A 72,089-nucleotide genomic window follows, 5' to 3' on the forward strand; every position below is an offset into this window, starting at 1 on the left:
TGGAGTTCACTGACTCGCATAATTTTCATGAATTTCTCACTCTCCTTCCAACCATTTTCTTAACAACACACCCCTTGACACTATTTATGATGTTGCAGAGGTAAAGCCGATTGAAATGTGGGTCCATGCTTGGGTTGAAGTCGCTGTTAGTACACTCAGAGCAAGTGTGATAAATAGATTCTGTGTTTCTCTAGGTGCCTTTCCATGTAAATTGATGACTGTTGCCCAGGGGAGTGAGCAGGGCCTGAAGACATGAAGAGAGATTAATTTAAGTGTGACAAGGCCATAATCTGTAATGAGGAACATCTATCACTGTCACACAAGAGAACCATGATGCAGGGAAGACCCTCTCTGCTTGAAAAAGGTCTCCCACTCCATGGCTGACAGTTTGGGGCTCCTTAGCTCCATTCCACTTGTTCTCTCCAAAAAAGCTCTTTTATTCAAATTTGACAAACTAATTAGTGCTACCATTTGGCTTTGAATGACTCAATTATGGCTGCAGTCACTTGGTTTAGTAATTACTAAAATTATGGTTTGGGCCCAAGTCCAGTTCTGTCTTTCCTCTCTTCCCCATGGAAGCAGGGAGAGGCACTTTTATAGGAAAATAGATGGTGATTCAGGAGCCAGGTTGTAACAATTCATTTTAAATGACCTCAGTCAATGGGAAAATAAAACTGAACAGCCTGGTTTGAGAATACGGCTAAATTTTTTCTTGCTTTTTAAGAAACCTGGCACCCTGAAACTATAGGCTTGGTTTCCATGGATAATTCTAGTCTATTCATAAATGAAGCAAAGCTGTTTTTTCCCCTTTTACTTTTGTTCTTATGCTAGCCTCATTAGGATTTGTTATTAACTGTTGGTTAATACATGGCATTTTGGTTTAACTAGAGCAAAGATTCTAAGTTCTTAATATCTCCTTCCCAGGTTGGTTTTGAAGAGAGGAAAGCCTTGAGGAGGCATACAGATCTTAATGATTCTGAGGGCATGGTTCTACTTGGTTTGGAGGCTTTATCAGAGTTTTATTGCTGAAATCACTGGGTATACAGAAGATAATGTTTAGTCAAGTAAAGAATATTAGCAAGTTTCAAATTATGGCTCTGTTATTTTTGTTCTGTGTAACTTTGGTTAAGTCAATTTAGGTAGTGTTGTTTGTTGCACTTCTAAATGGGATTAACATGAGATACTTCCCTCATGGCATGTTTGTGAGACTCAAATAAAGTACCAAAAAGAAACAAAAACCAAATGCAACAAAAAGAAAACAGTTAAAAGCATGGTAAACATTAAAGCAACTATATCAATAATCATTTTACATGTGAAAGGTCTAAATACACCAATAAAAGACAGAGACTGTCAGAGTGGATATAAAAACAAGACCGAACTATATGTTGTCTACAAGAAATCCACTTTAAATATAAAGACTTAGATTAAAAACAAAGGGATGGAGAATGATATACCATGCTAACATTATTCAAAAGAAAGCTGAAGTAGCTATATTAATTTCATACAAAGGAGAAAAGGGAATTTTCAGAGATAAAGAGGGACATTATACAATGATAAATGGGTCAGTTCTCTGAGAACACCACATGCACCTAACAACAGAGCATCAAAAGACATGAAGCAAAAACTGATAGAACTGCAAGGAGAAAAAGACAAATGCACAATTATGGTTAGAGACTTCAATACCACCTCTCTTCCAGTAATTGATAGATCAAACAGGCAGAAAATCAGTAAGATATAGTTTACTTGAACCACACTATCAATCAACTTGATCTAATTGACATTTATAGAATACTCCATCCAACAGCAGCAGAATACACATTCTTCTCAAGTTCACATGGAACATTCACCAGGGTAGATCACATTCTGGCTCATAAAACATACCTTAACAAATTTAAAAGAATAGAAAGCATATAAAGTATGCTGTTAGACCACAGTGAAATTAAACTAGAAATCAATAACAGAAAGATAGCTGGAAAATCTCCAAATACACGGAGGATGAAGGACCATAAGGAACACAGACTGGAACAAAGCATGTACTTGGAATTTGTAGTCAATGTTTTCCTTTGTGTGTTTGTGAAGGAGTCACCTTGGCAAGAGAAGCTCCATTCATTTGTTAGGTATAAAGAGTAAGATACAAAGGTTGGGATGAGATCTCGTTACTCTGCCTGATAGTTAAGTTAGTAAAAATTCTCTTGTATCCCCTTGCAGAAGCTGACCTTGTCCACAAATTTGTCAATCATCATTTGTGGATTCTGTATCTGTTATTTTGCCTACTCCCTAAAATTTATTTATACCCCAAAGTCAGTGCTCCTGGTGATTTCATGGTCATTCATGGACATGGGCAGAAAGGCAAAAAATTTGAGTCACCCAACCCACACATTCCCAGCTCAGGTCAAACAAAGTGACACTCTGCCTTCTTGCTTCAGCTCTCAAACTAAAACAAGTTTTCTTTTCATGGTCTATTTAGTGCTATATTTTTGCATTTCTCCCCCTTCTTTTGGTGATTTTGCTGTTTAGAATGACCTCCACGTGTAATGCTGAAATGCTGGCTAGTTTTCCTAAGTGCAAGAAAACTGTGATGTGCCTTATGGAGAAAATACATGTGTTAGATGAGCTTCATTCAGCCAGGAATTATAGTGCTGTTGGCCGAGAGCTCAATGTTAATGAATCAATAATATATATTAAATAAGATGTCTTTAAACAGACACAAGTAAAACAAGGTTATATGTATCATTCCATCAATAAAAACGTGACCAGAGGCTCAGTAGAATCTAACCCTGTATTTCCCCTAGGAGCATTGGTTCAAAGTTAACCAATTCAGTGATTGTGATGACTTTATAGAATATACCTATCCTGAATAATGAGAATTGTCTATAAGCACAATTGTTGACACCTATATATACTAGACACTGGACTTTGTGTTGAGCACAGAAAATTTATTCAGCAAATACATATGACTCCTTCCTATATGCCAAACTTATTCTAAGTTATGAGGGAACAGGAGTATATAAACCAAATATTTCATCCTTTTTTCCTCACGGAGCTTATAGTAATGTCAGAGAGGAAATAGACATATAAATGTATAATATGCAGGTGATGGTAAATGCTGTGAAGAAAACTTCCATGCTCTAATATATAAAGTACATAAACCTCAGAGAAGTTAACTAAGTTGTTTATGAAAGACAAATCCATATGAAAAGAGTCAAAACTCAAACTCAGAATTTCTGGCTTCAAAACCCATGCTTTTTCAACTAATTTACACTTGATTCTTCTCATGAATGTACATACTACAGCTTCTTGGTAGGAGAACTGCTTTTGGATCTAGTGAGGAAACCCCTATCTCAAACGCAATCATTTTAGATGGTACAGCAGTGGTTCTCAACATGAGGGGCAATTTTGCCTCCCTAGAGGACATTTAACAATATCTTGAGACATTTATGATTGTCATACTTGGTGGGGGATATTGACATCTATTGGGTAGACAGGGAATGGTACTTAACATTCTACAAAGTAAAACAAAGAATTATCTGGCCCTAATAGTGCTTAGATAGAAACTCTGCTCAAGAGCCATGGAACTTGGGGAAAAAAAAAAAACCCCAAAAACAGAAAATTAAGGTTTCTAAGTAGCTAGCTCAGAACTCAGGTAAGAAAATACAGGGTCTGATCTCTTGGCTACTAATCATCAGATAAATTGTTCAGCATCATCCTGCCATTGTCAATTTATGATCTTCCTAAGTCTAAAGTTCTCTCACTTTGGATGTCAGTGCATCTCTTTCCCAACAACCTCTTCCTTTCTAAACTTCTTCAGAATTTTGAGTATTTAGGAACCAAGGAGTAAAAATGAGAAGAAAAGGAAAGGAAGAAATTGATGGCAGAAAAAAATGGAGAGATAGATTGAAATACAAAGCATCCAGAAGAGAAACCTGAATGGCCTTCTCTTATGTTCTCCATTCTTCCCTCTCATCCTTCCTCTAGTTCTCCTCCTCACTCTTCAACAGATATTTATCAAGTATTTTTACAGTGTTAGACACAGTGTACAGATGAGAGCATCGCCTGAGAGCACTTTATTACTAATAAGCATTGTATTGTACAAAGTACTTTTTGCATCTGTTATCTCATTTGAGTCTTTCTATAAGCCTTATTTTACAGATAAGTAAACTGAGACTCAGGGAGCATATGTGAATTCGGCCAGGGTAACAGTAGAACGAGAACTCATGTCTGTACTGTTCTTTCCTCCCTATAGGGCTGACATAGGTATGAAGGTTACAGGGAATGTGGTTCTATACTACCTTACGGTTACAAGTATATCAGAAATGGTGTCTATTTTGAATTATAAAATCACACAAAACACTTTTTTTTTTTTAAAAGTAATGCACTGTCTTGGGAATTCATAATGAAACCTACTCAAGATAACACTAAAATGGCTATTCTATTAAACTCTGTTAGGGGCTGAGCACTGACACAAAGTTGCTTATCTAATTCCCCAAAATAGCTCATGAGCTAAACTGGTTTCTCCTGGGTCTGAGAGGGGTCCAATAGCCTGGGTAAGCATGACTAAACTTAAAAGGAGAATAACAGAAAGTAAAGCCAAAAAATAAATAAATAAATAAAAAGGAAAACATTTTATTTTGAATGACTTCCCAATTGTGTTGTCTATATTAACTGGTATTTAGCTATGGGTGAATAAAGGTTCTGAAAAAGCACAACTTTTAATAATTTTGAACCAAAAAGTTGGTACAGAGATAACCAAGATGTTGATTAACTGCTTTGCACATATGCTAACAGGTTTATTCAGATTTTGCATTTAAAGAGACAGTGACAATTTTCTGACTAAATAATTTAAATCCAAATATTAATATCAGAATAGCAACTGTTCTTTAGGGAGTGTGTTCATCAGGAAAACCTATATTCCACCTCATGCTCCTGCTCTCTTCTGAGTCAGACCATGCGTTACAGTGTCGGCTCTGACTGGTCTATTGGAAAATTAAAGAGTTCTGGCAACCTATAAGTCATGGAGGTGAATTCTGTCTTAATCAGGGCTTGCATGTTAAAGTCACCTGAGACACCACTGGGAAACATAAGATACCAAGTTTCACGGGAAACTTGGAGCTGTCTCTGTTTCCCCAATCCACAGCAGAACTTGCCTTGTGTTCTAAATTCTGTCTCTAAGGCAAACAAAACAGAAGAGATCCCCTACAACCAAATTAATCCAGTGGCTAAGGCTCAAATGCGTGTGGACACTTCCAGGTCCTCTGGGAGGTAAATTTGCTAAATAACGTAATCTGTTTCTGTCATCTTTGCTTTTCAAGATGAATGATGACTTAGTGAAAGCATCGCTTCTGGAAAGAGTAGCTTGAAACCATCCATAAAAGAAGGGATTGAAGTTCATGCACATCCCGCATACTCATTTTATTTTCTGATTCTCTTAGGAGACAAATTTGCTCTCTGTTATTTTTGTGGACTCATGCTTATGATGGCTATTTCTTGTTTGTTAGTGACTTTTGATTGTGAACTCATTTAGAGGAAATTTGTCATGAGACCTGGGTTTGTTATGTTCCTCCAGGAAGAATGTGTGTTTGCCTCTACCAGTTGCCTGTGGTCACTACCAACCTCAAAATAAATGATCCTTTTGAGGTTTTTAGGAAAACTGATTGTTTGAATTTAGTCTGCAGACATACTTAATTGTTTCTGGTTACAAAATCTCAGCTAAGATTTCCTGCTGACTCTCGTGTGGGGTGATTTTTTTTTTTCTAATTCACTTTTTCAGTAAGAATGTAAACTTTTGGGTGCACAGATTTATGCAGAGGTTTCCCATTAGACACTCGAACTTGGGCAGAGTCCATTCTTTGTCTCCTATCATCTGCAGCTCTCAATTCTTTCCTAACTGAAGATCAAGGATACCAGATACTGGCAACTAGTGGTATCAGAGCTCACTTCCCTCTCTAGGTTTCTACTTTTATTTATTTATTGATTTGGCTTCTGAGAATTTCACTCATTACCTCTCAATTTAAGTTGAGATATATTTATAATTAGCTACATTTACTTATAGCTAGCATTATTTTGTTATTCCTAGTGGGACAATTTTTCAAGGTGTCTAGTTCATAATACTGCCAGAAATTAATGATTACTCTCTAAGATTTTTATAATAGTTTCTCATTCTTCTATATAAATTTTTTCATTTAACAATATATTCAGCCATCATTACCTATTAGTCTGTATAGATTTGCCTATTTTTTTGGAATGGTTACATAATGTTAAATACTATGGATAAACGATCATTTATTTAACAAGTTCCCTACTAATGGATATTTCAATTGTTTTCAGTTTTTTTTTGTTATTAGAAAATCCATATATATATGTGTTTGCAGATCTGTATATCTAGATTAAAACTCTAGAGTTAGAATTGCTAGATTAAAGGATGTGATACTTAAATTTTGATGTTTATTTCCAATTTGCTTTTCAGAGTTTGCAGTAACAAATTTGAGAAAGAGAAAATTAGTGTGCCTGAATCCTCATTGCCTTGTCTACATTGGGTTTTATTGAGAACATTATTTATTAATTTGAGGGAATAGTTTGCTTCTTAACTTTATTCTAGAATTTATTCCATAGAGACAAAACATATTACAGAAATATGCATGGAATGGTTTTAATAGATATTTTTCATGCCAGATGAGGAACTGATTTGAACCGATTTTTCTCACATACAACTGAGAAATATAATCTGTTCAGGGCAATGCCATTAGATTTCTCATCTGACTGTGAATGTCCTAACTGTTTGGAGAGTATACAGAATGAGGCCGATTGGAATCCCTGTTCCAACAAGAGCAGTAATGAATCTTTACATTCAAGACCAAGAAAGAAATCTATGCCTTCGCTCAGCGTGCCGTACTTTCCATCACAGTGTTGTTCCGCCAGGCCAGAGGATGACACCAAAGAAGATTCATTGTTTCTTCCCTCAGAAGAAGAAAGCTATGTAGTAACTTCTGAAAACAATCATCTTGGTCTAAACCTTGAGGGCATTACAAGGAACATGAGACCATTGAGAGAGCTGACTGTCCAGGAGTTACTGAGAGAGTTTGGGGACAGCAAGATGTTCCAACCAAACTCCATGTCTGTGGGTCACTTTAGAGACCAGGTGGTAATGAAGTTCAGAAGAGCTCTGTATTATTCCGGAATTTGGGTGGCACATGTCCAAGGCTACAGATTCGAAAAGCACTTGTCAGCCAGTTATTTCAAGAGAAACCCTGGTTGCCTACACCGGCTGGTCTGCTGGCTGAAACGGGAACTAACAGCTGTTTATGGAGCTTATGGCTACACAGTGAAGAATATCCTAGCCACCATTCTCCATCACATGACAAAATATGACCTGGACAGTGAATCCTTCATTAACCTCCTAGAACCTTATCTCCAACAACACACCCACCATTTTCTGCATGAATTTATCAGTTTTGTTCATTCACCTTACAACATGGAGACTTATGACCAACGAGCCATCTATCAATTTCCTTCTGCTTCACCTTGGGTAGAAAAGAGGTCTGTTGCATCAGCTCCTGTTTTGCCTTTGCCTAAGGATCAGACTGTACTGGCATCTCAACATGACATAAAACAGTCTAAAAACACCTGGGGCCAATGGAATAATGAGGAGAGGCCTCTGTCAGGCTTGAAAGCATTTCCAAATGGTAACACTTCCTTGAAGAAATCTGAAATCCCATTAGTCCATCATAAAGCAGCAAGCAAAATCCATGCTTGGATCAAAGAAAAATCAGAATCAGGAGATCACAAAGGTATAACTTATACCAATAGCATGTTCCTGAATTGGGCTACACCAAGGGAGAGGGGCCCAGGCTTACTGAATTGCAAAAAAAATGTTAAAGAGAGGAAGACAGAAGGGATAAATTTGTTTCCTGGTCATGCCCAGGATATGGGAAAGAGTGAAACAACTGTACGCACCTTCAGTTCCCCAGCAATTTTTAATCAGGGGCAGCCATGGAAGAACAGCCTAAGAGAAAAAAAGGTTTTGAACCTTGGCCAGCAGATCAATTTCCAGAAAAAAGAAGAAAAATACAAATGTTCAGATTCTTCACCACAGACCTTTCAGAGAAGATTGCCCAGACAAATATCCTTAATAAATTGCAAATCCAGAAAGAGGGACCCTTCCTGGAGTTGCATTTCAGAAACTGCCTTTTCTTCTAAGAGAGATGGTAGGAAGCTGAGCTCTCTCAGAAAAAAGAGGATGAAGTCCAGACAACCCTCCCAATTTGCAGAAGTTGGTTCACACTGCAGTAGGGGAATCCAAAGACAATCAAGGTCCAGTACTCAGAGATCCAAATCCTGGTGTGCTGGACTTACAAAGAGATCTGTAAGCAGAGATTCAAGTAATCTCTCTCTGAGAGGAAGCCACAGAAGAGGACACTTCACCCCAAATATATGCTGTGAGCCCTCAAAAGAAAAGAAGACGCATGGCTATGAATCAGACTGTGGGAGACCATCTTCAGCCACCATCCAATACAAGAAGCTTCCTTCAACGGCTGGGAAGAGACTCAAGTGTCCTTCTAAAAGTGAAGATTCTTCCCAATCTGGAAGCCACTGTAACAGTCCCACATGCCTACAGAGGGAGAAACACATATCCCCAAGTAAACAAGAGATGAAGTACAAAACCACATTTCCTAGAGCTAGAAAAACCAGAGCAGTTAGGTATAGAAGAAACAAGTGTCAGTGTCCAGAAACACAAACCACAAAGGAAGTCAGTGATGAAATAGGGGATCTGAATGATGTGAGGCAAAAGAGTAGTCTTTGAGTGTGCACCTTCCTGCAGGAGGTAAATCCAAAAGAAAAAGGAGAATCTAAGCCTTGAGAAACATCACCAGGCCAAAAATGAACAGAAAGGAGACAAAGTAGCAGAAACACAGAGGTGAAAATTGTTTTGAAAGGCCGATCACTCTACTCAATTAGCTACCAAGAATCTTTTAAAGTATGAATACAATCTGAAAAAGATCACCGAAAAGATTCATCCCATCACTTTATGACTGGAACTAAAAGCCCAATAATTCAATTCAAGGCTCCTTTTGGAGATAAATACATATTATTAAATTGGTCATATATGTAAATATTATTTTTGTCTGCTTTTGTCTTATGAACAGAATTATTAAAATATTTGACTTATATTTTAGTTGTCAGATTTAACTATGAAGACTGGCTGCCAAGAGTTGCAAACACTATAGAAAAATAGGAGTATATGTTACTAAACACAAGTTATGCATATTAAGTATTATAAAATACATATATGTGTATGTATATATATATTCCAAGTTTATTCATATTCCAAGTTTTAGTTCCTGGAAAATGAGGCAGCATGGTCACTGTCTTAAGATATAGTTATTGCGTTCAAGGATTTCAAATCTAGTTGTGAAAATAGATGCAAATAAGTAGGAAACAATGAACATCTGTGGGATATTCGGTACTACCTTCCTGTCTCCCCACCCTGAAAACTGCCTTCATATGCCCTGACAGCTAGATGTCTTCCTTAAAAGGTGCCAGGGTTTTAGATAACTCTGATTCCCTACCCACCGAAACCTGGCCCAGCAATGGCAACTACACTTAAGGCAAGCTAATCATAGTATTTTGTCCCTCTGGTCACACAACTGATGAGTCCATTGGTAGTGAAGTCATGGTACTTCCCTGAGATTTTTCACACTGGTTCTGATAAATAGGGTCATTCTCCCTCTCTAGTAGCAAATGGTGAAATTTAAAATGTGGATACTATTAAGAGCTGTATTTCTCAATTTGTGAAGAAAATCAGTTTGAGGTAAGTGAGGAGAAAGCTAGCAAGGACAAGCAAGATAAGTCATTAGAGTCTTGGAGTCAGGACCTGGATCTTCTAGAAACTGAGCTGCCCTTTGCTTTTCACACAGTTTTATTTTGTAACCCTATTTAGGTTTTTTTGAGTCAGTACATTTCCTCTGTGCCTCTCTTATTAAGTGGGAATTTCCAATTACTTGTAATCAAGCAGTTCACTGGGAAGTAGCACAATGGAAATCTGTGAGAGAATAGACAGGGAGCAACAATTCCCTTGGGGAGGTTTCCGAAGGCTTCTTGGAGAAGTGATATGAATATGGTCTTGAAGACTGAGTAGGAGTTTTCCAGGTGAATGTGTTGGCAAGGGCTATCAAGAAAAAATAAGCAACTTAGAGGAAAAAAAGAAGGAAAATAAAAATTTCCAGCACTCTTCCTCCAGGGTGACTGGAAAATTCAGAGAGATACACTGAGAAAGGGAGGTTGATGCCAAGTTGTGAACAGTAATGAAACCTGGCTTTTCTGGGTCCACAGCCCAGAAGCACAATGATGAAGCACCTAATTGTAGCACAGGACTCGAAATTCAAATTAATTTTCTAAATACTATTTTGTTTTAATAACTCCCATTTAAAATTAATCAAGACATGTTCTTATAAAAATCTTAGAAAACCTGTGTAGACACATATTTATAAAAATATAAATGTGTTTCAGTACATTCAGTTGTAAACATTATATTTCTTTTTTTAAATCCACACTTTCATCAAGTTATTCGAGCAGTCCATCCACTGTCAACCATGAGCTACAAGTTTCATGGTAAAGATTCATGGGAATATATGTAAAGTCCTGAGATTAGGAACAGGAAATCAATTGTAGTGGTTCAAGGTCACCACAATTTAGCAGCACAGGCAGATTTCATTTTATTGTGCTTCACTTTGCACTCCACAGATATTATATTTTTTAAAAATTGAAGGTTTGTGGCAACCTACATCAAGCAAGTCTATTGGCATAATTTTCTAATAGCACTTGCTCACTTCGTGTCTCTGTGTCACATTTTGGTAATTCTCTCAATATTTCAAACTTTTTCACTATTGTTATATTTGCTATGGTGACCTGTCATCAGTGATCTTTGATGTTACTATTGTAATTGTTTCGGGGTGCCATGAACCAGGCTCTGTAAGACCGTGAACTTAATTGATAAATGTTGTGTGTTCTGACTGCTCCACTGACCAGCTGTTCCCTGTCTCTCTCCCTTTACTCAGGCCTCCCTATTTCCTGAGATACAGTATTAAAAGTAAACCAGTTAATAACCCTAAAATGGCCTCTAAGTGTCCAAGTGAAAAAAAGAGTTCCCACCTTTTACTTTAAGCCAAAAGCTAGAAATGATTAAGCTTAGCGCCGAGATAGGCCAAATGCTAGACCTCTTGCATCAAATAGTTAGCTAAGTGGTGAATGCAAATGTAAATTTCTTAAAGGAAATTAAAAGTGCTACTCCAGAGAACACAACAATCATAAGAAAGCAAAACAGCCTTATTGCTAATTTGGAGAAAGTTTTAGTGGTCTGGATAGAAGATCAAACCAGCCACAACATTCCTTTAAGCCAACGCCTAATGCAGAGAAAAGCCCTAACTCTCTTCAATTCTGTGAAGGCTGAGAGAGGTAAGGAAGCTGCAGAAGAAAAGTTTGAAGGTAGCAGAGGTTCATGAGGTTTAAGGAAAGAAGCTGTCTCCATAACATAAACGTGCAAGTGGAAGCAGCAAGTGCTGATGTAGAAGTTGCAGCAAGTTATCCAGAAGATCTAGGTAAAATAATTAATGAAGGTGCTACACTAAACAATAGATTTGCAATGTAGGCAAAACAGCTTTATATTGGAAGAAGATGCCATCTAGGACTTTCATAGCTAGAGAGGAGAAGTCAATGGCTGGCTTCAAAGCTTCAAGACTGACTCTCTTGTTAGGGGCTAATGTAGCTGGTGACTTTTAGTTGAGGCCAATGCTCATTTACCATCCTGAAAATCCTAGGGAAGTTAAGACTTATGCTAAATCTATTCTTCCTGTGCTGTATAAATGGAACAACAAAGCCTGGATGACAGCACATCTGTTTACAACATGGTTTACTGAATATTATAAGCCCACTGTCGAGACCCACTGCTCAGAAAAAAAGATTCCTTTCAAAATATTACTGCCCACTGACAATGCACCTTGTTACCCAAGAGCTTTGATGGAGATGTACAATGAGATTAATGTGCTTTCATGCCTGCTAATATGACATTCATTCTGCAGTCCATGGATCAAGGGGTAATTTTGACTTTTGAGTCTTATCATTTAAAAAATACATTTCATAAGGCTATAGCTGCCATAGAGAATGATTCCTCTAATGGATCTGGGCAAAGTCAATTGAAAACATGGAAAGGATCTACCATTCTAGATGCCGTTAAGAACATTTATTCTTAAAGAAATACAAATAATGTGTTTTCACTTATATGTGGAATCTAAAAAACAAAACAAATGAGCAAATATAACAAAACAGAAAGACTCACAGAGAACAAACTAATGGTTACCAGAGAAGAGAGGGGGAGGAGGAGGGGTGAAATAGGTGAAGGGGATTCAGAGGTAAGAATTGGCAGTTATAAAGTAAATAAGTCACAGGGATGTAATGTACAGCACAGAGAATACAGTCAATATTTTATAATAACTTTGTATCATATGTAATCTATAAAAATATTGAATCACTATGTTGTATACCTCAAACTAGTATAATATAACTATACTTCAATTTAAAAAAAACATTCTTGAGTCATAGGAAGAGGTCAAAATATCAACATTAACAGGAGTTTGGAAGAATCTGATTCCAGCCTTCATGGGTGACTTTGAGGGGTTCAAGACTTCAGTGGAGAAAGTAACTGCAGATGTGGTGGAAATAGCAAGAGAACTAGAATGAGAGGTGGAGCCTGAATATGTGATTGAATTGCTGTAATCTCATGATAAAACCTTAATAAATGAAGAGTTGCTTCTTATGCATGAGCTAAAAAGTGGTTTCTTGAGATGGGATCCACTCCTGGTGAAGACGCTCTGAAGATTGTTGAAATGACAACAAAAGATTTAGAATGTTACTTAGTTGACAAAGCAGCTGCGGGTTTGAGAGGACTGACTTCAGTTTTGAAAGAAGTTCTACTTTTAGTAAAATGCTATCAAACAGCATTGCATGTTACAGAGAAATCACTCATGAAAGGAAGAGTCCACTGATGGGGCAAACTTCACTGTTGTCTTATGTTAAGAAATTGCCCTGGCCGCCCCTGCCTCCAGCATCCACCCTGATCCGTCAGCAGCCGTCAGCACTGACACAAGACCCTCTATTAGCAAAAAAATTACAATTCACTGAAGGCTCAGATGATGGTTAGCATTGTTTAGCAATAAGTTATTTTTAATTAAGGTATGTACATTGTGTTTTTAGACATAATGCTATTGCACATATAATAAACTACAGTATACTATAAACATAACTTTTATATTCACTAGGAGACCAAGAACTTTGTGTGACTTGCTTTATTGTGCTATTTGCTTTATTGTAGTGGTCTGGAACCAAACCTGCAATATCTCTGTGGCATGCCTGTAGTTAACATTAAAAAATAAAGTAAAACTGTTATTGTGGTCAAAAGTGTACTTATGAACCAATAATGTTAGGCTGCATTCAAATATGTAGAGAAATCCTCTGTGTAGGGAAAACCAAAATAGATATCTAAATATCTTCAAATACATGAACGGATGTTCTCTAGGCAAGTATATACCTCTAGGTCATTTAGGAAAGGAATTTGGCTTTATTTAAGGAGAAATTTAGAGGGGGTGGTGAATTTTGCTTGATCAAAGAAAACTGTCCTATGAGAGTTATCACATGGTTCCAATGAGTGGACATATGGTAGATCAAGAGACCAATAAGGGAAGGAGCTCTCGTCTTTGGAAGTGTCCATGCATGGCTGGATCCCTATAATATAAGAAATCTGACTGGATGTTTTATAAATTTCCATTTAACTCAAAGATTCCAAGATTTATTAACAAGTCACAGAAATTTGCTAATGAACCAAAAATGTCATACCTTTATACAGCACAACAACTTTTCTTGGATGGGAAAAATGTCAATGATAATACAGTAATAATAATTAGTATTGAAAGTTAACTATTTGTGACACAAACACACAAACTCTGTGAGATGCTATTTGAATCTACATTTTAAAGATGAAGGGGAGGAGCTTCAAGATGGCAGAAGAGTAAGATGCAGAGATCACCTTCCTCCCCACAAATACATCAGAAATACATCTACACGTGGAACAACTCCTACAGAACACCTACTGAACGCTGGCAGAAGACCTCAGACCTCCCAAAAGGCAAGACTCCCCACGTACCTGGGTAGGGCAAAAGAAAAAAGAAAAAACAGAGACAAAGAATAGGGATGGGACCTGCACCAGTGGGAGGGAGCTGTGAAAGAGGAAAGGTTTCCACACACTAGGAAGCCCCTTCGCGGGCGGAGACTGCGGGTGGCGGAGGGGGGAAGCTTCGGAGCCACGGAGGAGAGCGCAGCAATAGGGGTGCGGAGGGCAAAGCGGAGAGATTCCCACACAGAGGCTCGGCGCCGAGCAGCACTCACCAGCCTGAGAGGCTTGTCTGCTCACCCGCTGGGGCGGGCGGGGGCTGGGAGCTGAGGCTCGGGCTTCAGTCGGATCGCAGGGAGAGGACTGGGGTTGGCTGCGTGAACAAGGCCTGAAGGGGGCTAGTGCGCCACGGCTAGCTGGGAGGGAGTCCAGGAAACGGTCTGGAGCTGCCGAAGAGGCAAGAGACTTTTTCTTGCCTCTTTGTTTCCTGGTGCGCAAGGAGAGGGGATTCAGAGCTCTGCTTAAAGGAGCTCCAGAGACGGACGCGAGCTGCGGCGATCAGCGCGGACCCCAGAGACGGGCATGAGACGCTAAGGCTGCTGCTGCAGCCACCAAGAAGCCTGTGAGCAAGCACAGGTCACTCTCCACACCGCCCCTCCCGGGAGCCTGTGCAGCCTGCCACTGCCAGGGTCCCGTGATGCAGGGACAACTTCCATGGGAGAACACATGGCGCGCCTCAGTCTGGTGCAACGTCACGCCGGCCTCTGCCGCCGCAGGCTCACCCCGCCTCCGTACCCCTCCCTCCCCCCGGCCTGAGTGAGCCAGAGCCCCCGAATCAGCTGCTCCTTTAACCCCGTCCTGTCTGAGCGAAGAACAGACGCCCTCAGGCGACCTACACGTAGAGGCCGGGCCAAATCCAAAGCTGGACCCCGGGAGCTGTGCAAACAAAGAAGAGAAAGGGAAATCTCTGCCAGCAGCCTCAGGAGCAGAGGATTAAATCTCCACAATAAACTTGATGTACCTGCATCTCTGGAATACCTGAATAGACAACGAATCATCCTAAATTGAGAAGGTGGACTTTGGGAGCAACGATATATATATATATATATATATATATTTCTTCCCCCCTGCTTTTTTCTTTTTGTGAGTGTGTATGCGTATGCTTCTGTGTGTGATTTTGTCTGTATAGCTTTGCTTTTACCATTTGTCCTACGGTTTTGTCTGTCCGGTTTTTTCTTTTTTTTTTTTTTTACTATAGTTTTCAGCACTTGTTATCATTGGTGGATTTGTTTTTTGCTTTGGTTGTTCTCTTAGTTCCTTCTTTCTTCTTCTTTAATAACTTAAATACATTTTTTAATTATTTTTTTTTATTTTAATAACTTTTATTTTATTTTATTTTAACTTTTTCTTTCTTTCACTCTTTCTTTCTCCCTTTTATTCTGAGCCGTGTGGAGGACAGGTTCTTGGTTCTCCAGCCAGGCGTCAGGGCTGTGCCTCTGAGGTGGGAGAGCAAAGTTCACGACACTGATCCACCAGACACCTCCCAGCTCCATGTAACATCAAACAGCGAAAATCTCCCAGAGATCTCCATCTCAATGCCAAGACCCAGCTCCACTAAACGACCAGCAAATTACAGTGCTGGACACCCTATGCCAAACAACTAGCAAGACAGGGACACAACCCCATCCATTAGCACAGAGGCTGCCTAAAATCATAATAAGGTCACAGACACCCCAAAACACACCACCAGACGTGGATCTGCCCACCAGAAAGACAAGATCCAGCCTCATCCACCAGAACACAGGCACTAGTCCCCTCCAACAGGAAGCCTACAAAACCCATGGAACGAACCTTAGCCACTGGGGACAGACACCAAAAACAATGGGAACTACGAACATGCAGCCTGCAAAAAGGAGACCCCAAACACAGTAAGATAAGCAAAATGAGAAGACAGAGAAACACACAGCAGATGAAGGAGCAAGGTAAGAACACACCAGACCTAAAAAATGAAGAGGAAATAGGCAGTCTACCTGAAAAAGAATTCAGAGTAATGATAATAAAGATGATCCAAAATCTTGGAAATAGAATGGAGAAAATACAAGAAACGTTTAACAAGGACCTAGAAGAACCAAAGAGCAAACAAACAATCATGAACAACACAATAAATGAAATTAAAAATTCTCTAGAAGGGGTCAATAGCAGAATAACTGAGGCAGAAGAATGGATAAGTGACATGGAAGATAAAATAGTGGAAATAACTGCTACAGAGCAGAATAAAGAAAAAAGAATGAAAAGAATTGAGGACAGTCTCAGAGACGTCTGGGACAATATTAAACACACCAACATTCGAATTATAGGGGTCCCAGAAGAAGAAGAGAAAAGGAAAGGGACTGAAAAAATATTTCAAGTGATTATAGTCAAAAAATTCCCTAATATGGGAAAGAAAATAGTTAATCAAGTCCAGGAAGCACAGAGAGTCCCATACAGGATAAGTCCAAGGAGAAACACACCAAGACACATATTAATCAAACTATCAAAAATTAAATACAAAGAAAAAATATTAAAAGCAGCAAGGGAAAAAACAAATAACATACAAGGGAAACCCCATAAGGTTAAGAGTTGATCTTTCAGCAGAAACTCTGCAAGCCAGAAGGGAGTGGCAGGACATATTTAAAGTGATGAAAGGGAAAAACCTACAACCAAGATTACTCTACCCATCAAGGATCTTATTCAGATTTTATGGGGAAATTAAAACCTTTACAGACAAGCAAAAGCTAAGAGAATTCAGCACCACCAAACCAACGTTACAACAAATGCTCAAGGAACTTCTCTAGGCAGGAAACACAAGGGAAGGAAAAGACATACAATAACAAACCCAAAACAATTAAGAAAATGGTAATAGGAATATGCATATCGATAATTACCTTAAATGTGAATGGATTAAATGCTCCAACCAAAAGACATACACTGCCTGAATGAATACAAAAACAAGACCCATATATATGTTGTCTACAAGAGACCCACTTCAGACCTAGGGACACATACAGACTGAAAGTGAGGGGATGGATAAAGATACTCCATGCAAATGGAAATCAAAAGAAAGCTGGAGTAGCAATTCTCATATCAGACAAAATAGACTTTAAAACAAAGACTATTACAAGAGACAAAGAAGGACACTACATAATGATCAAGGGATCAATCCAAGAAGAAGATATAACAATTGAAAATAATTATGCACCTAACATAGGAGCACCTCAATACATAAGGCAAATACTAACAGCCATAAAAGCGGAAATCGACAGTAACACAATCATAGTAGGGGACTTTAACACCCCACTTTCACCAATGGACAGATCATCCAAAATGAAAATAAATAAGGAAACACAAGCTTTAAATGATACATTAAACAAGATGGACTTAAGTGATATTTATTGGACATTCTATCCAAGAACAACAGAATACACTTTCTTCTGACGTGCTCATGGAACATTCTCCAGGATAGATCATATCTTGGGTCACAAATCAAGCCTTGGTAAATTTAAGAAAATTGAAATTTTATCAAGTATCTTTTTTGACCACAACACTATGAGACTAGATATCAATTACAGGAAAAAATCTGTAAAAAATACAAACACATGGAGGCTAAACAATACACTACTTCATAACCAAGAGATCACTGAAGAAATCAAAGAGGAAACTAAAAAATACCTAGAAACAAATGACAATGAAAACACAATGACCCAAAACCTATAGGATGCAGCAAAAGCAGTTCTAAGAGGTAAGTTTATAGCAATACAAGCCTACCTTAAGAAACAAGAAACATCTCAAATGAACAACCTAACCTTACACCTAAAGCAATTAGAGATGGAAGAACAAAAAACCCCAAAGTTAGTAGAAGGAAAGAAATCATTAAGATCAGATCAGAAATAAATGAAAAAGAAATGAAGGAAACGATAGCAAAGATCAATAAAACTAAAAGCTGGTTCTTTGAGAAGATAAACAAAATTGATAAACCATCAGCCAGACTCATCAAGAAAAAAAGGGAGAAGACTCAAATCAATAGAATTAGAAATGAAAAAGGAGAAGTAAAAACTGACACTGCAAAAATACAAAAGATCATGAGAGATTACTACAAAAAACTATATGCCAATAAAATGGACAACCTGGAAGAAATGGACAAATTCTTAGAAAGGCAAAACCTTCCGAGACTGATCCAGGAAGAAATAGAAAATATGAGCAGACCGATCACAAGCACTGAAATTGAAACTGTGATTAAAAATCTTCCAACAAACAAAAGCCCAGGACCAGATTGCTTCACAGGCGAATTCTATCAAACATTTAGAGAAGAGCTAACACCTATCCTTCTCAAACTCTTCCAAAATATAGCAGAGGGAGGAACACTCACAAACTCATTCTACAAGGCCATCATCACAGTGATACCAAAACCAGACAAAGAGGTCACACAAAAAAAGAAAACTACAGACTAATATCACTGATGAACACAGATGCAAAAATCCTCGACAAAATAATAGCAAACAGAATCCAACAGCACATTAAAAGGATCATACACCATGATCAAGTGGGGTTTATCCCAGGGATGCAAGGATTCTTCAATATACACAAATCAATCAATGTGATACGCCATATTAACAAATTGAAGGAGAAAAACCATATGATCATCTCAATAGATGCAGAAAAAGCTTTTGACACAATTCAACACCCATTTATGATAAAAACCCTCCAGAAAGTAGGCATAGAGGGAATTACCTCACCATAATAAAGGCCATACATGACAAACCCACAGCCAACATCATCTTCAATGGTGAAAAACTGAAACCATTTCCACTAAGATCAGGAACAAGACAAGGTTGCCCACTCTCACCACTATTATTCAACATAGTTTTGGAAGTTTTAGCCACAGCAATCAGAGAAGAAAAAGAAATAAATAAGAATCCAAATCAGAAAAGAAGAAGTAAAACTGTCACTGTTTGCAGATGACATGATACGATACATAGAGAATCCTAAAGATGCTACCAGAAAACTACTAGAGCTAAACAATGAATTTGGTAAAGCAGCAGGATACAAAATTAATGCACAGAAATCTCTTGCATTCCTATACACTAATGATGAACAATCTGAAAGTGAAATTAAGAAAACACTCCCATTTACCATTGCAACAAAAAGAATAAAATACCTAGGAATAAACCTACCTATGGAGACAAAAGACCTGTATGCAGAAAACTATAAGACACTGATGAAAGAAATTAAAGATGATACAAATAGATGGAGAGATATACCATGTTCTTGGATTCGAAGAATCAACATTGTGAAAATGACTCTACTACCCAAAGCAATCTACAGATTTAATGAAATCCCTACCAAACTACCACTGGCATTTTTCACAGAACTAGAACAAAAAATTTCACAATTTGTAATGAAACACAAAAGACCCTGAATAGCCAAAGCGATCTTGAGAAAGAAAAACAGAACAGGAGGAATCAGGCTCCCTGACTTCAGACTATACTATAAAGCTACAGTAATCAAGACAGTATGGTACTGGCACAAAAACAGAAATATAGATCAATGGAATAGGATAGAAAGCCCAGAGATAAACCCAGGCACATATGGTCACCTTATCTTTGATAAAGGAGGCAAGAATATACAATGGAGAAAAGACAGCCTCTTCAATAACTGGTGCTGGGAAAACTGGACAGCTACATGTAAAAGAATGAAATTAGAACACTCCCTAACACCATACACAAAAATAAACTCAAAATGGATTAAAGGCCTAAATGTAAGGCCAGACACTATCAAACTCTTACAGGAAAACATAGGCAGAACACTCTATGACATAAATCACAGCAAGATCCTTTTGACCCACCTCCTAGAGAAATGGAAATAAAAACAAAAATAAACAAATGGGACCTAATGAAACTTAAAAGCTTTTTCACAGCAAAGGAAACCATAAACAAGAGGGAAAGAGAACCCTCAGCAAGGGAGAAAATATTTGCAAATGAAGCAACTGACAAAGGATTAATCTCCAAAATTTACAAGCAGCTCATGCAGCTCAATATCAAAAAAACAGACAACCCAATCCATAAATGGGCAGACTTAAATAGACATTTCTCCAAAGAAGATATACAGATTGCCAACAAACACATGAAAGAATGCTCAACATCATTAATCATTAGAGAAATGCAAATCAAAACTATAGTGAGATATCATTTCACACTGGTAAGAATGGCAATCATCAAAAAATCTACATACAATAAATGCTGGAGAGGGTGTGGAGAAAAGGGAACCCTCATACACTGTTGGTGGGAATGTAAACTGATACAGCCACTATGGAGAACAATACGGAGGCTCCTTAAAACTCTAAAAATAGAACTACCATATGACCCAGCAATCCCACTACTGGGCGTATACACTGAGAAAACCATAATTCAAAGAGAGTCATGTACCAGAATGTTCATTGCAGCTCTATTTACAATAGCCAGGACATGGAAGCAACCTAAGTGTCCATCGATAGATGAATGGATAAAGAAGATTTGGCACATATATACAATGGAATATTACTCAGCCATAAAAAGAAATGAAACTGAGTTATTTGTAGTGAGGTGGATGGACCTAGAGTCTGTCATACAGAGTGAAGTAAGTCAGAAAGAGAAAAACAAATACTGTATGCTAACCCATATACATGGAATCTAAAAAAAAAAAAAAACAAATGGTCATGAAGAACCTAGATGCAAGATGGGAATAAAGACGCAGACCTACTAGAGAATGGACTTGAGGACATGGGGAGAGGGAAGGGTAAGCTGGGACAAAGCGAGAGAGTGGTAGTGTATTTATGGACATATATACACTACCAAATGTTAAATAGATAGCTAGTGGGAAGCAGTCGCATAGCACAGGGAGATCAGCTAGGTGCTTTGTGATCAGCTAGAAGGGTGGGATAGGGAGGGTGGGAGGGAGGGAGACATAAGAGGGAAGAGATATGGGGATATATGTATATGTATAACTGATTCACTTTGTTATAAAGCAGAAACTAACACACCATTGTAAAGCAATTATACTCCAATAAAAATGTTAAAAAAAAAAAAAGATGAAGGAAATTGAGGCTTAATGATGTTACTTGCCAAAGGGCACAAAGATAGTAAGTATTGCAGTCTGAATGCAAACCCAGACAGCCCTAACTCCAGAGTGACTGATCTTAAACCCAACTTGACACTGCTTAACTTTTTTGCTTAATATTTTGTTGTTGCTGTCTTTTTCAATCACCTATCTTTCAAACCCTGCAGTGAACACATTCACCAACACTGTCATTTTACCTTAACAAGAAGTGACTAAATTTAGTTTAATTATGCCTGTGTTTTCAAATGAGGAAAACAAGTTACAAAGAGATTATATCATAACAACGAACAGAGCTGAGAGCCAAACTGTAGGTCTAACTGCCCATGCTTAGGGTTTATATAGCTTGTCATGGTTGCCTGGGCTTTTCAAGTCTAACTCAAATGTACCTACGGCCCTCAGTCACCTAGTCTTCTCTGCTACTGAGAGCCCTTATTCGTTCAAAATGTGAAATACTCATATAACCACGCAGGGTGAGGCACTAAGGGGTCATTTCTACTTATTTATAGGACCAAGAGCCTATCACCCTGAATCATCCTTTTGGTGCTAATGGGGTTCATCTCAGCCAGCTGGGAGGAGGCAGTTGAATGATTTTCAGTACACATGCTTCAGTTCACACAGTATCTTCTATGGCAGGGGCGTCAGTGGAAACTCTGAAGCCCAGGGCCAGTTTTTCTCTCTGTCCTTGACTCTAGTGCTCTTTTGACTGAAACTGAGAGGCAGGTAGGGAGAAATGAGGCTTCTGAAGATATTTGAGAGTCATTGTCAGATATGAATAGTTTTTTAAAAATGGGTTATTAATGCTTATAGCTATCATGAATATTTTAGCTAATGTATATTTATTAATAACCACAACTACTGCTTAGGAAAGGCCTTCTGTCTATGCTCACTGGAACTATTAGTATATCCTCCTAACTGGTTTCCCTGCCTCAGAATTCTCCCTTCAGATTACCATCCACACTGCTACAGTCATTCTAATATACAAATTTATCTGAGTAATTTCCCTGCCTAAAATTCTCCATTCGTTCCCCATTGCATAGAGGATAAAGTCCAAATTCTCTAGTCTTATATATAAGGACCCTCTGGCCCCAATCCATTCCTATACCCTTTTGTCCTGAAAGACAAAACACACAAACACATACATACATACATACACCTTTATATCTGCATACATCATTTCTTACCCATAGAACAGATTGTCTCTTCCCTGCCTTAGACAAATATATTCCCTTCACACACTTATTTCAGTGTCTTCCATACATATAGTAGCTGTTCAATAAATGCATTTCCTCTAATTGGTCTAGTAGTATTGAACTATATAATCTTGGCTAAGTGAGTTAATGTCTCTGTAGTTCAGTTTTTACCTCAGTTAAATGAAATTGATGCAATCGCCTTTGAGTCATTGATCTAATATTCTGTAAAACAATGGCACTGCCTTACATCTGGATCTTCTCATAGTGCTTCACGTCAGTGGTTTTGACTGAACTCATCCTTCACACTCACCTAGTCTTTTAAAAATCATATTATTGGGGTTTACGGTGGATTTTAAATTGTTTCCTAGCCTATAATATAATTGGGATTTGGCAACACTCTGCTAGAGTATTTAGATTTCTTTCAATTTCTAATATTCTATAAATCTTTGATTTTGGGATTTAATTTTTTTAAAAATTTATCTTATTGAAGTACAGTTGATTTACAATGTTCTGTTAATTTCTACTTCACAGCAAAGTGATTCAGTTATACATATATATATATAATACTTTGTATCTGCTAATCCCAAACTCCTAATCCACCCCTCCTCCACCCCAACCTCCACCCTTTTGGCAACCACTTCTGTTCTCTATGTCTGTGAGTCTGTTCCTGTTTTGTAAATAAGTTTATTGGTATCATATTTTAGGTTTATTAGTTAAGTTAAATAGTCACTTCAAAGTGACTAGTGAACTACTAGAAGTAATGTATAGCTACGTAATGATAAGAAATTTTATCACATTGTTAAGTGACCCAAAGAAAATTTTAGGACATTGTTTGGCATTACTGTCATATGCACTTTTGTCTCATTGATACATCATGTATTAATGTACATCATAAAATATCTGACCACAGGTAGCTTCAAAAGTTTCAGTAATGCTCAGTTGTAAAGCTGCTTAGGGAGTTAGCAGGTACCTTTTTTGTTAGACTTCATAGCAAATATGTTATAAATATTATTTTACATACCAAATACTATACAACAACATTTTGAAATATGAAGATTCCGCACATACACTTATTTATCAGGTTACTCAGAAGACTAAGGTGTTGTATACTTCAGCATAAATATAGTGCCTGGATGTTAAAACAAGCAAGGAACAGATGCAGCAGCTAAACTGCTGATACAAGGCAATGATCAATCACTCCCTTGCTTAACCCTTTAACGCTTTTTCAGTCTCTACTGTCAACTGCAGCAAGTTCTTTGCTTTTTTTCTCCCAAATGATCCAAAGACCCATGACGCAATGATACCAGCAGAAGGTTGGTTCCTCAATCAGGCCAGGCCATTGTCCATCTTCATGCTGACTTCTTAGCTTGGAATGTTCTTTGCTCCACTGTTGCTTAGACAACTCTTCTTTCTAGACTCTATTCAAGGGACACCTTCTCTTTGAAACCTTACCTGACATTTTCACAAATGTCGAGCTGTTAGAAGCAAATAATTACTTTCCTTGTGCCCTCATACAAACTTCTATTGTAACACCAAAAATACTTATTTTGACTTTTTATTTTACATGTCTGAGTCTACCCTCCTCTTCTCTGGTCTCAAGAATGAGAGCTTCTTTAAGACAAGGACTAGGCTGGCACATACTAGGTGCTTATTGAATGCTGAATGAATGAATGAACGATGAAGGATACAGGACAAAGTTTTAGATATAAGTTGAATAGAATATCAGTTGTAAGAGCCATCATGAGGAAACAGGGATTCAAGTAGGGTCCCTGCCACGAAATCCAATGTAATCCATTCCAAACACTTTTCTGTATTATAACCTAAAAGTCAGTGGACTGTGCCCAAGCAAGGTAAATCCCAAAAAGATTCTGAAGGATGCCCTTAGATAATCAGCGATATGTTAATCTGAAATTTTCCATGTACTATATCAAAATGACACTTACTGCTTGATAGAAATTCAGAATCTCAGGCTTCAACCTGAATCTGAATCTGCATTTTAATATTAACCCCAGTGATTCATATTCACATTATTTTGAGAAACACTTCTTTAAAATAACAATTGTGGGACTGAACTCCAACTAGAAATTATGATTGTTATCTAAAATACAAGTCTGCTATCATATACTAGTCAACAGCTATAACTATAATAAACAAGACTTTAGGTCAAGCAAAAAAACTGAGGTAGTGGAAACCCAATCTAATTAATGAATTTAAGTAATTATTCATTGTTTATAATCACTTGAATGAGTTCCTCTTTGGAAATACATAGGGAATATGTAACTTTTACATATTATGTGTAAGAAACAGACCATTCTACATATGCAACATACATGAACATAAATTCTCAGGCAGAAATGAATTAGCAGAGTATGTTTATGAAGTCCTTTAGAATCAAGCTCAGGCCAAACATAGAAAGCTTTAGGAAACACAAATTTAACGAGAGAATTTTAAAAGCATTTAAAGGAGCAGTATAGCATAGTGGCTAAAAGCATAACCTCCAGAACCAGGCTATCTGGATGCAAATCCTTGTTCTATGCTTACTAGCTGTATGACCTACGGCAAGTTCTTTAAAACATCTGTTCTTCAATTTCCTCATCTCTGAATGAGGATAATAATAGTAACCACTTCAAAGGGTTGTTATAAGGAGACAATATATGTAAAATGCTTAAAACAGTGCCTGGCACATAGAGCTATATAAATATATGTGTATATATTTGCAAGTAACTATTATTTAATATCACCATTATTACTAAAAAAGACTTGGCATTTAAGAGGACACAGGTTGCTCTGGACACAAGAATTGGCCCACAGTAAGAATTGAAGAAGCCGAGAATAGAGGAAGGCAAATGAGCAGTTGTGATGTGATGAGCATGACTGGGGCTTAGAGTGTGAATAATCATGAAATAGGAGACATATGGGGGGGGGGTCACGTCACCATAAAGGGAACAGAGAGGCAGAGGAAAGGATCAATTATTGAGCACATACAATGTGCCAGGGACAGTGCCAGCAGCCTTCGTATATATTAGCTGGTTTATACCTCACACTTACCTAAAGTAGATCCATTTGTTTAACCAGTAGGAAATGGGGTGATTCTTTCCAACATGATCTAAGCTCTTTTGATGAAGATAATGATGGCAGTGGTGGCGGCTAACACAGGTATAGTGCATGATGCATGCCAAGCACTAGTCTCAACATACTGTTTGTGTTACCTCTTTTAATCTTACCAAGAAGTCTTGGCAGGTATATTATTATGATCCCATTTTACAGATAAAGAAACCGAGGCATAGAGGAATTAAGAAACTTGCCCAGGGTTATTTGCCCAAGGGTTATAGTGGCAAAGCTGGGCTCTTACCCCAAGCAGGGTGGAGCCAGAGCCCATGCTTTTAACCATCACACTGTACCTTCTCCTGTTAAAACAACAGCAACAACAATATCTTGGAGTAGGGGGCAATGAATTCATATTTTCGAGTATCTATTGTATATTAGAGTACACACTCCCATATTTAATGCTCATCACTATGAGGTGAGGTAGGGAGCAGTTTTGATGTGAGACTTTGGAAAATTGGGAACCAAAGTCCGAAATGAATAGTATGAATGGGAGAAAGAGGAGGCTCTAAAACTAACCATGTTTTAGTTAAATTAGAATTCAGAAAAAAAATGAAAGTCTTGATTAAGAGCCAGCAAACTTTTCCTGTACTCGGCCAGATAGTAAATAGTTTAGCCTTTATGAGAACATGGTCTCTGTCACTAGTTACCTCTGCCATTGTAGCATGAAAGCAGCCAAAGATGATACATACATGAAAGGGTGTGACTATGTACCAATAAAACTTTATTTACAAAAATAATTGGTGGGTCAGATTTAGCGCATGGTCCATCATTTTCAGATCCCTGTTCTTCAAGTAATAAGAACTTTTCTTTTATGGTTACCAGGTGGTCCAAATCATGATAAATAAAATACAATGTTACCAATATTCAGGATTCTGTTTCTTAAGAATTAAACTCTCACTGATGAAACAGTTGTTGAACTACAGAATATTAGTGCCACAAAGGGCTGACTGCCAATAGCTTATTTTTGGAAAGGCAAGGAAAAAAAGGTTAAAAAAAATTTAAGGGATGTGGATGCATTGATTTGTTGTACAAATTACAGGTAAATCATGAGCCAATAGAGTCAGCAATAACTGGAGAGGATCTTAAATTTATGAAAAAAATAAAGTAAACGGTTATTTTCTTCTAAAGTAGCTACCAAAATGAAGTGTCAGATTGAGATCACAGATTGTGTCCCCCACTTTTCCCTTCTCTTCATTTCGTCCAATCCCCAGGCATTTATAATAACTCCATGATGAAAAATTACAGTCATTTCATCTTGAAAGATATATTGCATCCACATGTGGGTCAAGTGATTTAATCTTGATTAGTGCTGTCTGAGGCTTGTCAAATGGGTTAGTGATTGGTCATGTATCTCATAGCATCTCTATTAAATCCACTGGGAATTAACATGTTAAATCCATAATCATGCTTTATTGCCTGTATAATCCTGGGTTAATGGCTAAACGAAGTTGACTCATTTTTCACATGTTCACCAATGTGAAGTCATATTTTCCCTTAACTAGTAATTAACCTTTATGGCTTTATTAACTACTTTATTAAATTTAAATGAAATGTTTATTGGAAAGAGTTAATGGGAAGTGTAAACCACAATGACAGTGTGGCCCTGGTGATGTCCTGTTCCCTGGAACTTCTCTATTAAAAAGGTTCATATTACAAATAGTTCATTTTTTTATCACAAGTTACCAGTGCTTGTCACTTAATAGGCAGTGTGATATAATAAAATAAGCAATGGATTTGGAGTCAGATAGACCTGGGACAAAATTCATATCTAATTGCTTACTAGCTGTGTGACCTTGGGCAAGTTACCTAACATCTCTGAATCTCAGTTTCCTTATATGTAACATATAAATAATAATAACTACGCCCAGACTTCTGAGGGTAAAGGAAGTAAATGAAATAGTGGGGAAGATATGAGGGGTAGTCAATTTGCAAGAGGTAATTTTTATCAGAGCTTCTATTTTGGGTTGAAGCAGTAAGATTTTTGTACTGTGTTCATAAGGAGGAAGAAAACACTGAAGGCCAGAGGATGGTGTCTATTCCTAACTTCTTCTCACCTTCCTCTGCCCCACTGATTAGATATAAACCCTATAGAGAGATACTGTTTCTATATATGTATAAGACTGCTTACATATTTCATAAAGAATCCCCAGGACTGCCATAGTCAAAATTGTCACCTTGTACAAATTAGAAAAAGGTCCCCCTTGGGCAGGGACAGCCCTGTGGACATATGGCTTGACAAGCAGAGAAACTTTTGTGAAAAGAAGGTGGACTGGGGCTCATGGCTTGGTGCGCAGAGCATGGGTTGTGTATCAGCTCCCCTCACCTCTCAGCAGGGCGCTCTTGTTCAGACCACAACCCACACACCTGCATGTGGTGCCCTGAACCCCAGAGTTTTAACTGGGCATTTGGCTATCTAATTGGAGACAAATTTCCCAGCCTCTTTTGTAATTAGTTCCAGCTAATGCGATGTATCCAGAAGTGGTGTCTATAACAACTTCCAATCATCTCCTTAAGCAAATCCTTTGTCCTGTATATTCTCTTCCTTTTTCCTCTGTCTGAGAATTGGCAGTGATGGAGTAGCCATCTTGGAAACGGAGAAGCCGTGTTTTGAGGATGGCAGAGCTAGTCCATCAACCACGAGGGAACAGAGCCCTGGGCTGCTCACTTCAAGAATATACATCAACAGAAATAAAATTCTATCACGCTGAAGCCCCCATGTGCTGGCATCTTTTTGTTATTTCTAACCTATACGGGGCTTTTAGAGCAGAGCTGATGGAGTTATTTTTATGAGGAGTCTGATTTCCAGTGACACAAATAATGCTGCTTTGGGTCCCAGGTGGAAAGGTAAGATGAAGTGTGGAGAGGAGCACGTGGCAGTGCTTTGGCACCAGGGGCAGTGCCCAGGAAGGAAGCAGAGCAATGATGGAGACTGACGCATGATAGGAGATGGCAGACACCCAAGAATCTTGGCAACGCAGAGGCTCTACTCAACCGAATTGGCACACGGGAGCTCTTCCTATGGACCCTTCATTATACGCGAGGGAGAGGAATGTTGCAGCTGGCTCAGCTCTGTGTGAGGAGACGATGGGAAGAACAAATCTTGTGTTGCTACTGTTACTCTGACCCCACCTATACTCAAGGGGTTAGCAGCACCTTGAGTCAATCAGGGTCCAATGAGAAAAACTGGGTCCAATTACACCATTTATTTTGAATAGATGTACTTTACGAAAGGGTACTTGTTTCAGAAGTGTTCGAAGAGTTGAGAAAGAAAAAAGGAACATGAGGTAATACAGCGATTAGAAACTGCAGGAAGTTCCTAGGACTGTGAGAAACAGAGAGGAGATGTGTTAACAAACCCAGGAGAGTGCTCCCTAGTGGGGGTGGTGGAGGCCACCACAGCTACGGCAACTGCTTCTCAAGAGAGTTCATAGCTTCCTGCTGCCCCAGGGGAGGGGGGAAGAGAGGGGGGGGGAGAGAGAGAGAAAGAAGAGGGGTGGAGGGAGGGAGGGATAAAGGGGGAGCAGAGAAACTAAAGAGACCATAGAAACTAAAAACTATAGAAACTAAAGGACCATTAAAAACTCAAACTCAAACTAGAACTAAAGCTAAAAAGACCATAGAAACTAAAGAGAGAGAGAGAAGGAAGGAAGGAAGGAAGGAAGGAAGGAAGGAAGGAAGGAAGGAAGGAAGGAAGGAAGGAGGGAGGGAGGGAGGGAGGGAGGGAGGGAGAGATAAAGGGGGACCATAGAAACTAAAGTTGAAGGTTGAAATTACATACTCCTAAAGGCAATTCTCATATAACTTTGGAGGAATTACGGGTGAGAAAGGCTGGAAGCAGGGAAACCAGTAGATTGGAGGTTGTGCCATCCACACAGTCTCTAGAACAATGTTGGGCAGGCAGAGAAACTCCAATTTGTATATGGTGATCTGGAAATTGAATACAAACTTTTCTGTTTCTTATAGCATCTAATATTAATATTCAGTTCTATCTCCCTTTTTAATACACAAGTGTAAGTTCATGGCACATAAACAATTTTTAAAGCAGCTAATGATGTTATTATATACTTGACATATACTCCCTTTGCTTCACATTGGTTAAATTTTTCAGAGCATGAAGAAGTTCATTTCATTGCAAATTATGGAACACTGAATTAAACATAAGCTTGAATGCCAAAGGAAGAATAGAAGCATGTCAAAATTTCGCCTGCTCTTGGTTAAATTTAAATAAAATTTGCTGGCCTTCAGAGACGAACATTTAAGGCTTATCACTGAATAATTCTAACAAATGAGTGACATACATATTCAAAGAAATATTCAAAAATGTACTAATATTTTTGTTGGGACATTGACACCTATTTACTGCATTTTTCAAATCTTTATATTTATTTCTCAAGTAGTCATTCTACCTCAGGTTTTGATGCTGAGGCACACAAATCATACACCTCCACTCTTACTATGGACCCACACTCCCAACCCCTGGCTCATACAGACGATGACGGAGTCCTGCTTATTAGGACTGTAGTGACTGTTTAACTGTGTCAGAGCGGTCCCACAAGATCCACTGACCCTATTACTGTCTCCTCATTCAAATGACGGAGCCTCATTTGTCACATTATTTCAAAGTGATGCTTCTTTACACCTGACTGGTTTTCCTTGGGTCAATATTACTGACAAATGACTATCTCCTTCAATACCAACCGGTGATAACTCTTAATGTGCCTTATACTTGCAAAAGATTAATTTAAACTTCCAGTGCACTTGCAAACCAAGAGAAGTCATGCCAAGGGATATTTTTAAGTTTCTTGAGTGCCCAGTACTATGCTACATAGACAATATACTAACTGTGTGAAGGAATAGCTTCATTTTTGAATGCCTGGCAGCAGGCTGAACATTTTACATACATTATTTCAGCTAGTCCTTTGAATCATGCTGAAAGGTATTTTCATGCCTATTTTAAAAGTGGGGAGACAGAGACGTGCCAGTCGAGCTAAGATTTAAACTTAGTTCATGTCTAATCTCAACGCCTTTGCTGCTGAGAACCTGGTGTAATCTTAGTCAGTATCCTTGCCTTTTAGGGTCAGTCATATCCTTTGGAGGATAAAAGGAAGACCCACGTGACCAGCTGATTGCTAAATATCTTTCTCATCTGCCTCTATATCCCCATAAACAAATTTCACTGGACATACATGTCTAAGCAAATGCACAATCAGCAAAGCACCAACCTCCACCTGCACAGATAAGTCTGCTATTCATGATGTTTTCTCCGTTTCTGTATGTGTGCGTGCCCTCCGGACCCTTGTCCTGCAATAGTCCCTTGACATCAGATCAACCCTCCCCGGGAGAGGGATCAGGCAATTAGCTCCAAGGCCACTTGACCACTTCTCTGTCCCAGATTTGTGTCTCTGGTCCCTCTCTTTTCCTTACTCTACTTACCCCAAGATTCTCAGCTTTCCTTCCTTTTTTTTATTATGCTGCTGTGACCTGCTATACCCTGCAGAGTGAGACTCAGTCTCCCAGGATCCCCTCTTTCAATGCTACCCACAAACATAAACCATCAGGCCTTTTTGTGTGTGTTTTAACCATTATGAAAACACAGACAGAGGAAGATAAAAACAAACAAGGGGAAGATACAAAAGTTTAAAAAGCTTATTATTGTTCCTGATTTCACAATGTTGGGAAGCACACACCTTAAAATCTCTGATTGTGCCCAGCCCTGCCTAAATAGCTGACGACTGTACATTGCCAACCTGAGAAAGTCAGAGGCTTGCACACTATGCTCACCTGCTTGATGCCACCTCCTGTGACTCTCACTTGCTTAGCTCATGCTCCAGCTACAGGGCAGTGAGGCCCGTGCCCCTTTACACTTAACTCCTCTGCACATGCTATTGCCACTTCGTCCCTACCTAGGCCACATGAATGTCACTATCCTTCAAAATCCGCTCCTATTTCATTTCCCCTGTGAAACCTTTCCTGATTCCCTTGGGCTTCATGAATGGCTCCTTCCATCGTGCTCTGCCTGACATACTTCATGTCTGACTCTCTTACAAGCCCTTGTCTCACTGCATTTGAATCTCATTTATATGCCTGTGTCTCCTACTTAAATGAGATGTTCTTAATGGCAGGGACCATGTTTTGTTTACCCCTGGGTCCCTTTGGCACCTCCTGCAAGTACCTGGATCTTAGAAAGTATCCCTCAAATTTGTTGAATACATGAGTGAATAAATGCACAGATAAATGAATCAATATTCTTGAGCTGAGGGCAAGTGATTATCATAACCATGTGTCACACATCCCAAGGCCAGGAGGGTGAATAACAGTTATAAAAACTACTGTGTTTATAATGTCCCTATGCACATCACATTGCTATGGGAGCCTGACATTTTATACCAGTTTTTTCTACCTAAGGATGTAAAATTGCTCTTCCCCATCAAGGAGAGGCAGTGTGTCAGTCTGATGTGTGCTCTGTAGCAGAGCAGTACCCTCCACGAAGTGATTGCCTGTCAGCTTGTGACACATTATGGCAGGTGTCACGGCAAGCCAGCTCTATTTGGCACAGAGGAGAGTTAATGAAGGAGTCGGGAGGTGATCATCTCGGATGATTCAGACAGTATGGCTAGGAGTTGGGAGATGGGAGGAAGAAGCCTCCCTTGCAAGCACATGAAAAGGGGTTCACTTCCAGCCTTAGAGGGGGACAAAGTTATCAGACAAGTGTGCTGCCCCCATATTGCGTAGCCACAGGCTCTTCTTTATGGGTCTTGTCCTCTTTCTCCCCACAATCTGAAGCAAGCAGCCAAGGTATTCCTAAAGATCATTTGGTATCAGGGCCATCAAAGACAGGTGACTCTCCTTACCTGTTTTTGGAGAAGATGGGATGTGAAGAAAAGATGGAGGAGACACAGATCCTTCGAAGTCAATTTTGCCTGAGAGAGAATTCTCTCTCCTTCTACTTCCCTATCTTTGGATAATGTATTCTTTTATCTGGAAAACAAGTTGTCCCATTAGTTGGAGTTAAACATTTATACTTAATATCTGGTATTGTGGCAGATTAAGAAATGGGCTTGCTCTTAAGGAGATTACAGTCAATGGAGAAACACACAAGTTAACCAATGATTATACTGTGGTAAGTGTGATTTATGGAAGAGCTAAGAACAGGGCACTTACGAACATGCTGGCGGACTGCTAAGTTATAGTCTATGGTTGAGGTAAAGCATCCTGGGACAGGTAGGACTTGCACTGAGTAATAAATATCATCAATGGTTAAACAGGTTGAAAAGAGTAAAAGAGGTTTTTGGGCCAAGTGAACAATATATGTGAAGACATGGGCAACTTGACCCTTTGGGAATTATTAATTGCCATGGCTGGCACCCAGGCTGGGAAGTAGAGAGTGGGAAAAGATAATGCAGGAGAGTTCGGTTCAGAAAAGATTGTGATGGGTTTTTTAAGTAATGTCAAGAAGCTTGCATTTTAAGACCTTAAGGAAGTGGTTGAGGATCACAGGCCAAGAGTCCAGGTCAATTAGAGGGGATGTGGCCACAGAGAGAAGTTGATGTAGATGCACGTCCTCAAATTCCTGATTCACAACATGGAATGCAAAGGGCTGGGTTTCCTTGTTGTTCTGACGGGGGAAATCATCAGCCTATGTATCAATGCCCCAACTGACCAGCTACTAATGTTGTGGTGTTAGACAGATTACAACTGATTTCCAACCCTTTCAATCAAATCAGTTGCCTTCCATGAGACTCCTTTTTTTGCGGGGTGGGGGGGACCTGAAAAGTTGGATAACGATATCTTTCCCACAGCCTTTTTTGTGAGTATTAAATAACATACGGGAAAAGTGAAAAGTGCCTAACATAACATCTGACACATACTTGGTGCTCAACAAATTGTTTGTTAAACTGTGACACATTTATTAGAACTCTACGCCAACACTCCCCAACAGAAATCTCTGTGATGGTGGAAACATTTTATGTCCCTGCTGTCTAATGCTATAGCCATTAGCAATATGTGGCTATTGACACTTGAAACATGGCTAGTGCAACTGCACAACTGAATTATTAATTTTATATCATTTTAATTAATTTAAATTTAAGTAGCCACATGTGTGGCAAATGGCTACCATATTGAACAACACATTTATTTTCTACAAAACTCTTCACATAATTAAAATGTTTTGTTCTAAAAATATGAAAAACATAAGGTTGGTGATTTCCAAATTTTGATAATGCCTTAAAATAACATAGATTTTAGTAATTAGTATTCTACTCTACCACTGTGCCTTTTGAAATCTCTTGGAGAGAAATAAAACATTTTTTCATGACAATAATTTTGATTTTGACAACATGTTTGGATACATGTTATAAAATAAGTGAATGATATAATTAATTTCAAAAAAGAAAATTACATAATAGCATATATAATGTGATCTCATTTATTTTGGAAAGGTATACATCAAAATTTTAATTCTTTATCACTGGAATGTGGGAGTATATGTAATTTGTGATATTGCTCCTCTGAATGTTTTATATTGCTTGAATCTTTTAAAATGATCAGGTGTTAATTTTATAATTTGAACTATTTTGCTTATGTTACAAAAAGTAAAAATGCATTAACCAAAAAGATTCTGGAAAATAAGAATAAGCACCAATTCACAGGAACACCACCTCCATTTATGTCTCCATTTAAGGCATTTAATTTTGTCTTTCTGTTATGAGTAGAGAATCACCCCATCTTGACATAAAGTTAGAAAGAAAAGAGTTAAAGCAACTGGTCTGAGATCCATTCACTCCCTTTACCAAGAGTATGCTACTGAGTGAAAGCAAAGATGACAGGTGACCCAGTCTAATCTCCTTGTCAGCATGATAATTAGACCTCCTGGTAAATGATGAAATGATATTTGCTAGGAGGAAGGTCCTTAACTATAGAATGTTCTTAACAGGATGTGTCTGGTTATGCACTGTTCATAGAAATTAAATCCATAATCCATGGATTTATAATCTATGGTTCCTGTAAAATGGCAGGGACATTGAAAGGACACCCTTGACTAATTCATCAAGAAAGTGGCCCTTCCCCATGGACATATATACACTACCAAATGTAAAATAGATAGCTAATGGGAAGCAGCCGCATAGCACAGGGAGATCAGCTTGGTGCTTTGTGACCACCTATAGGGGTGGGATAAGGAGGGTGGGAGGGAGGGAGATGCAAGAGGGAAGAGACATGGGGATATATGTATATGTATAACTGACTCACTTTGATATAAAGCAGAAACTAACACACCATTGTAAAGCGGTTATACTCCAATAAAGATGTTAAAATAAATAAATAAATAAATAAATAAATAAAAAGAAGAAAATTAAAATATTAAAAAAAAAAAAGAAAGTGGCCCTTCCCTAACAACACTCATCAGCAGTTGCTGACTGAGTTTCCAGGCTTTCCTAGGCACTGTCCATGGTGCTGGTATTTCAGACGTTAAGTCATTCACTGTCCTCAAATGGCTCATAATCCAAAAGGACTCAGATAAATAAATAATACAGTGTTGCCAGTGCTAAGATATAAAATAGGTGCTGTGTTAGTACATACAAGAGATAGATACCCAGCCGGAAAGAATTATGGAAGCTTTCCCTGAAGGGGCGATACCTTAGAGGAAGTGTATAAGTTAGCTTGGCAAATGCCCATTTGGTGTTCCAGGAGCTCTGAAAAGATTGATAGTAGAAAGGTACAGATCTATGACAAAGCATGCCATATGGAGAAAGGAAAAGTAGGCCAGGATGCTTATAGCCTTGCTCATAAGAAGAAGGAGATCAGTGATGGACCATGATGCAGGAAAGGTAGAAAAGGGAATCCTGAATCTTTTATGTTACTTTGGGAACTTACCAGCTATACTGAAAACAAGGGGAGTCGTTTAAGCAAGACAGTGACACAATCATATTAGTATTCTAGAATGGTTATTGATGGGAAATTGATTAGAAGGAATTAAGGCAGGAAGTTAGGAGGGTTTGTCAGTGATCAAGGAGAGAAATATCAGGAAGCTGAAATAAGGCAGAGGCAGTGAGGGTGGAGAGATGAGAGTTATTTTGAGAGCCATTTAGGAGGGTCAGTCTATAAGATTAGATAGACTAAATGTGTGAGGAAGAAGAGAGCAGTGAAGAGGATGACTTGTGCATGGGATTTTGATTTGGGCAGCCATGTGGATGGATTTACCAAATGTATGACCCAATGGAAAAAAAAATAATTTAAGGAAAAATGATGAGTTAATTCAGTTTGGTTTTGGAATTTGAGGTGTCTGTGTGTTACAAAAGTAGAGATATTTAATAAGTACTTGTATATGACATGAACAGTATAGAGATCTAAGCTAAAGATATAATCTGGAGATTAAAACTTGCAGGTGAAAGTTGAATTCCCTAAGAGGGTTAAACATTGATCACATAGGGAAAGAGGGCAAAATGAAATGGGAGCTGGGTCCAAGAACCAATATTCAGGAGATGCAAGAATGAAGGAGTAGCAGAAGAAAGGAGCCCACATAGGAGGCTAGGAAGAGGCCACCAAAGAGGCAGAACACAAACGAAGCACTAGGAGGGACAGCAAGAGAGAGGAGAAAGGAATGGTCCTCAGTGTCAAATACTTCTGAGCTGTTAAGTTTTTAAAAATGTCCTGTGTTTTTATAATCAAGGAGATCACTGCCAACTTTGGCAAGAGCAGGTTATTGATAACAGAAAGTGAAATCCAGGAGGAGTTCTACTGGAAGCCATCTCAAGGGGAGAAGAGTAGGTTTCCTATTACAGTCTCCTGATTCCTATCAGAGTAATTAGGATTCTCTCTCCTACCCACAGCGTGTGAGACATTGTCTAGAAAGTGATAGATTCTCACTAATCTTTGTTCTCTTATCTTTGGGTAAAATAAAGCACTAACTCGATTCTCCCTGGTCTCATCTCAGATTTACAGTAAAAAGAGCTTAGTTCCAATTTTGGTCCCACCATTTTTAGCTTTGTGACCTTGATTGTGTCTCTTAATTATTTGTTTCTTAAAGGGAGGTAGGTGGACCAGCTGCAAAACACCACCTGGGAGCTTGTTAGGAGTGCATACTCCCAGGCCCCACCAACAGCCTGCTGAACTAGAATCTGCATTTTAACAAGATTTTTTGATTCTAAGGCACATAAAGTTTGAAAAGCATGGACTTAATAAATTCTACTTTTCCCAACTAAAAAATGGGATGTAACACCAAATAGATTTTTGTTAAAACTAATTTAAAAAGTGAAAGTAATACCAATTTGTAGTATCCCTGGAGTCCATTGCTCAAGCTATAAAGGTAAGAGAAAATAAAAAGAGAAAAACCAAATACTTCTTGTACCATTACCTTCTTTTTTTATTCATTTATTTTTAATTTTTCAATTTAAAAAATTTTTATTTTATTTATTTTAAAATTTTTTTAACATCTTTATTGGAGTATAATTGCTCTACAATGTTGTGTTAGTTTCTGCTGTATAACAAAGTGAATCAGCTATACATATACATATATCCCCATATCCCCTACCTCTTGCGTCTCCCTCCCACCCTCCCTATCCCACCCGTCTAGATGTTCACACAGCATGGAGCTGATCTCCCTGGGCTATGCAGCTGCTTCCCACTAGCTATCTATTTTACATTTGGTAGTGTATATATGTCAATGCTATTCTCTCACTTCGTCCCAGCTTGCCCTTCCACCTCCCCGGGTCCTCAAGTCCATTCGCTACATCTGCATCTTTATTCCTCTCCTGTCCCTAGGTTCACTAGAAGCATGTGTTTTATTTTTAGATTCCATATATATGTGTTAGCATATGGCATTTGTTTTTCTCTTTCTGACTTACTTCACTCTGTATAACAGACTAGAGGTCCATCCACCTCACTACAAATAACTCAATTTCGCTTCTTTCTATGGGCAAATAATATTCCATTGTATATATGTGCCACATCTTCTTCATCCATTCATCTGTCGATGGACACTTAGGTTGCTTCCATGTCCTGGCTATTGTAAATAGAGCTGCAATGAACATTCTGGCACATGACTCTTTTTAAAGTATGGTTTTCTCAGGGTATATGCCCAGTAGTGGGATTGATGGGTCATATGGTATTTCTATTTTTAGTTTTTTAAGGAACCTCCATACTGTGCTCCATAGTGGCTGTATCAACTGACATTCCCACCAACAGTGCAAGAAGGTTCCCTTTTCTCCACACCCTCTCCAGCATTTATTGTTTCTAGATTTTTTGATGATGGCCATTCTGACCGGTGTGAGGTGATACCTCATTGTAGTTTTGATTTGCATTTCTCTAATGATTAATGATGCTGAGCATCCTTTCATGTGTTTGTTGGCAATCTGTATATCTTCTTTGGAGAAATGTCTATTTAGGTCTTCTGCCCATTTTTGGATTGGGTTGCTTGTTTTTTTGATATTGAGCTGTATGACCTGCTTGTAAATTTTGGAGATTAACTCTTTGTCAGTTGCTTCATTTGCAAATATTTTCTCCCATGCTGAGGTTGTCTTTTCCTCTCGTTTATGGTTTCCTTTGCTGTGCAAAAGCTTTTAAGTTTCATTAGATCCCATTTGTTTATTTTTGTTTTTATTTCCATTTCTCTAGGAGGTGGGTCAAAAAGGATCTTGCTGTGATTTATGTCATAGAGTGTTCTGCCTATGTTTTCCTCTAAGAGTTTGATAGTGTCTGGCCTTACATTTAGGCCTTTAATCCATTTTGAGTTTATTTTTGTGTATGGTGTTAGGGAGTGTTCTAATTTCATTCTTTTACATGTAGCTGTCCAGTTTTCCCAGCACCACTTATTGAAGAGACTGTCTTTTCTCCATTGTATATTCTTGTTCCTTTATCAAAGATAAGGTGACAATATGTGCCTGGGTTTATCTCTGGGCTTTCTATCCTGTTCCATTGATCTATATTTCTGTTTTTGTGCCAGTACCATACTGTCTTGATTACTATAGCTTTGTAGTATAGTCTGAAATCAGGGAGCCTGATTCCTCCACCTCTGTTTTTCTTTCTCAAGATTGTTTTGGCTATTCGGGGTCTTTTGTATTTCCATACAAATTGTGAAATTTTTTCTAGTTCAGTGAAAAATGCTATTGGTAGTTTGAAAGGGATTGCATTGAATCTGTAGATTGCTTTGGGTAGTAGAGTCATTTTCACAATGTTGATTCTTCGAATCCAAGAACATGGTATATCTCTCCATCTATTTGTATCATCTTTAATTTCTTTCATCAGTGTCTTATAGTTTTCTGCATACAGGTCTTTTGTCTCCTTAGGTAGGTTTATTCCTAGGTATTTTATTCTTTTTATTGCAATGGTAAATGGGAGTATTTCCTTAATTTCTCTTTCAGATTTCTCATCATTAGTGTATAGGAATGTAAGAGACTTCTGTGCATTAGTTTTGTATTCTGCTACTTTACCAAATTCATTGATTAGCTCTAGTAGTTTTCTGGTAGCATCTTTAGGATTCTCTATGTATCGTATCATGTCATCTGCAAACAGTGACAATTTTACTTCTTCTTTTCCGTTTTGGATTCTTACTTATTTCTTTTTCTTCTCAGATTGCTGTGGCTAAAACTTCCAAAACTATGTTGAATAATAGTGGTGAGAGTGGGCAACCTTGTCTTGTCCCTGAACTTAGTGGAAATGGTTTCAGTTTTTCACTATTGAGAATGATGTTGGCTGTGGGTTTGTCATATATGGCCTTTATTATGGTGAGGTAAGTTCCCTCTATGCCTGCTTTGTGGAGGGTTTTTTAATCATAAATGGGTGGTGAATTTTGTCGAAAGCTTTTTCTGCATCTATTGAGATGATCATATGGTTTTTCTCCTTCAGTTTGTTAATATGGTGTATCACATTGTTTGATTTGTGTATATTGAATAATCCTTGCATTTATCCTTGGGATAAACCCTAGTTGATCATGGTGTATGATCCTTTTAATGTGCTGTTGGATTCTGTTTGCTAGTATTTTGTTGAGGATTTTTGCACCTATGTTCATCAGTCATATTGGTCTGTAGTTTTCTTTTTTTGTGAAATCTTTGTCTGGTTTTGGTATCAGAGTGATTGTGGCCTCATAAAATGAATTTGGGAGTGTTCCTCCCTCTGCTATATTTTGGAAGAGTTTGAGAAGGATAGGTGTTAGCTCTTCTCTAAATGTTTGATAGAATTTGCCTGTGAAGCCATCTGGTCCTGGGCTTTTTTTTTTTTTTTGGAAGATTTTTAATCACACCCTCAAATTCAGTGCTTGTGATTGGTCTGTTTATGTTTTCTATTTCTTCCTGATTCAGTCTCAGAAGGTTGTGCATTTCTAAGAATTTGTCCATTTCTTCCACGTTGTCCATTTTATTGGCATATAGTTGCTTGTAGTAATCTCTCATGATCCTTTGTATATCTGCAATGTCAGTTGTTACTTCTCCTTTTTCATTTCTAAGTCTGTTGATTTGAGTCTTCTCCCTTTTCTTCTTGATGAGTCTGGCTAATGGTTTATCAATTTTGTTTATCTTCTCAAAGAACCAGCTTTTAGTTTTATTGATCTTTGCTATTGTTTCCTTCATTTCTTTTTCATTTATTTCTGATCTGATTTTTATGATTTCTTTCCTTCTGCTAACTTTGGGGTTTTTTTGTTCTTCTTTCTCTAATTGCTTTAGGTGTAAGGTTAGGTTCTTTGAGATGTTTCTTGTTTCTTGAGGTAGGATGGTATTGCTATAAACTTCCCTCTTAGAACTGCTTTTGCTGCATCTGATAGGTTTTGGGTCGTCGTGTTTTCATTGTCATTTGTTTATAGGTATTTTTTGATTTCCTCTTTGATTTCTTCAGTGGTCTCTTGGTTACTTAATAGTGTATTGTTTAGCCTCCATGTGTTTGTATTTTTTACAGTTTTTTTCCTGTAATTGATATCTAGTCTCATAGCACTGTGGTCAGAAAAGATACTTGATATGATTTCAATTTTCTTAAATTTACCGAGGCTTGATTTGTGACACAAGATATGATCTATCCTGGGTAATGTTCCATGAGCACTTCAGAAGAAAGTGTATTCTGTTGTTTTTGGATGAAATGTCCTATAAATATCAATTAAGTCCATCTTGTTTAATGTATCATTTAAAGCTTGCATTTATTTATTTTCATTTTGGATGATCTGTCCATTGGTGAAAGTGGGGTGTTAAAGTCCCCTACTATTATTGTGTTACTGTTGATTTCCCCTTTTATGGCTGTTAGCATTTGCCTTATGTATTGAGGTGCTCCTATGTTGGGTGCATAAATTTACAATTGTTATATATTCTTCCTGGATTGATCCCTTGATCATTATGTAGTGTCCTTCTTTGTCTCTTGTAATAGTCTTTGTTTTAAAGTCTATTTTGTCTGATATGAGAATTGCTATTCCAGCTTTCTTTTGATTTCCATTTGCATGGAATATCTTTTTCCATCCCCTCACTTTCAGTCTGTATGTGTCCCTAGGTCTGAAGTGGGTCTCTTGTAGACAGCATATATACAGGTCTTGTTTTTATATCCATGCAGCCAGTCTATGTCTTTTGGTTGGAGCATTTAATCCATTTACATTTATGGTAATTATTGATATGTATGTTCCTATTACCATTTTCTTAATTGTTTTGGGTTTGTTTTTGTAGGTATTCTCCTTCTCTTGTGTTTCCTGCCTAGAGAAGTTCCTTGAGCATTTGTTGTAAAGCTGGTTTGGTTGTGCTGAATTCTCTTAGCTTTTGCTTGTCTGTAAAGGTTTTAATTTCTCCGTCAAATCTGAATGAGATCCTTGCTGGGTAGAGTAATCTTGGTTGTAGGTTTTTCCCTTTCATCACCTTAACTATGTCCTGCCACTGCCTTCTTGCTTGCAGAGTTTCTGCTGAAAGTTCAGCTCTTAACCTTATGGGGTTTCCCTTGTAAGTTATTTGTTGTTTTTCCCTTGCTGCTTTTAATATTTTTTCTCTGTATTTAATTTTTGATAGTCTGATTAATATGTGTCTTGGCGTGTTTCTCCTTGGATTTATCCTGTATGGGACTCTGTGCTTCCTGTACTTCATTGACTATTTCCTTTCCCATATTAGGGAAGTTTTCAACTATAATCTTTTCAAATATTTTTTCAGTCCCTTTCTTTTTCTCTTCTTCTTCTGGGAGCCCTATAATTCAAATGTTGGTGCGTTTAATGTTGTCCCAGAGGTCTCTGAGGCAGTCCTCAATTCTCTTCATTCTTTTTTTTTTATTCTGCTCTGCGGTAGTTATTTCCACTATTTTATCTTCCAGGTTACTTATCCATTCTTCTGCCTCAGTTATTCTGCTATTGATTCCTTCTAGAGAATTTTTAATTTCATTTATTGTGCTGTTCATCATTGTTTGCTCTTTAGTTCTTCTAGGTCCTTGTTAAACGTTTCTAGTATTTTCTCCATTCTATTTCCAAGATTTTGGATCATTTTACTATCGTTACTCTGAATTCTTTTTCAGGTAGATTGCCTATTTCCTCTTCCTTTGGTCTGTTGGGTTTTTACTTTGTTCATTCATCTGCTGTGTATTTCTGTCTTCTCATTTTGCTTAAGTTACTGTGTTTGGGGTCTGCTTTTTGCAGGCTGCAGGTTCGTTGTTCCCGTTGTTTTTGGTGTCTGTCCCCAGTGGGTAAGGTTGGTTCAGTGGGTTGTATAGGCTTCTTGGTGGAGGGGACTGGGGTCTGTGTTATGGTGGATGAGTCTGGATCTTGCCTTTCTGGTGGGCAGGACCATGTCCAGTGGTGTGTTTTGGGGTGTCTGTGACCTTAGTATGATTTTAGGCAGCCTCTGGGCTAATGGATGGGGTTGTGTTCCTGTCTTGCTAGTTGTTTGGCATCGGGTGTCCAGCACTGGAGTTTGCTGGTCGTTGAGTGGAGTTGGGTCTTAGCGTTGAGATGGAGATCTCTAGGAGAGCTCTCACAGATTGATATTACATGGGGCTGGGAGGTCTCTGGTGGTCCAGTGTCCTGAACTCGGCTCTCCCACCTCAGAGGCTCAGGCCTGACAGCCGTCTGGAGCACCAAGACCCTCTTGGGAAGTCTGAAGTCTTCTGACAGCGTTTATTAGGTGTTCTGTAGGAGTTGTTCCACATGTAGACGTATTTTTGATGTATTTGTGGGGAGTAAGGTGATCTCCACGTCTTACTCCTCTGGCATCTTGAAGGTCCTCCCATTTCCTTCCTAAATCTTGAACTTTTAGAAGGTGAAACTGTCCTAAGAAATAGACCATACACCATTTCTGGTTTTGTGTGAAATATATCCATATTCCCCAAGTAACCAGAATCAATTCTGTCAGCTTCTGTGAGAAGATATGTGGGCCATTTGAGGTACCCCAGGGTGAAATCTGTTGAATGTATGACTAAACCTATGAAAATGGGTGGAACAACAATTACTCATTAGGTATACAAAATTGTTCCTTGCTGCCTTGTGACTGATGTTTCTGAGCAAACACCAACACATTCATACACTCTTATGTGCCTGCTTGCCAACTCTTCTGCGTTAGAGTTCATTATTCAACCATCTCACAAATCTTAGTTCTAAGCTGCTACTCTGTTCCTAGCATTGTGCTCTGCTAGAAATGCAACAGTGTAAGCACTTGATGTGGCCCTCAACATCGTGGAGCCTACAGTCTTATTTTCCCCCAGAAGTTGGCTCTACTCCTGCTCCCAGAATCCTGGTCACCCAATTTTAGTTTACCATTTAGTATTGCTCCCAACTTTTGTTCCCATGCTTTTAAATGACAATCAGGGTCACCCTACTGCTAAAACCTGTAACTGAACTTCACTGCCCAGTATAATTCTGCCTCCAACAGATTAAATTTTATAATCCAACATTTCCAAGACCAATCCAGTATTCATTCACTTATCTGCCATTTGTTCAACAAATCTTTGTTGAACACACTCTTTGTTAAGCACTGTTCTAAAAACACGACCCAGACAGAAATAAAGAATATGATAATTTTAGCTAACAACAACCCTGCCTTATGATTTTGTTAAAGATAAGTTCTCTGACCAGTGCTACACTTAAGGTTATCCTAATCACAGCATCATGAATAATGTTTTACTCAGTCAATTAATGAGACCTTTTTATTTGAAGCATTGCAGCTTTCCTGGAATTCTCCTATTTTGTGTACATCAGAATTTCCAAGTCCTTGACATTTTCCCTTTTCTACCTGCATTTCTTCATAAGATAGTATCCCACTGAGGTAGATCTGAATATTCACTTGTCCTTTGAACAAAAATTATAAGTTTATCCCAGATTTAAATAATTGGTGCTTTATATCTCTCTAGAATTGAGATTTAAAAGTTCTTTGCATCCTTGTTCTCATTAATTGTTTTAATATTCTGAGGAGAGACCAACTGGGTCAAGTTCAAATATCAATTATTTATCTTATTCTTAATATTGTTTTATGAATAAACCTTCTACTAGGAGAGAATTTCAACTCAGCTGAGGTAACATGGAAGCTAAAGACTGAAAGATGCAGAGTAATGTGATCATCACAGGCTCAGAGGGGAGACAAAAAGGGAAGAAAGGTGGTTGGAAAATAGTGACAGAAGTGCAATCAAAAGAAAGAGAAAGTAGCTTCTGGTTATTGCTCAGCAAGTCCAAAGAAGCATAGGTAATTTATTCATGTGAAACAGAAAGTATAAGAAAGCTTTTGAATATTAGAACTGTATTCTATTAAAATACTGCAATATGTCAAGTGGTTTAAATTATTTTATCTTCCAAAAATAATGTCATATAATTAAGAGAAAGACTTTAAGGGAATATTCCACAGTGTTATCTACGTAACTAACATGGGGAGATGGGATTACTAGGTATTTTTGCTTTCCTCTTTATAATTTTCTGTATTGTTCACAATGTGTATGTTCTGTTCTAGTAAGAAAAAAATCAATACTCATTTTAAAATGAAATGCTCCCTTCTCTGTCTTCAGAAATAATCACACTCTAGTTTTGAATAGGCCTAAGTTTACCACAACAGGAAAATTTTAGTTTCAAGTGAGCTTGTAACAGAGATCATGCCTTCCATTCCATTTCTCTCCTGAGAAAGGACTATCATTATTTTATATGTATATAGTTGTATATATATTTATATATATTGCATATGATTGTAATACTAATATAACTGTTAATATATAACAATAATATTATATTGTTTTTATCTGTGTTCCCTACTAGACCATGAACTCCATGAAGGCAAGGGCTGTATCTCCAGCATTTAGAACAGAGTCTGGAATTGATACTTCTCTTTATATTTTTGAATGAATGGATAATTGTTAAAGTGAAAGAAGGCAAGAGAAGCATAACTGGCTATTATGGTGGGTGCTGTGACATAATAAAATTGATTTCTGTGCCTTTGTGTGTGCCGTGTGAGGCTTACCTGAGATTTTTATCTTGTAACTTCAGTGAAAAAGAACTTCTGACTAAAAGTTTGCATCTGGCCTTAAATTCTAGGTCTTTCCCAGATAAGTCTCCAGGTCACAGTTTCTTTATTTATAAAAAGTGTGGAGGATAGACGAGAAATTCTCTAAATTTCTTCCTCTCTTTTAGTGTTTAGAATATTTTCATTACACATTATTATAAAATTTCTTAGTAATGTTTTTGATAGTTTCCTGCATTTCAATCCAGTTCCATTTAGTTTCTACTATGTGCTAGCATCTTGCTGAGATACATAGCTTCTGACATGATTTAAAAACACAGTTTAATGTACATATAAAAGAGTTCATATTCTAATGGTGAGCTTATATTTGTAAGATGTGATTTTTAATATTACACCTTTAATTTTGAATTTAATCTAGAAAAGTTAGACAAGAATAATCATTTCTTTATGCCATCTCCCTATTTAGCTGTAAGCTCCCTATACACAGGAAAAATACGTTTCCTGTCTCTCTGGTCTCAGGGGCCAGCACTGGGACTACCATCTAATGATGATCAGGACACATTCATTTAATTGAGCTGCAATTCCTGAGTAGCAGTTCTGGCTCCCAGTCTTCCAGGCTTGCAGGCTACTGCCTATTTAACAAGCTGTTGCATTTAACAGATAGATTTCAACCCCCACCCCCACCCCCAAATCTGGTTCTGGAGTCTTTATTTTAACCACTAGGCTAGCCCTCTTCAAGATTTTCCCTTTTTTGGAAGAATGAATAGAAGACTTTAAAACATAATCTTTTAAAATGACATACCCAAGACTCTTTAGAACTTGTTCTCTCATTTGAGATATATTTCAAGGGACATATCCATTTCATGCTGATATTGATGTCACTGAATTACTGATACTAATGTCTACATCCCCGACCTTAACTATATCTCACCCTCCTATGGACCCTTCCTAAGTCACTCAGTCTGTGAGGCCCCTGACTTGCAGTCTTACAACATTGATTTTTAGCATACAGTATATAACAAAACTGTAATAGTCTAGTCACTGTAATCTTCATACACTAGGGCTCTCAGAACATAGCAGTAAAGAGCTGATTCTCCAGTATTCTCTTCACTGTGGTCACCCACTCAGGACTGTCCCATACAGTCTGCTCTCCCTCATGCTCCAGCCACATCAGCCCAGAATTCTGACTTCAAGCTGAAGGCAGCACATGGATTTACTTTCCCTCCAAAATTCTATTAAAATGTTGGTAAGTAAAGAATAATCTATATACAGCCCCAGCCTGAGAATGGAGCCATCAGTGATAAGAGGTATTGAGGAATTTTTACAATATGTTAAGGAGTTTGGATTGTTTGATAAATCAGAACAGAGAAAGAAAATAGTCCACAACACAAATAAAGAAAATCTGCAGTTGAAGAAGAAGTTGTGGACACAGAACTCAACTGGGCCATGAGGAAGAAGTCTAAGCAGTTAGGGAACTGTTGTTCCAATAGCCAGGTGAGTTGTCTTACACCTCCATCCCTAACACACACACACACACACACACACACACGGAATCAGGCTGCAGTCATGATCTTCTACCTCAACCAAACAAAGGCAAAAACTAGAATCTCTAATAAAGGTGTTCCTGCCCCAGAGCTGAACCTTCTTTAAGGTGTTCCGTCTGTGTTTTCCCATTCCTACAAATTAGGACAGATTAACAAACCCTGTCCATGAACAAAGAGCAGCCGCACCCGGGAACATTTGCATTTGCTGTTCCCACTGCTTGGTACGTTCTTTAACTAATATTACACAACTTTGTTCTTTCTTCTTTTAGTCCTTTGTTCTAACTGCCATCTTACTGTAAAATCTTCCATGACCAACCTGTGTAAAATAGTCACATACCTGTCTCCATTCATGGCATCCTTTATCCCCCTTACTCTTCCTTATACTAACTGTCTGCAATATTAGTTTTATTTGTTTACCTGCTCTCTTCCCCTACTGAAATATAAACTTCATGAGTTCAGAGATTTGGTTTTGTTCACTGCTGATTTCCCAGTGTTTACGACAGTATCTGGCATTTAGTAGGTGTTCAACAAATATTTATTGAATGCATAAATGAACTTAGTAATATGACAAGAAAACTCAAGATGCCAGCTAGCTGCTCAGCAGGTAAAGAAAGCAAGAGGCCTAAATTAGTGGAGGAATTCACAAGGTCTGAGAACAGTGTCTTTGTGGAAGTGGATTCCATTAACATGTAACATTAAAAAAGCAATTGGAAGCTTTTGAAGGCATATAGTTCTTCTGCCCACCAGGTAAAACAAAAACATTTAGAATCTCCAGAAATAACTAAGGAAATATATGCAAGAACATCATAGTCCAAATATGAACCAAAAAATGTATCGTGATTTTGAGCAATGAAGAGAATGAAATGAAAGACTCTATTTGATTTTTATGCTTAGAATATTTAGCCTCCAGGAGCACTGTTTTAATATCATCAAATTGCTGACTCTTATTTCTTCCTGACTGTGTGACCCAGACCCCAGCACAAGAAGAACTTTCTAAGCAGTAGCTGAGCAGATTATTTCACTCCCAGGCCAAACTATTTCTCCAGTGGAGAAATGGAGAAATCTTTGTCTTTCCTTAGTCCATGGCTTCTTTAAGAACTGTACTGCCAGTACAGTCACCAGCCACATGTGGCTTTTAGCTTTACATGGAATTAAAATTACATAAAGTTAAGTATTCCTTTTCTAGTTGTACTAGTCACATTTCAAGTGCTCAATAGCCACATGTAACTAGTGACTACTTTTGAATGAATGAAACTGAGCAGTGAAGAAATAAAAAATTTTAATCATCACAGAAACTTCTATTGTTCCAACATATGATGGAGAGCAGCAGGTAAAATGAGTCAAAGAAGACAGGCAATTTTGTATCTCAGTATTTATACGTACTTGGAGAAGCAACAGGTCTGCAGTGGCTAATAATTTCTCAGGAAGGAAGGCGTGATTTTACATGTTTATAAAACACCACAAACCTATCTCCCCTTTGTTTCACATCACTCAAAGACCTGCTAGGAATCTAGGTCCATATTCCTGCTTGTTTCCTTTCTGGGGTCATTTGATGTGGTTAGGAAATAACGTTCTGTCTCTGTCCTCTTTTCGGTGGTAACCCTTAACAATGCTAAAACTGCTGGATATCCTTCCAATTGTGTTGCAAAACGCACACTCCTGTGATTAAAACTATGTAAAAGTTAGCACGCATTTTCTGTTATCTATTATTCCTGCTACCTTGTATTTTCTTTTTGGATTTTGGAATAGCCATGTTTTCCTTCAGAGTGACAGTTTTAATTATTTTCTCAAATACAATTGGAACTAGAAAATTCTAGTTTATTTGATTATCTACTTATTTCCTATCAAGATTACTTTTCTTTCTCTATGGGAAAACACAATATTTGATTGTACATTGAATAACATTTCCATTATCATAATTTTGCAAGTGCACCTTATTGATTTCGTTAAAAAGTCAAGCCATAGAAGAAGCATTGAAAATGATTATAATTACAAAAGGGAATGTAAAGTCAGGTTGGTAGCTTGAAATCAGTCACAGAAATAGGAAAATGCTACAAATCAGCCTTCCTTCCCCCACCAGTCAGTCAGTTTACCTGTAAACCACTGGGTATGAGGTTCTGCAAATTTATAATTTTATTATTTAAATGGTAGGTATCAAGGAGCAATCTACATGATGACAAAAATAGAAACAGATTTATATGTAAATCTCTATCTATATATTGCTTAGAGCTATAAGTGAAACCAACTGAAGAACTAAGTAGCAATACAAATAAAATTAGTAGGGAAGAAGTAGTATAAATAAATTAAATTCCTAATCTTTTATAGGCAAAGTTTATAGCTACTATTTAAAACTGATATATTGAGAAAAACAGATTTCAGCATATTGTTTAGAATAAATGTGCTAACAAAAGGTTTGTGGGGAGAACAGAAAAAATTTTTTTTCATTTAATATTGCTTAATACTGTTTGAACTTTTACTATGTACCTGTTACTTCAAAAAATGTAAAATTTCAAAATAAAACACATATTAACTGCCACATTGACCTTGTTCCTCCAAACCTTCCACATTAATAAATGACTTGTTGTTGAACTTAAACTGTTTCAGGAAAATAAAGAAAAGAAAAATATTTATTAGGTACACACCATGTGTACTATCATAGGAGTTTCTACATTCATTAATTCCTAATCTGTTAAATCCTCCTAATGCCCCTGTGAAATAGATACACATAGGAACGCTTTTAGAATTTAGCAACCTGAGGCAAGAAGGGGTATATCTGAGGCAGAAATTTTGGAACAGTCCCTACAATGTTGGGGATACCCACTGTCATCTGTGTATAAAACCAACTTTGTTAGCGTTATCAGGATTGGAGTTACATTTCTCATCGAATATCCCTTCCTTTTTGTTAAAGAATAAAGACTGTGAAGTGGGATAGAAGGTGAAAGTATATTATTCTTTGATCATGCTCTCTTGGCCACAGGTGGGCAAGCAGATTGACCTGTCCATCCAAACTGAGTAATTCCTCACTCTTTCACTTTCTGTTTATGACTTTATTTCTTCATCCTTGGCAAGAGCAGAAAGTAAATCATGGCATTTCTTGGCTGAAAGGCAGAGTGAAACAGCTGTGACCCTTGAGATATTGTTTACTTTACTGCCTCCTGACATGCACTCAGTCACTTGGATTAGACATGCTTGATGGCTTTCGTTCACACAGTTGGCTGTTCTGTCTGCTCCACCAATTGAAGAAGAGACAGAGAGTGGCTGCTTTAAGCTACATTTAATGGTTCATTCATTCAACATTTATGAGCACCTACTGTCTGCCAGATACTGAGATGATTACAAACAGGAACAAATCAGGTACCCCACCCTTAAGGTGCAGCAGTCTAGTAAGGGAAGACGTACTGATGAATATTAATCATTACACAATGGGAATAAGTACCAGAAGAGGTATGAATAAAGTAACATGGCAACACAGAAAAGAGACAGACTAATTCTGTAGAGGAGGAGAAGGTGGAGAAAGGCAAGATACAGGAAGGTTTACAGACAAAGTGATATTTAAATTATAACCTTGTGGTAGGCAATGGCCAGTGCAGTAGAAAGCTTCATGACACAGTAAGAAATAAACCCCAGAAATCAGCAAGTGTGGCACAGTCACAGGCCATAAAAAGGTACTAGGTTGAAGAGGTGTAGTGATGCACCACCCAGATCACCCCTTTAGGACCAAAGCCCTCAACCCTAGCTGCCAGCAGTGTTATCTGTTGAAGGCTCAAAGCTGAGTTTTTTCCCCTGGAAATCACCTTCCTTCAAAGGGGTCCCAATGCCTCCATTGCCGGGGGCAGCCTGATTTATCGTTTCAAGTATGCAAACGCTTAACTGCATTGCCTCTGACAGAGGGTAATTCTGGTGGGTAATCTGAGTTCCAGAGATCTCCATATGTGGTAGGCTGAAAAACAGCCTCGCAAAGATATCAAGTCCTAATCCCTGGAACCCGGAAATATTATTTTATATGGAAACCAGGTCTTCACAGATGTGGTAAACTAAAGGGTTTAATGATTGAGAGAGGATCTTGCATTAGCAGGGTGGGCCCTAAATGTAATCACGTGAGGAGAAGGTGATGTGAAGACAGAGGCAGAAATTGGAGTGATACGGCTGCAAGCCAAAGAATGCCAGCAGCCACGTGAAGAGGCAAGGGGTGGATTTTCCCTTAGAGCTTCCAGAAGGAGCGTGGCCCTGCAGACGCCTTGATTTTGGCTCAGTGATACCGATTTAAGGTCTCTGGCTTCCAGAATGGGAGAGAAAATATGTGCATTGTTTTAAGCCACCCATTTTATGGTAATTTGTTACAGTGACCACAGGAAAAGTATACAGCATGGCATCAGCTAAGGCCTTTGCTGCAACTGCATCTCAGTTTTACTTCCTCCTCTGCCCAATCCCGTGAAACAAATTAAGCCACGTCTCAGCAGTTACTCCTTCAGCCTGGACCAGCCTTTTGTGGTCTGGCCTTGCTCAGTACTTTAGAGTAAATACAAATTCGTCTGGAAGAGGAGCAAAGGTCAGGGAGGGGACAACATATGTAATGTGTGAGAGAACCCCGTGGATTTGGAGAAGTTCTGGGGCATTTAGGGCATATATATGTGCTGAGCCTCACATCTTGAAGCTGCCCTCAGGGTCTCCTTATCGCCTAATCCCCTGCTTTGCTTCTGGCTTCTACCAACCCCAGCTCTGACACCAGCACAGTGGGCCCACCTCATGCAAGGCTCTGCTTTTTTTTTTTTTTTTTTAATTTGATTTATTTATTTTTGGCTGTGTTGGGTCTTTGCTGCTGCCTGCGGGCTTTCTCTAGCTGTGGCAAGTAGGGGGGCTACTCTTTGTTGCGGTGCGCGGGCCTCTCATTGCAGTGGTTTCTCTTGTTGTGGAGCATGGGCTCTAGGCACGTGGGCTCAGTAGTTGTGGCGTGCGGGTTCAGTAGTTGTGGCTCGAGGGCTCTAGAGGGCAGGCTCAGTAGTTGTGGCGGACAGGCTTAGTTGCTCCACGGCATGTGGGACCTTCCCAGACCGGGGCTCGAACCTGTGTCCCCTGTCTTGGCAGGCGGATTCTTAACCACTGCGCCACCAGGGAAGCCCAAGGCTCTGCATTTTATGCTCAGCTGTTTGGACATCATCCCCAAAGCAGTGGGTGATACTGAAGGACTGTTTTGCTGGGGAGTAACATGATCATATTTGTATATTTTAAGATCAGTTGGCTACAGTGTGTAAATGGGAGTGAAGGAAAGAAAAGCGGAGTAACGAGAGTAAGAAGAATGAGAGGAGCAGAGGGTAACAAGGCGACGTGAACTTGGTAAGCTGTTTCCTGGACTTTGAAGGCAACTACTTCAGAAAACAGCTATGTTCTGGTAGTGCTACCTTGAGCCCCATAACTAAGTGTTAAGAGGCTAACAATTGGGGAAGGTGGCAATAGTTCTGAGGACAATGTACCCTTGACCGTGGCTGGCAGAAAGCTGTAGGGACCTGGATCATATTGCCTGGGTGTGAATCACGGCTATGCCACTTACTCATAAGTGGCATACTCATATGCCACTATGCCTGCCTTTCCTCATCTACACTAATGATACCTCTCTCACGGACTTATTGTGAGGATTAAGTGCATTAATATATGTAAAGCACTTAGAAGAATGCCTGGCACATAGCAAATGCTTAATAACATTAGTTATTATCAGCCCAGCAGTTTCCTCAAATGTTTTATAGTCAGGAGAGCTGCTTTTCATTTATCAGAGCCCTGGGATCTCAAGAAATGGTGAGGGGAAAGGAATGTATTTATTAAAGGTGCTGATTAAAATTGGAAAAGATACACTGCTACTAAGAACTTCACCCTCTGCCCAGTCCCTAGCCCCAATTTTCTCCTTCCCCTTCCCCACTGAGAATGGTGAGCTGGGCGTGGGCATTCCATATGCTTAGAAGTAAAAGGGGACTCACAGTCATCAAGGTAAACCACCCACCCAAGGCTGGGTTCCTACTATAGCCTGCCTCATCCTTTGGTTCCAGCACTGGACTTGAACATATCCAGCAACAGGAAACACACCATTCCCATTGTCACAAAGCCCACAGTCCAGTGGCAGGCACAGCCATAAATTAACAATTATATATGTATATAACAGCATAATATCAATAAATGGTACAAGGGAAGCTGTCTGGAGGGTGCTGTGGGAATAAAGATGGAAGGACTAATTTACCTTGGGGCAAGCAGGCAAGGTTTCACTAAGACAATTACACCTGTGATGAATCTTACAGGATGAAGCTTTTCTTGCTAGCCAAAAAAGCTAGGGACACGTATTTGATGCAAAAGGAACAGCCAACTAAGACACAGAGTCTGGAAAGAGACAGCTCTTTTGGAAAATTTTGATAGCTGGAATACAGCTTGAAGAGTGGTAGAGGTGGAGTAGCGAGAAGAAGGGACAGAAGTTTGGGCAGAGGAAATAGGTTGTAAATGCTTCAAAGCAATGCTAAGGTCTCTGTAACTATCCTGAAGGCCAGGGGGAGAATTTGAAGATCCCTAAGAAGAGAAGCACATAATCAGATTGGTAGTTGTGGCGGGACAATTGCAAGGCCTCCTGGACATAATGAGGATGTGAATCCTCTTTGAGACACAAAATTTAAAACCATAGTAATAATGAAAATATTATCCCTATTTCTAAAATGTAAAATCTAAGATATGATGTAATTAAATGCTTTCCTCAGGATTGTGCGTATAATCAAGGAACTTTTTATTTATAAATTTTATGTTTGCTTCATCCAGAGCGCTATTTTATAGACACGAAAGTTCAGAAGACATGCTTGTGCAAAACAAATGAAGAAGTGAAAAGATCAAAGTAAGAAAACTGCTTTTTTTGTTTTAGTGTGAATGTCTAGAAAAGTAAAGTGTATATTGTCTGAAAAGAATTGCTCTATCAATCTCTACAAATGTTTCCGTTCCTGTGAAAACTCCGTGTGCATTACTCAACATATGTACCCATCAATCACTATTAGTTTGAACTGAGGGTTAGTCTGGTAAAATTTCCCAATAGAATAACAAGTGCTAAAATGTCACTTCCTAAAACTGAGAATTTTATTCCACAAAGGTAAATTTAAAGCACAAGTTTGGAATTGAAAACAAAACAAAAACTTTATCAAAATGAAATATATTTTGGAAGTGAAATGCATTAATAGTGTTTCACAGATTTTTTTCCCTTGAAGTTATTAGGTGTTAAAATAAAACTTAGTGCTTTTCTGTTAAAAATGGATTGTATGTTTATAGTAAAACACTGACAATGAAAGTATAAAGGAGAAAATAAAAATTATTCATAAAGGTAAGACCTAGAAATAACTATCATAAATATTTCACACACTCCTTTCATACACATACATATATAATATTATATATTTATCACTTATTTCTATTCATTTAAATTATGCCATGAGCATTTTCCTATAATATTCAATGTTCTCTGAAAACAATATTTTAATAGCTGTATAATATTGCACCATAAGGTTATTTCATAAATTATGCAACTATTAACTTACAAGTGGGCATTAACATTGCTTCTAATTTTCTATAGTTTAAGAACTCTGCAATGTTCATTCTTGTACGTGAATCACTTTTCACATCTCCACAGCTCTGTGACTTTCTAAGGGCAGAATCCTAGAATAGAAATGTTGGGTCAAAGTATAAGTTACATTTTTAAAGTTTTTGCTACTTATTGCCAAACTGCTTTTTGCGCAGTTTTTACTAATTTGTAGCTGCACTAAGAAGTGCACAGCTTGACAGGCAAAACATAATATATAATTAATAATTATTTGTCCTTATTAAATGTGAAGTGAGGCTTGTTTCATAATACTTATTGGACAACTATATTCTGTGAATTGCTTTTCTACGTCTTATTACCAGTCTTCTACTGGGGTATTGGTCTTCTTCATTTCCTTCTTTTGAATTAAGGGAGGAAGGGAATTTTCTTTGTATTATAGATGCTTTAGGATGCTCAGGAATGCCCCTAATGGGGGAGTTTGGGCTTTCTTTTTTTTTTTTTGGCAAGCTGGTTAAGCTGTTGATCTGGACTCTAGATCATGCTGCCAGTGGGAGCCTATTAAGGACACCTGGGTTAAGATCAAGACCACGAAGTGCATAATTACCATATTATGCTCACGCTTTAGTCTTTTTAGTCTCTTTGTCATGTTTGTTGCAAAACTGAGAATTTGCTGCTATACTGATTCTAAATATTTGCAACCTGAAATCAAAAACACAAAATTAAATTTCTTTATCAAGAATTTAACAAAACTAAATATATGCTTCAAATAGTACTCAACAATATAGAGCCCATAACTTATTGTAGTTACCCAATGTTAAAAAAAAGTCATGTGCCTTTCATATTCAAAATACTAGTGTGTAGTTTTCATAAATGTTGGGGAGAGAAAAAGATGTCGAGAAACGTTAAGTAGAAATGACAGACTAAAGCATTATTCTCAACACCGACAGAAATCACCAGAGGACACTTTCTCCTGTATCACTTTGTTGAAAGAGGTGTAGAATATTTTCCTTCATACACTCTAAATTAAATGACTAATTTTTAAAGTCTATGCATTGCTTTGATCCCTACACATAACAGAGAATTGAGTCTTAACCCTGAATAAAGCTGACTCTTCCTGTTTAAGAGGCCCAGTCAAGCCCCATAGGAAGGATGGCTACTCCCCACAGCGACATTACAACGTGCCTGGGCTCTCACTGCGGGGGGTCTGGTGTTTCGCATCGTTTCTAACAACAACACAGAAACTGGACGGTGGCGTGCAGCATGTGTGCACACATAACCAAACAATGTTACAGGCACGGAAAAATCCCAACATTTAATTTACACAAGGGGAAATGTTCACATTGTGTTTTCTAGCGTAATATTGTCTTTTTTCTTCATGTTCAGACTGGAGAAGGAATTTTTCTCCTTTTCTAAGGTGAGCTGCTGGTATTATTATCCTATTTAAATCTTGTTACACTGTAAGAACTAACATTTGCCCATTTGCTCATTTCTTCACTGTAGGCCCAGTAAAAATGAGGGAATCTGTTGCCAAAAACAAATTTCAATTTGTTCACCCTGTTCTCAACCCAGCTCCTAAGTTTATATGGAGTCCCATCAAATTTTAAATGTAAAGGATGTAGTGGAACTGCTAGAGCTAAATTTCACAGTTGAACTAAAAGATAACAAACCGACAGTCAGGTACAAGTTGTTCAAAGCCACTTAAGTATCTACTTATGCCCTGGTAATTATTCTCTTAATAATGGAAAGCCTTCCTTAGGAAAGGAAAAGACCTCATATGGCTTTGAGGCCAAAGGTCATTGGGGCAATCCCTTCCTGCCTTTTACCCACAGGTCCACAGTGTGCCAGCATTAGCCCCGGAGGGGTCTGAGAGACACACCCAGCACTTCAATGGGGTGATCAGCTGAGGGAACCTGAAATTTGGGAAAACTCCATTTGGAAATGAAGTACTTTGGAAGGAAACTGGCTGATGCCAAATGAGACTGTTTATTCTTTTGGATCTTTGGCAGCAAAAATGTACACTGTGCCATGGTCACTAGATACACAGATGAGGGAAGCACGCTATGATAAATATTTACTGCTTGAGATGTTTTTCATAGTTCCTGGATTCAATGCCCTGATAGAAGTAGCAAATATTCTCATGAGTTCCTTTTTCATATTGCAATTCTTTTTCCCTACAGGTCGAGAGCAGTGCAGCTCAGGATACCTTCCTGTACGGGGATGTCCACTGGCAGCATCCTGGTGCTGGCTGACGAGCTGCACCTGACTCACATACGTGTCTGGGAAGTCCAAGAAGGGATTGTTACTACTGGGACACAAGACACAAAGGCCTTTAGAGTTATAGTAGGTTTTAAAGACATGCAGCTAACTGGTAGGGGTTGTGTGTGCATGTAAACACCTTAATCATGAGGTCCAAAGGGACAATTCTGTCTCACCTCAATTTGGCTTCCTTGAATTCTGTGGAAAAGTCTATGTTAATGAGCGTGTTCTTTTTCAAGAGCTCCTCTTCTGGCAAAAGGGTTAGTAGGCTTCCGGTTGCATGCAAGTTGTACCATGTTAGGTGGAATTATAACCTTGTTACTGTTTTTATATGGAAATTAAGTATGGCTTAAAGAGATGGATATGAGTGCCAAGTTGACAAGGGGTGGATCTGTGATAGTTAAGTTTATATGTCAACCTGTCTGGATCAGGGGATGCCAAGATATTTGATTAAACATTATATTTGGGTGTGTCTGTGAGAGTGTTTCTGGATAAAATTAGCATCTGAATCCTTGACTTAGTAGACTGCCCTCCCCAATGTGGGTGGGCATCACCTAATCCGGTGAGGGCCTGACTGGAACAAAAAGGCTGAAGGAGGAGGAATTTGCCCCCTTTTCTGCCTATTGTTTGTGATGGGATATTTCATCTCTTTTTCTGCCCTCAAACTTGGATTTACATCATGAGCTCCCCGCATTCTCAGGCCTTTGATTCAGAGGGAATCCCATCACCGGCTTTCCTGGGTTTCCAGTTTATACATGGCAGGTTGTGGAACTTCTCAGTCTCCATAATTGTGCGAGTCAATTCCTCACAATAAATCTCCTTTTATATCCTATTAGCTCTGTTTCTCTGGAGAACCCTAACTAACACAGACACCATAAACAGTCACTCTCTTGCACTGCTGGTAAATTGCTACAGTCTTTCCAGAAGGGAACTTGTGAGTGTACTTCAAAAGCTTTAAAAATAGCCATGCTTTTTGAGATTTCAATTCCACATCTAGAAGTTAGCCAATAGAAGTATCTATGGATGAATTTACAGATTTCTCCACACAAATGAACATCTCAGTATAGTTTAGGAAACTAAAAAATAATTAGACATAACTTAAATGTCTCATTATTGGGGATTTATCAAGAGAATTATTTTATCCTTCAAAGCTACACTGTGAAGGTTATTTTTTGACAGAAATGGGTACTCTTTTATTAGTCTTATGTAACATGAAGTTATAAAACAGAATGTGGGGGAAAGTGGTGGGGCGGTGGTGGTGGGATGAAGTGGGAGATTGGGATTGACATATATACACTAATATGTATGAAATGGATAACTAATAAGAACCTGCTGTATAAAAAAATAAATAAAATTCAAAAAAAATATATGGGTAGAAAAAAGTCTGGAAGGGAATCACCAAAATATAACCAATGGCTGTTGTGGTATAGTAGAATTAAGAGTGATTTTTCTTCTTTTTCCAATTTTCCAAATAGTTTGTAATATACTACTTTTAAATTTCATACGTTTATTTTTATTGTAAAATATGATAGTTTATGACAACCAAGAAAAGAGATTCATAAGATTGGAGAAAACAAGGACAAGGAATAAATTCTAGATCCTAAAAAATAAACAAAAAACAAAGAACAGAATGTACTTATGATGCCATTTTTATATATAATTTTTTGACACTTACAAACCTGCATTCCTACAGAAAATGGAGTTCTGCTTTAAAGTCAAGGGTGTGAAAAAGGAGACATCAATGATGGGATTCCTCTCAGAAATGAAAACTGAGTCTATAAACATCACTAGTTCTAATAACTGTCTCCAAAGGAGTTAAGGTATAAAGATCAGGAACTTTATTTTAAATGCTTTTTTAAAACCTCAGAACTTTTGTCACTTATCCTTTCCAAAAACTGCCTCACTATTTCCCCATAGTAATCACTCATTTATTTAACAAATATTTTTAAGCACCTATTATGTGCCAGGCACTTTATGGCAGGAGCCATAAAGAAAACAGTCATTGTTCTCATGTTAGCACAGTTAGATTCACAGTAATTGACTTTAAACAGCCTAATGTGTCAATGAGTGATAAATGCTGTGAAAAAAAATAATGAAGCAGAGTGAAGAAATAGAGAATGCAGCCTCTTTGCTTAGCTGACATTTGAATAAAGACCCCAAAGGAAGTGAGGAGGTAGGCTAAGCTGAGTTCCAGGGGAAAAGGAGTAGCATTGCAAGCAAAGATGACAGGATGATGGCCCTGGGTCAGGAGTGTTCAGTGGCTTTGGACCAGCAAGGAGATCAAAGAAGCTAGAATGGAGTAAGGCAAAGGCAGAATGGAAGAGATAAAATTAGAGAGGTAATAGAGAGTCAGACAACATATTGAGATGAGGGTTAGCAAGGAAATTCTTCAATTATGAAGCCTTATGTCCAAGTTTTACTAGAAAGCAAGGAGCTGGACGGATTCTATACAACACTCAGAGAGTCTTAGGTGAAGGGAATCTCCAAAGGTAATGACTGCCAACAGGTAAACAAAACAGGGTCTATATTTAGGTCTATTGACAGGTGTGAAAGGTATCTGGAGACAGTTTGGGGGCTAAGAAGGTGGGGCTGGGGTTTCCTTGAAACCCAAAATGATTCAGAAATAATTTGCATTATAAAAATATTTTCAAATAAAAGTTTATTTTTGAAAATATGTTAGAAAATGTCAGTGGGTGTTCTTATTGGGTAATCAAGCATGAAGAATGAATATCCTCTGGTTCACTTCTGTAGTTAATTTTGTTTTTCTTTCAAAGAATAAGCATGTAGAGGCTTGCAATGGCTTGCTATAGAGAAAAGGAGTAATTTGAATTTTTCTCCTGGACTCAGAAATGATCCAGATTATTTGGCAGCTTGACTTCTTCCAGTTTGCTTTGCATTTGCATTTTAATATAGTGCCAATAGACATAACTATCTTCTTTGAACACTTTATTTCCTTTCCTTTACAGAGTAGTAATTCTGATCAGAGGACAAAATAACTTAAAATGAAATCTCTGATGGAAATCAGGCCAACAAATTGAAATAAATAAATTTAAAAAGAAATCCTACCTCAAGATGTATGTGTAATAGAGTGAAATGATACACTCCTGCTGTTTCAGAAAAGATGAATTACTATAAATGCTGCCTAAACAAGAGATGGAACTTCAAAATATTGGCAACTGAAAAAACACAGAGCTTAACCAAGGAGAGGAAAACATACCATGTAGATTTGCTATGTCCTTTTAACCATAAATGCCTTAAAATTTGTTAATTAATTAAACATTATTGTGTATATATTCTGTGCCAAGGACTGTGCTTGGCACTAGCATAACTCAGTCTAATAGGGAAGGATGGTAAGTGAACTAATTGTATTATAAACATAATGAAAGAAGTAAGCTCACAGGGGTGCGGGGAGTTACTGAAGAAACACAGAAAAGACTGAAGAACTGGGAAAGGCTTCCTGAAAGAGATATTGCTTGGGAACCCTGAAATTTAGGATTTGAAGGATGGTGCAGCAGGAACATCCTTGGAAAAGAGTCAAGACACTTACATTCCAGTATGAACTCTACCATTAACTAAACTTGAGACTTGAAAGGTCATGGGAAGCATTCATGAAGGGAAGAGACAGGACAAGCAAGGATGCTATGAAAGTAAAGAATGCTTGACAGAGCTTGGAAAAGACTGCGGGCCTTGAGGAGTGTGGCTGTAGCTCTTTGACCAGCTACGCCTAGGGAGCTGCTTATTCTGGGTTTCCTGGACTCAAGAGAGGCAGTGCTGGAAACTTTAGTATTTTTCCTGCATGTCCTCTATTGTCTGTGGACTTTTCCAACTCCTCCATAACAATTTTTGAAAACAAACTGTGATCTAATCCATTGATTTTCAATGGGTGGTCCCAGAATCTCCTGCAAAACAATCACCCCAGGTCCTTATTAAAAATGTGGACCCCTGAGTCTTACCTTAAGGTTGCTGAATCAGAATATTTGTATCTAGAGTTAGGAAACCTGTATTTTAACACCCTTATTAGGTGATTTGTTTGCACCAACTCATTCTGGTCCACCTATTCCATCTTCCCTGCCAGCCACAGAAACTGGTACCATGTTTGTACTTCCAAACACGGACATGGTGGGGATTGAACCCCATGACTCTCAGTCCCCACCTGAGTGGGTTTTCTACTCTACTGTGTAATTTCCTATTTTTGATCCAACAATTTAAATTTATTTAGTGTTTCCAGAAGTAATGTGGAGCGATTCTTATGTTAGGATGTTAAGAAGCCAAACAGGAACTTAAATTGTGCATACGATAATATTTTTATATTACCTGTGAGCAAAAATATTCATGGAAAAATACTGAAAGGAAGCACAACCAAATGTTAGCCATGTTTGCCTTCATGGGGCAAGAATGTTATCTTTATTCATCTTTCTCTCTTCCCATATTTTGTATCCTCCAAAACAAGCACATATTTTATAATTTAAAATAATAATAACTTCATTTAACCTGGGATAAAATTAAAATTGAAATGCCTAAAGCAATAAGTGACCCTCAGAGAACTTTCAAAGCCTCTGGTAAATTGTGTTTTCAAGATTTAACCGTCTCTGTTGGCTCTGGCCTCCCAGATGGTATGGATCTGCTCAGTGATCTCTGACCTCACTTGATTTCTGAAGATGTCCTTTGACCATTAAACTTTGCCCTACTTTTCCTGAAAAATTAAGTCATTAGAAACTTTGACTCACGGACGAAAAAGGTTTGGAAGGTTTCAATTTGGAAGATGAATAAAAATCACAGGGAGTAGTGTCTGTTCACTTCTAAAACTCTATAAATCTTTTTTTGTGAGAAATTTTAAAGGCAGGCTTTAAATTCTTGATCTAGGATTTGAAAGTTAATAAGCATAAAAAGAAATTAAGATATTCTTCCCATATACAGATAAAGCCAAAATTTTTAAAGATTTTGATTTTCTTTTGGTAATTGTTTTAATTATGAACTGAGTGATTATTTTTAAATTTATTTTAAAATTTTTATGTAATATACTGCTATTATGTACAATTTAGAAAATAAACAATGTTAACTATCCATAGTTTTGCTATATATTAATGCTATATATTAATAATACAGTGTATTTTCTATAGTCTATGCATAGGTCTGTGAATAATTACATATAATTTGGATTCTTATAATTTTTTATATATTCTAACACACATATTTTCATGTTACTATACAGGCTTTTTTTTAAACATCTTTATTGGAGTATAATTGCTTTACAATGGTGTGTTAGTTTCTGCTATATAACAAAGTGAATCAGCTATATGTATACATATATCCCCATATCCCCTCCCTCTTGCATCTCCCTCCCACTCTCCCTGTCCCACCCCTCTAGGTGGTCACAAAGCACCGAGCTGATCTCCCCGTGCGATGCAGCTGCTTCCCACTAGCCATCTATTTTACATTTGGTAGTGTATATATGTCAGTGCTACTCTCTCATTTCATCCCAGCTTACCCTTTCCCCTCCCCGTGTCCTCAAGTCCACTCTCTACCTCTGCGTCTTTATTCCTGTCCTGCCCCTAGGTTCATCAGAACCTTTTTTTTTTTTTTTTTAGATTCCATATATATGTGTTAGCATACGGTATTTGTTTTTCTCTTTCTGACTTACTTCACTCTGTATGACAGACTCTAGATCCATCCATCTCACTACAAATAGCTCAACTTCGTTTCTTTTTACGGCTGAGTAATTATAAACATCATTGAACCAAAAGATTTCTGATACTAAAATCATCACAGCACTAATTTATTTTGTTCAGATTATGAATCTACTTCAAATCACCTAAAATATGCTTTTGGTCTCATGACACATTTAAATATTTAAGAGGAGTTGCATTCTATTTTCCATTGTCCTATGATATAATGAATCATATCTAGAGGAAACAGTGATAAGGGGCAGCATAAGTTTAGGTGAAAAAAACTTACTTTTAGCTCTCATGAAGGTATCCATCTAATGGATATTCATATAAAAGAGTTTATGACTAAATAATCAATATTATCAACTTCTTAAATAGAAAATCTAACTTGTGATCACAAATGAGTTTGACCAAATTTTTGTGATTCTAATTCGAGGACTAATTCAAGGACGCTTCCCATTCCCCTGTCCCACTTTAGAAGCTGTAGCCCCTTCAAGTCTGGTATAATGTAGAGAAAATAGACAGCTATTGGGCTTGGAAAATCTTAGGCAACTTTTACTGAGCTCAGCATTGAAATATTTCCAGATGGATATGAACTCTCTGAACATCTGGGTACTGATGTATTACCTGGAGACCTCCCTATTTATTCCTCAATAAATCAGATGGCATCCAAAGCTAGATAAATCCTTAACATGAAGAAAGAAGAAGGCAAAATATTCTACAGTAAATGATGTAGCAGGTAACTACTGGTTATACATAAAGGAACACTGATTAATAGAAGGCACTGATAGTGTCTAATCTTGGAGACCAGAAATAACAGTCCCAGGAAATTTGAGTCCAGTTCCCCTGCTCTTTCAGTAGGGAGCTTATTATAGCTCCCCTAGTTTCAGTTAACTCTCATAAAAAACTTCCCAAGCAATTTTTACATTAGAATGTCCCTTTTCTTTCCTATAGTGACACATGCTCTTTACATTTAAACTTAAATTGTCCCACATCAATCACCTAGTAGTTCACTCTGGGCTTTAGAAAAGATACAGCTGATTCACAAAACAAGCAGAGTGCAAAGTGGCTCTCTTCCCTAACTCTAAATTCAATTCATCATGCTGATATCTTGAAATCAGCTACTGTGAGAGTACTTTAAACCACAGAAATCAGCACATACTTTAAATCAGAACCCTCACCCCCAGCCCCAGGGGCTTGTCTGACCAGACCGCCACTGTTTGTAGAGTTCTATGGATGGCTAAAGCATAAGCATAGTCTGATAATCGTGCACTTGGTGGCCTTGATATTAACGTAGATGTTCTTAATTGGCTCTCACTGGCAGCATGATCTAGAGTCTAGACACAATAGCATAAGCAGCTTGCAAAGAAAAATGAAAGACAAATTTCCCATTTAGGAGCATTCCAAAGTGACCCACTGTACAAAGCATAGAAAACCCCCTTCCTCCCCTTAATTCAAAGGAGAAGAAGACAAAGATGAAGAATGAAGAGGAGCAGGAAGTAGAGGAGGTGGAGGAGAAAAGAAGGAAAAGGAAAGAAAAATAAGGAGGGTGAAAAAAAGGCTTGTCAGAAATCCTGCTTTTTCCACAGTGGCCAAAACGCATGGTCATCATTCATCCTTTGTTTCAGAGGCACTTTTACTATGGATTTTATTTCTCCTTTTCTTTTATTTTATACCAGTATTAGAGTATCCTACAACATGCCCTATTATTAGTACAGAAGCATTCTGGACCATGCTTTGCTTCTGCACCTCAAAATCCAAGACTGTCTACTCCCTTGAGGGCCCTAAACCCCATTAATGACTCATAATAAAATGTTCTATTTCTAAGACTCATAATAAGGGATTCTCAGATGTAAAAGAAGCAGTCACAGGCAAAATAAGATTAGATAAAAGAGACTGAACTTGAAGCACTGCTCTTGGAGAGATCCAAAGGTTTAAATCAGACTCAGTATAAAGTTGGCTTTCAGAAAAGTAAATTTCTTATTAAACTGCTAGCTTGACTCCAGTTTCTCAAAGACCCTTATTATAGTTTATTGCAGTTTAATACTAGTCAAATATTCACATCTTTTAAAATATATTCTATTGAGACTTTCTGAGTATCAGATACATAGCCAAGTGAGATATCCAAATTTCTCATTCAGGCAGTTCAGATTAGATGGTTTCATAAATTGTATCAATTGTGCAGCACATACTCAGCAGTCTCAAGATACAGGACGATTTCTATAAGTCCACGTATATGTCTAAGTATTATTGGTATCCCCATGAGTCGCAACAAAAAGAAGGTGAAGGTGAAACATACTATAATTTGCAGTTTGCACCATATTTCAGGTGCTTTTCTGTTTTGACATTACATTCAACTTAATTGTCTTTTTCAATCAAAATCTTAATTGTATAGTTAATTAATGCTAATTAGTTGAAGTATTATAATTAACTGTGTACACTTTCTATTATGTGATTACACCTATACATAATTTCTTTAAAACTAAGCTTGTCTATAGATGCCTCTAAATGAAAGTATGTAAAAAATTACCTCTAAGTGTTAATTTTCAGAAAGATCAAAACATATGAAATTAGACCTTTTATTTTGAAAATTAAATTCTAAACTCCCCTTCCCAAATCAAGAAGTTGACTTTTTCTCACTAGAAAATAAGGAAATGTGATTTAGAAAATGCCTAAGCTTCCAGCCCTGTGGTAGAAAAATTTATAGTTTTAGGTAACAAATTCTCTTAAAATCCTTCATGAATTATTTAGATCACTATTTCCCTAATTTGGCCATGTATCAGAATCTCTTAGGAAGCTTTTAAGAATATAGATCTCAGGATATCTGTCTAGATCAATGGAGTCAGGACTTTTGGGGTGGAGCTCAAGAATTCATATTTTCAAAAAATTTTTTCTCCAGGTTATTTTTATGTGTAATCAAGTTTAGGAATAAAATATTTTAGATAGTTACATACTTCCTACCATCACTTGCTACCCCCACTCTCATTCTTCCACATACTCCAAAAAGCAAATCTACATAAACGTGAAGCCGAGTACCAAATTTAGAGAATTTGAATTGGCCTGACGTAACATGTAGTTCACAAAGTTCACTCTGGAGGCCCCTGTGGAAAAGGCAGACAGGAGCTTTTACCATCCATAGCTATTGCAACCATGGTACCAGTTCAGAACCGGGTGGCTTCTGATCAGGACCTACACTATAGAGAAAACAGTGAAGATTTAAAATATGAACCCAAATCACAACGCTTGATACTCTCAATTGCCAGCTTTGATTTGTGACCTGTTGCTTCTCGCACATCAGCAACTCTTTTTTGCATCCTCCACTGTAAAAAGATTTAGGAACTTATAAGTGTTAAGTCCCTTGAACCACAATGGGATTCTAGCTGTAAAACATACAGCGAACCCAGAAGGTCATTTTGGTAGTGGGGGTTCCACCCAGAAATTAGAGTCTGAGATAAGAACTTGAATGCAGGTAATTGGTGGTGGCAGGGGGTGAGGTGTAATGCCAGGGAACAGTACAAGGGGTGTTCTTGAGTTGGTCACAGCTGTGGGCACTGGGGCTAGATTATGCTGGAATCTTATGAGGAGCAATGTAGAATGTGCCTCCAAATCGCTCACTGGAAGGAAAAAAGAGAAAGGCATTCATGTACCAGCTCCCATCTCCCAGTAGTCAAGGACTGCCCCATCAGATGCTTGTTCTCTGGCATTCCAGTTTGCACAAGTGTGAGTGCCACCCAGTTGCTACAAGCATCCCATACCACGATGTCAGAGAAGACCTGGAGCACAAAACAGAAGGTATGCAGACAGGCGAACCTGAGGTGCTCTCAGATTACATATTTGTGTGAAGCTGGTTGTCACAACAACGGCTGGCTTAAAACTTGGGCCAAGAAGACCAGGACGAGGCACAAAAGTTGTCCTATATGGTCATGCATGTATCGGGAGGCTACTGTTCTGCAGTGAGCCTGCAGCTGAGAGGTGTGAGGTTCCAAGGCTGAGTACTCTTATTCATGCATTGAAATATTTCCAGAGTTCTCCAAATTACCAAAACCAGCATGAAGTTATGCTCCTTACACACCGTTACATTGGCACTCTCTGTACAGTGTCACCTCCCTAGCTCCTTATACTGTTAATTTCTTACCCCCATTCAAGCTTTCTCCTTTCTGTTCCTATTGAGCATTGCTTTGTATTTCACCTGTAACCAGTGAGAAGCTAATTTAGCCTCAAGTGTATGGTACACCTTTAGCAAACGAACAAGATATGGAAATTACAGTTAGGGTACCAGGCATCTCCATGATAATTTTGGCGTAAGTCTCCTCCCTGACTAGAATTACCTCACTATCAAACACCACTAGAGACAATAAGAAGACTACCGGTGCTCTGAAACCAGCTCCTTGGGTTCCTAGGGCATACAAGTAAAGTAAGTGGTGGAGTGCTTAAAGTATTTTGAAGATTCACGGTCAATGATACTTGTGGAAGAACCTGACACAGCACATTTGCCTGACTTGTTATTGTCTGCCATGCTTCTGGAAGATAGGCCTTGCTCCCCTTCGTCCCTGCTCCTAAATATTTCTCAGAGATGATGTTACTTTGCCTGACGTACCATCATCACCACTATGCACTTAGAAAGTCAGGTTCCCATCCCACCCCCAAGAACTTTCTAATTCCACTGTTTGGACATTGTCTCTGATGGAAGACCACTTTTCAATGTCATTGACTGTCTGCATTTGACCTGTGATCCGGCTAATCCTCTTGACCTCAGCTTGATTGTCTCTTTATTCCCAGCAAGGCATGGACCCAGCATCTGGGAACATGTACCTTGATTCTTTGCTGGGAGATTTGTTGTTACAGGAAATTGTGCCTTTGTGTATTGCTGTTATGTGAAGGGATTCAATATTTCATAGAAACAGAATAATTAGATTCACTTATGCTTTCGAGGCATTACATATTACTGTGCAGGAACTCATCAAGTTGAGTTTGATCTAAAATAATACAAAAACAGAAAAGCAGAAAGGAATTATTCATTCCCCCACCCTTCTTTTTGCAGTTCACATGAATATCCCATCTGTAATCCCACTCTTTAATCATATTAATTACGACTCTATTTCTGTGGCAAAGGGAAGAAAGTGATACTAAGACAGGTTTAACAAAAAGGGGGGAATATTTTCATTCATAAAACTGAACAATTAAGGGGGTATTTGGCTTCAGATATGGTTTTACTCAGTGTTCAACAAGAAGCAAACAGACGTTTCTATCTTCATTTATGGCTTTGCTTCTACAACATTAGATACATTTTCTGCAGAACCCCACTCCCACCCAGCAGCTATAATGTGACTGCAGCAACTCCTGTCCCTGCATGCTTCTGTGCAGGAAAAAGTCTGAGAGTATTTCTTAGGATTCACAGTGAAATTCTTATTGCACTTCACTGAGTCTCGTTAGCTTATGCATTTATATTGGACTCTTATGGATTGAATTGTGTCCCGTTCAAATTCATATGTTGAAGTCCTAACCCCTCCCCACCCCCAGGACGTGTGATCGTGACCCTGTTTGGAAATAGGGTCACTGCAGATTTAATTAGTTAAGGTGAGGTCATATGGGAGTAGGGTAAGTCCCTAATCCAAATGACTGGGGTCCTATTTTCCTATAAAGGGGAAATTTGTAGATACACTGGCACACAAGGAAGATGCCACGTGAAGGCAGAGATTGGGATGATGCAGAAGAACCCAAGAAATGCCAAAGATTGCCAGCAAAACACCAGAAGCCAGCTGAGAGGCATGGAACAGATTCTCCTCCACAGCTTCCAGAAGGAACTAACCCTGCTGACACCTTCATTTTGGAACTGTAAGACTGTAAGATAATAACTTTCTATTGCTTAAGCCACCCAGTCTGTGGTACTTTACTATGTCAGTACCAGGAAACTAATACATGCACCAATCACCATGGTCAAGTGAAAGCAATACTCTGGCCAGGCTTGAGTCACATGCAGGCCCGCCATACCAGGAATGGAATGACAGCACTGGAACAGACTGAGGGAGGGGGTGAGTCTCAGGGGGATGTTAGAGTTGGAGGATGACGGAAATTGGGTAGAATAAATTTCAGCTGTCAATGATACAGTTCCCTATTTTCTATCAATTTCAGGGGGAACAGAGTTCACTTCTCTATTTATCGATGTGATAAATATTTGTCCTCTTTCAGTCTTTCAGTTACACCTGATATTTTCTCTTCTGCACAAGGTCAAGTGTTTCTCAGGCCCTTAGAAACATTGGAAATGTCCATGATTTCCTTCCCAGGTTGAAGGTGTTAATGGAAGCAATGACAATGTGAGATCCTTGAAAAATAGTTACAACGATATTTCAGTAATCAGAGTATTTGATCAAAATTTTTGTCCATAAAGTATGAGAGAGATTTTACTATACTAATATACCAAAGTAGTGATATGAGCATATATAGAAATTCTACAAACAGTGCAAGAGGGTTCCCTTTTCTCCACACCCTCTCCAGCATCTATTGTTTGTAGATTTTTTGATGATGGCCATTCTGACCAACGTGAGGTGACACCTCTTTGTAGGTTTGATTTGCATTTCTCTAATAATTAGTGATGTTGAGCATCTTTTCATGTACCTCTTGTCCATGAAATGTCGATTACTCCGCCATAAAAAGAAATGAAATTTGCAGAGATGTGGATGGACCTAGAGTCTGTCATACAGAGTGATGTAAGTCAGAAAGAGAAAAACAAATATCGTACATTGATGCATATAGGTGGAATCTAGAAAAATGGTACATATGAACCTATTTGCAGGACAGGAATAGAAACGCAGACATAGAGAATGGACATGTGGACACGGGGCAGGAAAGGGGAAGGGGGGATGAATTGGGAGATTAGGTTTGACATAAATACACTACCATGTGTAAAATAGATAGCTAGTAGGAACCTGCTGTATAGCACAGGGAGCTCAGCTCGGTGCTCTGTGATGACCCAGACGGGTGGGATGTGGTGCGGGAGGGAGATCCAAGAGGGAGGGGATATATGTATACATACAGCTGATTCACTTCACTGTACAGCAGAAACTAACACAACATTGTGAAGCAACTATACTCCAATAAAAAATAAATTCTACAAAAAGCTAAACTTTGGAACGGTGTATCAAAAAAAGGAAAAAAAGGAGCTTTCAGGCTGAGACAAATTCTACAGAGTAGTAATATGTCTGAAGCAAGGAACTGTGCCTTAGAGGAGAGTTGAAATCAATGCTGGTATTATTAATGTATATGTTGAGATAATAAATGTTTAGCCATTGGTATATATATTCATGAAATGGGGTATTAACATTCTGTTTGTTTTATATGTAACTCTGTAGGGTCTACAAATTTACAATTAAATTAAAAAATCCACTAGGACTAATGAGCTAATAATTGCAAAGAACTCTTGAGCACGGATAAAAGGCACCAAGGGAGGACAAACTTCTATTCATGAAAATCGAAACATCTGAGACTTTAATTACATCCCTTGCTAGAACGGAGCTGTAATCTGTTATGGGGACTAGCTTATTAATGATCTGCTGTGGGATTCCTAAACAGCATATTGAAAGCCATTTCACTTACCAAATGTGAATATGCTTGAGAGCAGGCATTTTCTGATAATTCTGTTTCAATACAGCAGGTTCCCTTTTTCTTTCAAATTCAAAGGATTCTAATTAGTTCTATAATATAACACACCTCTGCATTGTCAGAATTTTCATTTCAGTTTTTGAGTTGGGCAGTGAGTGTATGTTTGAGGGATATTATTTCTAGGATGGGGGAAGGGGAATAAATAAAAGAATTTCTTCAACTCTCTGTGTAAAGATAGTTATGGGACTAGGCTCAGTGAAATAGAGACTCAAATATTTGGTTCTCAGTGCTGGAATCCTGACTTTGCCCAAAGAAGCACTGAAGGAAGGGCCAAAGTTTCTCCAACTATGGTATTTGTTGACCAAATGTTCTGGAAAATATATGAAGAAGTTTTATACATATACACATATACATGTGTATACATAATCTCTAACCTGAAAATTTTTAAACCTACTTAAAAATGGGAACAATAGTACAATGAACACCCTTAAATTCTTCACTTTGATTCCAGCATATATATTTTGACCTATCTTTGTAAAAGTTTGAATCTAATATTTATTTGTTTATATTTATTGTTTACATTGGAAAACGTTAATTAGTAATCTAATGTTGGGAATTTAGATGATGACAATTTATTTTCAGTTTATTCATCTACATATTCTAATATAATGAATAAGAATTACTTATATAAATAAAACATCCTGGAAAACGATTCTTACTGAATTATTTAGAAATGCTTTCATTGGGGTGCTACCGAAGTTTCATAAATTTCATGTTATGCATTTGAATCTATGTGTAGCATCAAAATTTGTGATCAGGTGTGAGTTACAGATCCCTGAAAAACAGTAAAAATTCAAGATTTGATTTTTCCCGTATACCAGGGAGTTTGCAGGTAGGAAGTCCGGGGCTGGTACCTTGGTCCCACAAATTCATAAAATACTCAGATTGCTCCTATATTTCTATCATCCTTATCATGTATTCCAGGTCACATGGTCTAAAGAAGGGTCCTCAAGTTCCAGTGTCAAGTCCTCATTCCAATGAAGAGGATGAAGACAGCCTCTGCCAGTGAAGTTTGCCCATTTAAAGGAGTTATTTTTCTCTCTTTTTTTTTTTTTCCAAAATCTCAACTCAATGACTGGTAGTCATATCTCAATGTGTAGAACTAAGTCACTTGGCCATGTCAGGCAGTAAGTAAAGCTGGGAATGTAATGTTTTGCTAGGCACAATGCCTCCTCTTAAAAAAAAAACAGTGTGAAACACATCATTTTATATACCACTAAAAAAGAAAAAAAATCTCCTACCAATGAAACTATGGCATGATTTTCTTTTCATTTAGAATATTTATTTGCTAATCATTTAAAGAATACTTTTAGATTTTTTTTTTTACACTTAGACTATAGTCATATATCATGCTGTTCTGTGTCCAGGACATCGTGCATACATACACTTTTTATTTAAATGGTAAATTCTAACAATCTTTTTGAAGACATCGTGAAAAGCAATTAAATTCAAAATGATTGGTACCAACAACACACGGAATACATTGGTTATGTTGATGTGACAACAAAGTAAACAGTACTGACCAAATTCACATAAGATCAAGCAATGACACCTAGGTCATGATGCCTCTCGGCCAACAGTGACGGCAAGACACCAACAATGGCAAGGGTATGGAACAAGAACAAGTTTGTCCTGGAACCAGTCAGTATGGCACCTAAGAATTAACTAGACTGCTCTTGGATAGTCAGTGGTGTTTGCAACATGACTACTTGAATCTGTGTGGCAGAAACTTTAAATTTAATTCATATTCCTTTTACAAAGGAGGTGGTGGTATTCTCTTCTAAGTAACTATTTGAGAATTGAATGTAACTACTTTCAAAAGACAAAAAAATCCAGAAATTAGTTAAAAGTGTTTTAGATTTCATAAGCAGAACTGAGGGAGAAAAAGCACACTGGGTCCTGAGCAAAGAAAAGAAGCATAAATCAGAGGGCAGAGTAAAAAGTGGTATTTGTTCAATGCAACCTTAACAGAGATAAAGGCTCTGGAAGTAAAGTGTACCGAGGCATTGAAATTGCATCCCTGAACATGTTAGGGGCACATAATTAAGCTGAGTGTGAGGGGCAAGGATGCTGATAGGGTAATAACTAGTTCAGTCTTCTGCTGTGATCTTGTATGCTCTCAGCAGTGCAATTAAGGTCACATAATCCATCACCTAGCAGAGTATCTGGCATATAGTAGTGCTCAAAATTATTTATTACATTGAATCAGAAAATTAAAATTTTCTATTGGGATGAGGAATTGAGAAATATCCCAGGATATTCATGAGCATTATTTTTTAGTTAAGCAGGTTAAACAGAAGCTCCTTTTAGAGATGTTTAGTTCTTGGTGGTGGTGGTAGGGGGTGATATTCAGGTTACTCTGTAACTCTGCAACCTAGGTGGGAACCAGTAGGTAGGAATCAGACATGCCCATCAAAAGCAAAGAAGCTGACTTAAATGTTACATGCTG

At 38.1% G+C, this 72,089-nt stretch overlaps 1 protein-coding gene across 1 annotated transcript; it reads left to right on the forward strand.

The window, feature by feature from the left end:
• The first annotated feature begins 237 nt into the window (after positions 1-237).
• Positions 238-14,443, forward strand: LOC309634160 (E3 ubiquitin-protein ligase Topors-like). The gene has a single exon (XM_082403972.1). It carries the CDS (start codon positions 6,734-6,736, stop codon positions 8,795-8,797), a length of 2,064 nt encoding a protein of 687 aa, XP_082260098.1. The 5' UTR covers positions 238-6,733; the 3' UTR covers positions 8,798-14,443.
• The last annotated feature ends 57,646 nt before the right edge of the window (positions 14,444-72,089 follow it).

This window comes from Balaenoptera borealis, assembly GCF_965194805.1.
Source record: "Balaenoptera borealis genome assembly, chromosome: 8".
NCBI lineage: Eukaryota > Metazoa > Chordata > Mammalia > Artiodactyla > Balaenopteridae > Balaenoptera > Balaenoptera borealis.

What these genes read in the sequence shown, in the direction of transcription:
- LOC309634160 (XM_082403972.1), top strand. Translation starts at nt 6,734, where the DNA reads ATGCCATTAGATTTCTCATCTGACTGTGAATGTCCTAACTGTTTGGAG.